General features: G+C 44.9%; 2 protein-coding genes across 2 annotated transcripts in view; one reads left to right on the plus strand and one right to left on the minus strand.

The window, feature by feature from the left end:
- Positions 1 to 11,213: 11,213 nt before the first annotated feature.
- On the plus strand, positions 11,214 to 47,736 carry GDAP1L1 (ganglioside induced differentiation associated protein 1 like 1). Its single transcript, XM_007530884.3, has 6 exons — positions 11,214 to 11,513; positions 22,070 to 22,262; positions 23,479 to 23,652; positions 30,983 to 31,080; positions 31,849 to 31,963; positions 47,365 to 47,736. Exons 1-6 carry the CDS (start codon positions 11,334 to 11,336, stop codon positions 47,706 to 47,708), a joined length of 1,104 nt encoding a protein of 367 aa, XP_007530946.2. The 5' UTR covers positions 11,214 to 11,333; the 3' UTR covers positions 47,709 to 47,736.
- Positions 47,737 to 71,402: 23,666 nt separating this feature from the next.
- Positions 71,403 to 72,089, minus strand: part of FITM2 (fat storage inducing transmembrane protein 2) — a 5,651-nt gene continuing 4,964 nt past the window's right edge. The window contains exon 2 of the mRNA XM_007530882.2: positions 71,403 to 72,089. This exon is cut by the window's right edge and continues 2,259 nt beyond it. The gene's annotated coding sequence lies outside the window, so the exon portion shown is untranslated.

A 72,089-nucleotide genomic window follows, 5' to 3' on the forward strand; every position in this document is an offset into this window, starting at 1 on the left:
CAACCCAGAAGGCCTTGATAAGAAACCATTACCCAAACCAAGAGACCCCTCACACAATGGGAGAAGATCTTTACATGCCGTACATCAGATAAGAGTTTAATAACCAACATATATAAAGAGCTTGCCAGACTCAACAACAAGACAACAAATAACCCCATCCAAAAATGGGGGGAGGACTTGGACAGAATATTCACCACAGAAGAGATCCAAAAGGCAGAGAAATACATTTAAAAAATGCTCCAAGTCTCTGATTGTCAGAGAAATGCAAATCAAGACAACAATGAGATACCACTTGACTCCTGTGAGAATGTCATACATCAGAAAAGGTAACAGCAGCAAATGCTGGAGAGGTTGTGGGGTCAAAGGAACCCTCCTACGCTGCTGGTGGGAATGTCAATTGGTCCAACCTCTGTGGAGAACAGTCTGGAGAACTCTCAGAAGGCTAGAAATGGACCTACCCTATGATCCTGCAATTCCTCTCCTGGGGATATATCCTAAGGAACTCAACACATCCATCCAAAAAGATCTGTGTACACATATGTTCTTAGCAGCACAATTTGTAATAGCCAAAACCTGGAAGCAACCTAGGAGTCCAACAACAGATGAGTGGCTGAGCAAGTTGTGGCATATATACACAATGGAATACTACTCAGCTGTAAAAAATGGTGACTTCACTGTTTTCAGCTGATCTTGGATGGACCTTGAAAAAATCATGTTGAGTGGGAGTCGGGCGGTGGCGCAGTGGGTTAAGCGCACGTGGCGCAAAGCGCAGGGACCGGCGTAAGGATCCCGGTTCGAGCCCCCGGCTCCCCACCTGCAGGGGAGTCGCTTCACAGGCGGTGAAGCAGGTCTGCAGGTGTCTATATTTCTCTCCCCTCTCTCTCTGTCTTCCCCTCCTCTCTCCATTTCTCTCTGTCCTATCCAACAACAAAACAACGTCAACAATGGCAATAATAACCGCAACGAGGCTGCAACAACTAGGGCAACAGAAAGGGGGAAAAATGGCCTCCAGGAGCGGTGGATTCATGGTGCAGGCACCGAGCCCAGCAATAACCCTGGAGGAAAAAAAAAAATCATGTTGAGTGAAATAAGTCAGAAACAGAAGGATGAATATGGGATGATCTCACTCTCAGGCCAAAGTTGAAAAACAAGATCAGAAAAGAAAACACAAGTAGAACCTGAAATGGAATTGGCATATCGCACCAAGTAAAAGACTCTGGGGTGGCTGGTAGGGAGAATACAGGTCCAAGAAGGATGACAGAGGACCTAGTGGGGGTTGTATTGTTATATGGGAAACTGGGGGAAATTATGCATGTACAAACTATTGTATTTACTGTTGAATGTAAAACATTAATTCCCCAATAAATAAATTTAAAAAAAAAGATGCTGCTGGCACCCAGCAGTGCTACTGAGCCCTTCAATAGGCAGGACCCAGCAGAGTTGCCTACCTAGTGCCAGAGCTACAGATATGGCAAACCTGTAGATTCTACTCTCCCAGTGGTGTTTTATGTCTATTTGCCTGTGGTACTTTCCAGCAGGAAGATTTTACCAACCTCTCCCTCACCCTCCATCTACACACACACACACACACACACACACACACACACACACACACAGCACATCCAGTGGACAGACACTTTGGGTTGTAACAACCCAGAAGGCCTTGATAAGAAACCATTACCCAAACCAAGAGACCCCTCACACAATGGGAGAAGATCTTTACATGCCATACATACATCAGACAAGAGTTTAATAACCAACATATATAAAGAGCTTGCCAGACTCAACAACAAGACAACAAATAACCCCATCCAAAAATGGGGGGAGGACTTGGACAGAATATTCACCACAAAAGAGATCCAAAAGGCAGAGAAACACATGAAAAAATGCTCCAAGTCTCTGATTGTCAGAGAAATGCAAATAAAGACAAAAATGAGATACCACTTGACTCCTGTGAGAATGTCATACATCAGAAAAGGTAACAGCAGGGAGTCGGGCTGTAGCGCAGCGGGTTAAGCGCAGGTGGCGCAAAGCACAAGGACCGGCATAAGGATCCCGGTTCCCGGTTCGAACCCCGGCTCCCCACCTGCAGGGGAGTCGCTTCACAGGCGGTCAAGCAGGTCTGCAGGTGTCTATCTTTATCTCCTCCTCTCTGTCTTCCCCTCCTCTCTCCATTTCTCTCTGTCCTATCCAACAACGACAACAACAATAATAACTACAACAATAAAACAAGGGCAACAAAAGGGAATAAATAAATAAAATAAAAATATATTTAAAAATTTAATAAAGAAAAAAAAAGAAAAGGTAACAGCAGCAAATGCTGGAGAGGGTGTGGGATCAAAGGAACCCTCCTGCACTGCTAGTGCTACATATTTATTCCTTTTTTTTTTTTTTAACTGGAGCACTGCTTAGCTCTGGCTTATAGTGGTGCAGAGGATTGAAGCTGGGACTTTTGAGCCTCAGGCATGAGTCTCTGCATAACCATTATGCTATCTACCTCCACCCTGTTGATTCCCATTCTCTAGCTTGCCAGTCTGGAGTTATTTTCACCTCCTTATTATTTAAGCTTGTTCTTATAAACATGAATTATTTATGTATTCTTTTTCTTTAGTTAGGGTTTTTTGTTTATTTGTTTTTACCAGAGTACTAATCAGCTCTGACTTATGGTGGGGCAGGGGATTGAACCTGGAGCTTTGGAGCCTCGGCCATGAGAATCTGTTTACATAACCATTATGCTATCTCCCCCCTCTCCCCGCCCCCTGCCCTTAAGTAATTTTTTTTTAGAGTCAAGAAGGTAAGGGGCTGGGTAGTGGCACACCTGGCTAAGAAAACATTATCAGATGCAGGGACCTGGGTTCTAACCCCCACTCCCCACCTGCAGGAGAGACATTTCTCTTTTCCTCTGTCTCCCCCTCCTCTCTCAATTTCTTCCTGTCCTATCTAAAATTAGAAGGAAAAAAAAAAAGAAAAAAATGGCCACCAGAAGTGGTAGACTTCTTGTTGTACCAGTGCTGAACCCTAGCAACAACCCTGTTAGCACAAGAAAAAAAAAAGGTTTTTTAAATCAATATATCATTGACTAAGATAATACTAATGAGTTGCAGGGGTATACTGAGCACCCCTATGTGTGTATAAGACACACCTCATCTGCCACTTAAGTTCTGATGTCATCTTACTGTCAAAAAGACCTCTCCACCCAGTTACCTCATGGGCAAAATCATTTAGAGGTTTAAAATAGAATTAAAAATAAACAATCCTGGGGCCAGGTGGTGTGACACACCCATCGTGCGGACTAGGATCAAACCTGAGTCACAGGTTTGGCAAAGCAGGACACTGTCCGTGCGAGTTAATGTGCTGGCCCTTGAACTTGCAGCTTAAAACTCTTTGGTAATGTTTGCTTCATTGTTTAGCTGAGCACGGTTTAACAAAGCCCCTCATTGGGTCACTTAGGATATTGTAGTTGCCTTGCAGTGGTAAAGGATGCTATGGAGAATACCATGCCCAGATTATCTCATTCCCCCAATCTCCCAATTTTTGAGGGGCCTGCATTTCTCAGCCTGGAGTAGAGGCCTGCTTCAAGCTCATGCCCAGCCCTGAGGTCCCAAGAAAAAGTGTGTCAAGCTTGTTCTTTTCTGAGAACAGAAAGCTTCTCACTAGCCTCAAGGTGCTCCTGTCCTACGTGTCTGAAACTTTGCCTTCTATTGGACTGCAGCTTCTCTCCCTGGAACAACTCACTGTACCCATTATGTCACAAAATAAAATAATGTCTTATCTAGCTGCAGTTCTAAAGACCTTTAGATTTCCAGGTGAAGAACCCCAACTTCAGGGTCTATGTGATATTCAGTGTCTGTGAATGTCCTTTTCTGGCAGGAAGGGCCTGCAGGCCCCCTGTTGATTAATCAGACTGTTCATGAGCAGGCCTTTCAACTAAGTCTCCAAGAACAGATGGCCACAGTGTGAGGGCTGTGAGGCCCAGACCTTTGAGGCTAGATTGCAGCGACACTAGACATGGTTCTGCAGTTTCAGTATGTAGGGGGGACTGGAGAGATGATGAGCCAGCTCATCTTGGGAACCTAATCTGTTGTCCCCCCAAAAAATACTCTGTGTGTCTTAGAGCAGTATCTCAATGAGGGGGAGGAAAGTAAAGGAAGTATAATTCAAGTGGATGTTTAAAAATATTTTATTTATTAATGAGAAAGATAGGAGGAGAGAAAGAAAGAACTAGACATCACTCTGGTACATGTGCTGCTGGGGATCAAACTTAGGACCTCCTGCTTGAGAGTCCAATGCTTTATCTATTGTGCCACCTCCTGGACCACTCAAGTGGATTTTGTTTCAGGAGATCTAGAATATGGGCTTAGAATCTGCATTAAAAAAAATATATATATATATATATATATATTTATAACTAGAGACAGATAAATCGAGAGTAGAGAGGGAAAGAAGGGGCCAGGTGGTGACATACCTGCTTAAGCACTCACATTAAAGTGCTCAAGGACCCAGGTTCAAACCCCTGGTCCCCACCTGCAGGGGGAATGCTTCACGAGTGGTGAAGCAGGGTTGCAGATGTCTCCCTCATTCTCTTATCTCCTCTCCCTTCTCAATTTTTCACTGTCTCTATCTGATGATAAATAAAAGTAAACAGATAAAAAAAACAGAGACTGACTTGCAGGCCTGCTTCACCACTTGTGAAGGTACTGAGCCCTAGCAATAACCCTGGTTAGGGGAAGAAAAGAAAAAGAAAAAAAAAAAAGATTGGCAACACCCGGACCATGTGTTTGTGTAGTTTCACTGCTTCTGGGTCTATTCTTTCCATTCCTTCTGTTATTTAATTAATATCTTGTTCTAAGGCAGCATAATGGTTATGCAAACAGACTCTCATACCTGAGGCTCCAAAGTCCCAGGTTCAGTCCCCCACACCATAAGCTATAGATGAATAGTACTCTGGTGTTTCTCTCTGTCTCTGTTTCTTCTCTCTCTGTGCATCTCTCTCAAAAATAAAATAAATGAAATATTTTTTTAAAAATTCTTGCTCCAAAAATGTTTAACCTGGAGCTAATTTGTCCTTTAGAATTAAAAAGTAAGTCATGGGAAATACAGAGGAGAGTGTCACAAGTTAGAAGACATCACAAAGAAAAATCAGGCATATCCCAAAATAGAACTTTGTCCAAGATAACTGGCCTAGCCTTTTCATAAATCAGTGTTGTGGGGACTGTAGGGAAGAATGGGAAGAACATTCTAGACTAAAAGAGACAAGAGATGTAACAACAGAATTTAGTGCACAGTCCTTGGCTGGACCCTATTTGAAAGTAGCTCTGAAGATTTTTCTTTTCTTTTCTTTTCTTTTTTACTCCAGGGTTATCGCTGGGGATCGGTGCCTACATTATGTATCCATTGCTCCTGGAGGCCACTTTCCCCATTTTGTTGCCCTTGTTGTTGCCCTTGTTGCTGTTGGATAAGACAGAGAGAAATCGAGAGAGGAGGGGAAGACAGGGGGAGAGAAAGACACCTTCACTACCTATGAAGTCACTCCCCTGCTTGTGGGGAGCTGGGACTCGAGCCAGGATCCTTATGCCAGTCCTTGCTCCACACAATGTGCACTTAACCCGCTGCTCTAGTGCCCGGCCCCTTGAAGACATTTCTTTTTTGGTGTAAGTGGAGAGATCTGAATGTGAACTAGATATAAAAGCCTTATTGTTAATTTTCAAGCTGGAAAAGATGTGTTCTTTGAGGTAAGAAATGGTCTATGGTGAATATAAAGTATTAAGTATTGAATAATTGGTAAAATATGATGTCTCTAATTTGTTTTAAAATACTCCAAACTAGGGACGGGGTGGTGGCACACCTGGTTGAGTGCACATGTTACAGTGTTCAAAGACCTGGTTCGAGCCCCTGGTCCTCATCTGCAGGGAAAACTTTGCAAGTGGTAAAACAGGGCTGCAGGTGTCTCTCTTTCTCTTTCCCTTTCTATCTCCCCTACCCTCTCGATTTCTGGCTGTCTCTATCCAATAAATAAAGATAATAAAAATTAAAAAAATAAATAAAATACTCCAAACTCTCCCACCCAAATTAAATAGTAGCAGGGCAATTTTTTAAACAGTGATTTTAAATAGGTGATGGGTATATGAGTCTCCACAAGGTATTTTCCTTGCTATCCATATGTTTGAACTGTTTTTTGTTGAAAATTCAGAAAGGAAAAGCAAATAAAAGTTAAGAGATAACATTTTTTAAATATATTTAAATTTTTTATATTTATTTTATTTTTATTTATTCCCTTTTGTTGTCCTTGTTGTTTTATTGTTGTAGTTATTATTGTTGTCGTTGTTGGATAGGACAGAGAGAAATGGAGAGAGGAGGGGAAGACAGAGAGGAGGAGTGAAAGAGAGACACCTGCAGACCTGCTTCACCGCCTGTGAAGCGACTCCCCTGCAGGTGGGGAGCCGGGGTTCGAACCGGGATCCCTATGCTGGTCCTTGTGCTTTGCGCCACCTGCGCTTAACCCGCTGTGCTACAGCCCGACTCCCTTAAGTTTTTTAAAAATATTTATTTATTCATTCCCTTTTGTTGCCCTTTGTTGTTTTATTGCTGTAGTTATTACTGTTGTCATTGTTGGATAGGACAGAGAGAAGTGGAGAGAGGAGGGGAAGACAGAGAGCGGGAGAGAAAGACAGACACCTGCAGACCTGCTTTACCACCTGTGAAGCGACTCCCCTGAAGGTGGGGAGCTGGCGACTCGAACGGGGGATCCTTACGCTGGTCCTTGCGCTTTGCACCACGTAAGCTTAACCCGCTGCGCTACTGCCTCCCATGAGGTATCTTTTTTTTTAACCCAGGGCTTCAAAAAAATGTTTATAAATATGTTGCTTTGGCAATAGCATAGGGAAATGAACACTTTTGTAGATGGCTGGTGAGGAAGTATAAACTGATACAGTTTCTTCCAAGGGAATTTTGACAAAGACATATTCTTTGGTACAACAATTTCACTTCTAAGCATTTATTATACAGATTATACTCAAATATATGCATGAATATGTACACATTTGAATAGGACACACACTGCATCATATTTTTTTAATTTCCTTTTGTTGCCCTTGTTTTATTGTTGTAGTTAATTGTTGCTATTGTTACTGATGTCGCCATTGTTGGATAGGATAGAGAGAAATGGAGAGAGGAGGGGAAGACAGAGAAGGAGAGAAAGATAGACACCTGCAGACCTGCTTCACTGCTTGTGAAGCGACTCCCCTGCAGGTGGGGAGCCAGGGGGTTGAGCCGGGATTCTTATATCGGTCCTTGCACTTTTCACCACCTGTGCTTAACCCACTGCGCTACCGCCCAACTCCCATCATTGTTTTTTTAAATGAGATTAGAAATGACATGGGAGGGAGAGAACAGATGGCTTACTTGGTAGAACACACATGCTACCATGCACAGTGACCTAGGTTTGAGCTCCAAGTCACCACATAGCAGCACCTGTAGGAGGGAAGTTTCATGAGTGGTAGAGTGGTACTGCAGTGTTTCTCCTTCTCTCCCTGTCTTTCTTTTTCCCTCTCTACCTCTTATGTCTTTTACCCTTTATCTAGGGAGGAAATAATTAAAAAATAATAATAACCATGGGGATTACTGGAGTCATATAGGCATTAAGCCCCAGCAATACCCTTGGTAGAGAAAAATTACTTTTCTTTTTTTGGATAGAGACAGAAATTGAGAGGGAACTGGAGACAGATAAAGAGAGACAGACACAGAGAGAAAGAGACAGAGAGACACCTGCAGGCCTGTTTCACCACTGTAGTTTTCCTCCTGCACGTGGGGACCTGTGGCTTGAACCCAGTCCTTACACACTGGAATATGTGCTCTTAACTGGGTGTACAACTGCCCAGCCCTGACATAAGGTTCTATCAGTAGCAGTTGTTCAGTTGTTAAATAAATTTATTTAGTGTATCCATTTACCATACTGTGTTACAAAATGTAGTTTTGAAAGATTTCTTTCTTTCCTTTTTTTTTTTTTTTTTTTCCTTCAGGGTTATTGCTGGGGCTCAGTGCCTGCACTATGAATCCACTGCTCCTGGAGGCCATTTTTCCCCTTTTGTTGCCCTTGTTGTTGCATTTGTTGTAGTTGTTATTGTTGTTATAGCTGCTGTTGTTGTTGGATAGGACAGAGAGAAATTGAGAGAGGAGAGGAAGACAGAGAGGGTGAGAGAAAGAAAGACACTTGCAGACCTTTTTCACCACTTGCAAAGTGACTCCCCTGCAGGTGGGGAGCCCAGGGGCTTGAACCAGGATCATCACACTGGTCCTTGAGCTTTAAACTATGTGTGCTTAACCCAGTGTGCCTAGCCCCCCCTCATTTTTTTTTTAAATCTGTCACCAGGGCTACATCATGCTGGCTGACTTTTTCAGATTGAGAAAAACAGAGGGATAGAGGAAAAGATATGACAGCACTGAAGTGTCCGCCGGTGCGGTGGAGGGCCAGGCTTGAACCTGGACCATGCACATGGGAAAGAAGCTGCCTTCTCAGATGAGCCATCTTGCCAGTCATTGGAAACTCTTTCCAAGATGCATGTGCTTAGTGAAAAATGCAAAGAGGGGGCCAGGTAGTGGTGTGCCTTGTTAAGTGCACATACCATAATGTGCAAGGACCCAGGTTCAAACCCCCACCTCCCATCTGCAGTGGGGGACACTACAAGAGCAGTGAAACAGGTCTGCAGGTGTTTATTCTTCTCTTTCCTTCTCTATCTTCCCCTTCTCTCTCAATTTCTCTCTGTCCCAGCAAATAAAACAGAGAGGAAAAAATGGAAAAATGGCTGCTGGGAGCAGTGCATTCATAGTAGCAGCACCAAGGCCCAGCAATATGCTTGGAGGGAGAAAAAAGTAAATAAAATTTTAAAAAGAAGAGAAAAGAAAAAGAAAAATTTGGGAGTTGGGTGGAAGCGCAGCAGGTTAAGTGCACGTGGCGCAAAGCTCAAGGACTGGCGTAAGGATCCTGGTTCGAGCCCCCAGCTTCCCACCTTCATGGGAGTCACTTCACAGGCGGTGAAGCAGGTCTGCAGGTGTCTATCTTTCTCTCCCCGTCTCTGTCTTCCCCTCTTCTCTCCATTTCTCTCTGTCCTATCCAACAATGATTACATCATCAACAACAACAATAATAACTAAAACAAGGGCAACAAAATGGAAAATAAATAAATATTTAAAAATTAAAAAAAAAAGAAAAATTCCAAGACCAGATTCATGTACATCTCAATGATCACTAAATTTTGGTGACATCCCAGTTCCTAGTACATGGTGGCTGCACAGGTAGAGTTTGTTAAGTGTACTTTTGAGTGTGACAACTGTGATTCTGGCTCCCTGAATTCAGTTCTGAAACACAGATGGGGCAAGGGGGGGCCATATTTTCTATCTTAATCAAATTTTCAAGGTCTGACTGCCCTGAATTCATAGACATTTTGGTTTTCTCTCAAGACACATCATAATCTTCTTTGCAAGAACAAACCATAAACAAGACATTTCTGGGAAAAAAAGTAGAAATGAAAATGTCAGAGTGGAGAGATAACTCATCAGGTAGGGCATGGGCTTTGCCGTGCTTATGGTCCAGGTTTGAGACCTGGTACCACATGAGAAATGCTATCGCACTGGAAGAAGATCCAGTGTTGTGGTGCCTCAATCCTCTTTCTCTGTCATTCTATCTGAATGAAAAAGTGGCCTGGATTGGACACACACACACACACACACACACACACACACACACACACACACACATATGCATGTGTGCATGAAATTGAAATGTCAGTAGAAAGGTGACAAAGATAATTTGCTGAACCAGGAAGGCTAATATGGCAACTTGCACTTAGCAGAAGATGTAGCTCCAAGATTCTCAGCAGCCAAAGCAAATAAGGAAATTCATGGGCACAGAACATTTGATTGTGTGGAAGGAAGGACACTGATTCCTCCAAATCTAAGCTTGCCAGTCTGGGAGGTTGATGAGCCCAGGAGTACTGGATAGGATGACATAGGTAGGGCAGTTGAGAAACATATCTTCTTGATGCATCTGTTTGCTCAATAGTAAATCAATAAAAGCACTAGGTATTGTAAGGGAAGAATGGGAATAACAAGGAGCTTTTTGTAAAGTCTCATGAATGTTTAGGACAAACTGTATGAACCTCAGATGCCAACACTTTGCCAGGTAAGCCATCTCTCCCATTACAGGACTAACTATATGAACATGAAAGTGTTACAGGCTTTCTCTGGGTTTCTCAAATTGTACCTTCAACATTCAGCAAGATTGGACCTTGTGCCAATAACTTGACATTTTTGAGCTTTACCTTCCATATCTGGGGAAGTGATTACAGTGCAAAGGAAGCAAGATGATGCCCAGTGCTTGAGTTGACCAAAGCTTGCTGTGCTGTTGTTTGTATTAATATCTGCTGCCATGACCTTATGACTAAAATCACAGACTCTAGCCAGACTGCTTTGGGTTAGAATCTTAGCTCAACCACTTAGTAGCTAGGTGACCTTGGTCAAGGTCACTTAACTTCTCTGTGCCTCAGTTCCTTCCTCTGTGAAGTGAAATTGATGGAATTATTGTGAGAGCTAACTGACTCACAATGATAAAGCCCTGGGGACTGTGACTGGGCATATAGAAAGTGCTTTGCAAGTATCTGCTCAATAAATCACAATCTTTCCTTTTGCCCTTAGAGCTCCTTCAGGAGAAAAGTCAAACAGTAACAGCTTCAAAGAGGGACAAGCTATTTCCAGGCACTAATTTATAGAAGGGTCTCTGGGCAAGGGTAGATAGCATAATGGTTATTCAAACAAACTCTCCAGTCTGAGGCTCCAAAGTCCCGGGTTCAATTCCCCGCACCACCAAAAACCAGAGCTGAGCAGTGCTCTGGTAAGGAAAAAGAAAAAGAAGAAGGTGGGTCTCTTCTAACACCAGTTCTCTTAAAAGATATCTCCTTAGCAGACAGGCAGAAGGCGGCATTTGTAATGGTGGAATCTTGTCCCGCTGACTGGCCAAATCTAAGCTAATTTGGGGGTGGGGACGGCCCACTTCACTAGGGTTTCTTGCACCCTTCCAGGGAGCATGATGAGAGGACCAGTAGCTTTCCCTGCACGGGCCTGAGGCGGGCCATCAGGAAGGGGAGGGAGCGAGAGGAGAGCCCCGGGATCCCCTCCTCCCATCCCCCTCTTGTCCAGTGAGTAATGACATTCACCGCGAGGGGAGGGAGGGAGCCAGCGAGCTAAGGAGAGAGGCAGGCTCGGCGAGGCCATGTGATGCTAGGCGAGAGAGCCGTTGCCACCAGAGCCTCCTTCTTTCCTCCCTCGGATTGCGGGCTGTCATGGCGACCCCCAACAACCTGACCCCCACTAACTGCAGCTGGTGGCCCATCTCGGCGCTGGAGAGCGACGTGGCCAAGCCTGCGGAGGCCCCAGACGCGCCAGAGTCCGCCAGCCCCGCCCATTGGCCCCGGGAGAGCCTGGTTCTGTACCATTGGACCCAGTCCTTCAGCTCACAGAAGGTAGGGCGGGGGGGGGGGGTGCTGGGGACCCCGCCGCGCCCGGGCTTGAGGGAGCCTTGGAGGAAGGGACCCGGGCCGGGGACCTATAAGATCTTCTGGCTGGAGAGTGGAATCTGGAGCTTGGGGGCCCACAGAATCGGGCTGGGTGGGTCTCCCGTAAGGTGAGCATGCACCGGGAGCATCACCCCCCAGTTTCAGGAACATCCATTCTTCATCTTTCTCTCCTGAAACACCTGGTCTGGTGGAGAGTGACAAGGGAAACAAAGGCTAGGAGAAAAGAGCAGGGAGGGCTGGAAAGAGGCTGGGGGTTGGGGGCTGTTGCAGGAGAGAGGAGGAGCGTCCCTTGGGGGTCCAGCCCAGGCCTGGGTGTCCCCGCAGCAGCACTCCGCCCCTGCTGCTGTCACCATACTACAGGTACAGGCTCTCCATGTGTCAGCTCCTCTGTCCCTCAGACCCGATTGTGGAGGGGCGACCTCCTCTGGATGGGGGTTCAGAGGGACGGTTGGGGTCTTCTCTCATGTTCCCCTCCCCCCACACCTGCCCCCTCTCCTCTCAACTGAGAAGGAAGGAGTTAACCCATCTCCTCACATCAGCTGGACTCTTCCCATAAGGGCTAGGCTTCTCTCTTAAAGGTACACACATCCCTTTGGCCCCCTCTTAGATCCAGGGGAGCTGGAGCGGTATTGGGAGTCTAGCCTGGTGCTCATATCAGGGTTCCCGCTTTCAGAGGGTGAGGGCCAGGCACTGCGCCTATGAGACAGGGGACGCCTCTAGGGGCGCAATTCCACCCTGGGAAACTGTTCTGCCGGGAGGCAAAGATTCAGCACCATGGCCAGAGCCCAAAAGCCTGGGGGTTCTGCGGGGACCAATACAGGAGCCTGGGACTCTTATCCCAGGAAGATCATTCTGTTCCATTCACTAGTTTTCCAGATGAAGAATAAGATTCTGGAGAGAGAGAGAGAGAGAGAAAGAGAGAGAGAGAGCTTTAGAGCCAAAATGCCTGGGTTTGAATTCTGGTCCAGGCTGTTCCATCATCTGGAAAATGGAATGACCAAAATAAATAAATAACTAAATAAATAACAATAGTAAGTCCTAATTCCAATCCCTTTGCCAAGTGGCAGGGAAAATTATGAAGTGATGGCAAAAAGCTCTAGACTGACACCAACCAAACTTGAACTACCATTAAAGTCACTTCATTGAAAATGCAGACTGCAAGGCCCTGTCCCAGATATTCTGATTCAGTCTGGAATCGGCCACAAGGTGCCACAATTCCAACAAGCACTATGGAGATGCCGATGAAGCTGATCCACTGCTCCCCTTTGAGTAGCTCCAGGTTAGTTTCTAGACAGACAACAGACAGTTAGTTCCCTATGGAAAAGACAGTGTCCTTAACAGCTCTTTGTGGAGCTGTGGACAGGTCACTTGGCCTTTCTAAAGCCCCAGCTTTATCATCTGTAAAGTGGAGCTAGTGGCAGGCATCACTTTTTTCAGAGGGGCCTTATAGAGGTAAAATGAGATGATAACACAAAAAGTGCTGATGGAGGCTGGGGAGACAGCATACTGGTTATGCAAACAGACTCTCATGCCTAAGGCTCCTAAATCCCAGGTTCAATCCCCCGCCCACCATAAACCAGAGCGGAGCAGTGCTCTGGTGTTTCTCTCTCTGTCTCTCTCAATAAAATAAAATAAATAAAATTTATTTTTAAAAAGGTCTTTTAAAAAAAAAGTGCTGATGCTTATGGTAGTGCCTGGCACAGTGTCACACCTGAGAGGAATAGGTGCCGTGATGTCACTTGAGTGCTAGGGAAAAGAGGCCTGAGGTTAATCAGGGTTACACTAAGACACATGCATGCTGAATGCATATTACACACCAGGTTCTCTGTAAGTTGCTGGTGATTTGAAAATGAATCAGACAGACTTCCATATTCCAGAAGTTCCTTCAGTCCAGAACCTAAAGATCCAAGGTCCCATAGCTGAACCTAGACAGGAAGCAGGTGGAATAATACCACCCGTTAGCATTCTTCTGCTCTCCCTTCCCTACCCCCACCCCAATGGAATGCTCCTCATTCAGTCTGGACCCAGGACTAACAATTAGGTCAGAGATAAAGACTGCCCACTGCAATTCCACTTATAAGCAAGCCTCTTACTAAAGTAGCTGGGCATTCTCCTGCCTCTCCCACCAGGATCCAGCCCCTCCCAGGGACCCATGGAAGCAGGGGAGTTTAGTACAAAGGGTGTGAACTCTGTTGCCTGGACTCTAGTCTCATTTTTGAGTGCTTCCTGGCTGTTGACATCAGACAAGTCATTTGACCTCCTGGTGCCTCAATATCTTTGTCAGGAAAAGGAAGTGTGCAGAATCCTTGGGGGACTTAGAGAACAAGGCCATGTGTCTGGCATTAGGGAAGAATTCAGTAGGTGATATCCCTTCCTTCTTTCCAGTCTAAAGGTGCCATGCCTCACATAGGTAACTATCTTCCCCAGTGGAACATTTGAGAAGCCTGTTTTTTTTTTTTTACTTATTTATTTCCTTTTGTTGTCCTTGTTGTTTTGTTGTTGTAGTTATTATTGATTTCATTGTTGTTGGATAGGACAGAGAGAAATGGAGAGAGAAGGGGAAGACGGAGAGGGGGAGAGAAAGATAGACACCTGCAGACTTGCTTCACCACCTGTGAAGTGACTCCCCTGCAAGTGGGGAGCCAGGGACTAGAACTGGGATCCTTATGCCGGTCCTTGTGCTTCATGCTACCTGCGCTTAACCCACTGTGCTGCCACCCAACTCCCCAGAGAAGTCTGTTCTTAATGACACATGAACTATTAATACAGAAAACAGTCCACCCTAGGAGTTATGATGGCTCCATGGGACATGTAAGGTCTCCAAGAACAAGACTTCTTATGGTTCAAGGTATACTCTGTCACTGGCCAGAGTATACCTGTCATGGTCCTTCATGTCTCCATTATGACACCTGTAAGTTAAGAAGAGTAATCAGGCAGATGTGTCCATATATATCCCCCCACAAAGAATGGGGCACATAGGATGCTCAGCAAGTATAACTACATTTACTTGCAACAAAGTCAACTTCCCCTCCAAACACACACACTGCCATTCCCCATTGGCATGACTGTGTGGAAGTGGTTTTGCCTCTCTAAGTTTCTGCTTTGTCAGGTGTTTAGGAGTCTTACTAAGCAGTGCCTCCTTCAGAGGGCTGTGAAGATTGAATGAGTTTATGCATGATCACACTCAGCCTCAGGCCTTTCACTTACTTACAGTCGACATTTAGGGACCATCATAGGTGATTGTTTGGAGTCACAAGTTTCAGTGGAGACTAAAGGCACAGTGTAGATGTTAGCCATTTCTGGGATTGTCCCTGCCCTCCAGTGCCTTTTCCCTGGGCCAGGGATGAGGCTGGGAGAGGTTGAAAGTATTGGGAGTTGAGCTGGTGAAATAACTCACTTGGATAGTGTGCTGCTTTGCTATGCACATGACCCAGGTTCGAGCTTGGCCCCCATTATATTGAAGGAAACTTCACTGCTGTTCTCTCTCTCTCTCTCTCTCTCTCCCACTCTTCTCTCTTTCTCTCCCTCTCATTAAAAGAAAAAACAGGGGACCGAGCGCATATCTGGTTAAGCACACACATTACAGTGTGCAGGGACCCAGGTTCAAGCCCCTGGTCCCCACCTGCAGGGGGGAAGCTTCATCAGTAGTGAATCAGGGCTGCAGGTGTCTCTCTGTCCCTTTCCCTCTCTATCTCCTCCAGTCTTGTTAATTTCTCTGTGTCTCTATCTAATAAATAAACAAATAAATAAAATAATATTTTTTATAAAAGAGAAGAAAAATACAGGGAGTCAAGACACCAGTATTTTAGCCCTGACTCTCCCTCTTCACTAACTGTGATCTCAGGTAAGTCCTGACCCTCTCTAGTCCTTGGTTTCCACAATAGGAAAATGACATAAGTGTTTTTGAGACAGCTGATTCCCTCCTTCCCTGGGCAAGAGGAATAGTCCTATTCTGCCTAGTGGCCTTTGGGTACCCTCTGTCCTCATATCAGCGGGTGTTTTAAAAAATATTTTTATTATTAATTTATTTTGTATAGGGACAATGAGAAATTAAGAGGGAAGGGGGAGATAGAGATGGAGAGAGGAAGAGAGACACCTGCAGCACTGCTTCACTGCTCATGAAGCTTCTCCTCTGCAGGTGGGAACTGGGATCTTGAACCTGGATTCTTGAACATGGCAACATATGTACACCACCACTCAGCCCAGAGGTTTTAAAATCAAGATGGCTATTTACAAGATATGTGACTTTGGACAAGTTACTTGCTCTCTGTGCCTGTTTCCTCTTGTGTTAAATGAGCCTGATGCTAAGTGTCCACTCCGTCAGGGTTTTGCTTTGTTTTGTTTAAGGATTAATGGATTTCGTGCATGTAAAGATCTTATAATAGTGTAATAGGAAAGGGAATTACTGCTATTGTTATTTCCACCAGGATATATCTCTGAGTGCCATCCTCAGCTTCAAGGTTCTCAACTAGAGAATCATCTTTTTAGTGCTCCCTGTCTTGGATGCAGCTATGGGGAACCCCTAGCCCAGTTTTCAGGCCCAGGAGTAAGGGGTCCATGTCTGAGTCTTACCAAGGTCTAGTTCTGATACCTAAGATCAAGCAGGACTCCCTGAGACCCCTTCTAGACATTGAAGGGTGGGGATAGAGAGGGTGCAGGTGGCTTCTGCCTCTGACTCTGGCCTTGCCCTTCAAGTTAACCCCCCACAACCCTGCCCCAGCTGGAGGCCCTCAGGTAGAACTGCTGATCTCAGCACCCCTCTGCTCAGAGGCCTGAAGTGCTTCCCAAGGTCCCTCTGGGAAAACTCTTGCAATGACCTCAGCCCCTGCTACAGAATCTGAACCTTGCTTTGGTCATAAACCCCTCATCAGCTAGGGGAAGTCCATGACCCTTTCTTAAAATTATGCTTTTTGTGAAGTAAAGCAAAATTCATTGGATCGTTAGATTAGCAGGGAAACCAATCATCTCTAAGAATAGCTATTGACATATTTTTAAAACAAACCCATTATATAATGACATATGTGTCTCTGTATTAACCCGTTATATAACATGGTCTGGAGGCAGGTCTGATTAATTGCTGTGATGTAGAAGTCGTGATAAGTGTTACTGCAACAACTGTGAATTGATGAAAAGATCTGATTTCTAGTGGTGACAATATTCCAGGCACTGCTAACACTACCATGCTTCGTCGCCTACACTCATAATTGAAGAAAACGCTAAATGTCAGTTTGAGATTACTGAAAATAAATGTGATTTTCCCCCATTCTAATTCAAGGTCTCTCTAAATTCATGAAGCCCCACATCTGAGAGTTTGAATTAAAAGTTCCTGTGTAGGAAGAATCCCTTCTAACCTCCTCTCTTCCACCCACCCTGCTTTCACTACCTCAATTTCCTTCTTCTTATCAAATACGTTAATCATGCCCCTGCCTCAGGGATTTTGCACAGGTAAATGATTCACTCTGCCTGGAACTCTCTTCTCCAGACCCCTACATGGATCACTCCTTCATCTTATTTATCCTTTTACTCAAATGTCACTTTCTCCTAAAGGCCCACCCATTATCCTGATGCTCTAACTCCTAATTCTCCTTATTCTGCCCATGTTTTTCTTTTTTCCCCATGAATGTACCAACTTTTGGATATCACATCATTTTTCAAATTCAATTTGTGTTTTTTTTTTCAGAGAGAGAACCACTCTCTCCTATGCAGTGTTAAAGTTCTATCATTCATAAACTTAAAGCTAAATTATTCAAGACGTGTGTGCTACCACTAGCCACCTCCCTGTCCTGATCATCCACGTTACTTTAACTGATTGTCCCCTACCTGCCCCCAATTCTACTGGCAGCTCCCTGAGGATAAGGATCTGAGCCTCCAGCACTTAGGACAAGGCTTGACACCGAGTAGGCACTCAAGAAATTAGTATGGCAAACAAGTAGAGAAAGTGTGAAATCCATGCGGCACTATCTTGAAAATAAAAAATAGATTTTTATAAGCTTAAGCTGCTCCAAGAAATATTTATGAATTTTCAAAAAGTATTTGATGGAGGAGCCAGGTGCATCTGGTTAAGTGTGTATGTTATAGTGTGCAAGGATCCAGGTTCAAGCCCCTGGCCCTCACCTACTGGCCAGAAATTTTATGAGTGATGAAGCAGTGCTGTAGGTGTCTCTCTTTCTGCCTCTTTGTTTCCTCTTCCCCTCTCAATTTCTCTCTATTTTTATCAAATAAATTAATATTTTTGAAAAAGTACTTGATAGAAACAAACTGAGAGGGGCCAGGTGGTGGCGCACCTGGCTGAGCACACATGTTACAGTGAGCAAGAACTTGGATTTAAGCCCCCGGTCTCCACCTGCAGGGGGAAAGCTTTGCGAGTGGTGAAGCTATGCTACAGGGGTCTCTCTGTTTCTCTCCCTCTCTAACACCCTCTTCCCCTCTTGATTTATGGATGTCTCTATCTAATAAATAAAGATAATAAAGATATTTTTTTTAAAAAAAGAAACAAACTGGGCAGGGGTAGATAGTATAATGGTTATACAAAGAGATTCTCATGCCTGAGGCTCTGAAGTCCCAGGTTCAATCCCCTGCCCCACCATAAGCCAGAGCTGAGCAGTGTTCTGGTGTTTCTCTCTGTGTCTTTCTCTCTCAAAAATAAAATAAATAAAATACTTTTTTTTTAAAAAAAGAAACAAACTGAGAAACAGAAATCCTAGTAATCTTAGTGTCTTTTACAAAGTCACACAGCAACTAAAAGGCTGATCAGAGACACCAAGCCTGCCCGTCAATGTCACCTCATAAACAAGAGCTAGGCTATGGCAATGACACACCTATGTTCACACTTTAGGCACCCACAGGGAGGGGTGTAGGTATAGTGATGTCTGGGCACAGAGTGGTGACCAGCATAGTCTGGACCATCCTCCTAGAGGCAGAGATGGCAGATGGGCTTGGTGACTGCATGCCCTTCCCCCGTGCTTGGCTTCCTCTTCTGCCCTCTCCCTCACACGATGGCACATGCTGCTGGCTTGTAGCTCAACTAAAAGCAAAAGTCTCCTTGGCCACCTGCCGGAATGACCCCAGCTCCTAGCAGGACAAGTGTGCCTCTAAAAGAGACCCCCCCACACTCAAGCAGCCCCATCTGGCACCCTCACTAGAACCTCAGCACAGAGCCTGGGAGGGAGTGCTCCCTGGAGAAGGAGGGTAGAAGGCCAGAGGCCTGCACCTGCCGAAAGGCCTAATTCAGCCTGTCCCTATCCATTCAGAGCTCCCAACTGGGCCTTCAGACTGGCTGGCTGGCTGGCTGGCTGGGGGACACCAGGAAGGGCTGGAAAGAGGGAATTGGGGCAGCCTGGCTCTTGCTGATCTCAGGCCTTGATGGTTTTGGGATCCATCTTGACCCAAGCATCACCCATGATCGTGAATGCACAATGCACACACTCACTCTGCGCACTCATACTTCAACACAGGCACCCTCACACTAGTGCATACATATCCACTCAGTTTTCAGATGTGTACACACACACACACACACACACACACACACACACACACACACACACACACACACACACACACCTGTTCATTCATGCACTTCCACTCAGGCTAAGGTATGTGCACTCATTTATCTATATACTTACGAACCCAGACCCAGACCCAGCAGATACCATTCCCTCTGCCTTCTGCAGGGTCTGAATGTTGTGTTAACCCCAGAAGGGCTGCTGGCATTCTGGGCACACAGAGTCCAGCCCCTTGTGATTTACCAGTGAGAAAAGAGAGGCCCAGAAAGCCATCAGTTATGGCTCTTAGATCACACAGCACTGCAATAGCAGAGCCAGGATGAGGCCCAGAAAGCCATCAGTTATGGCTCTTAGATCACACAGCACTGCAATAGCAGAGCCAGGATGAGGGCTTGGGTCTCTGCCTCCCAGGCCCACCTGCAGGACCTGCTTTTGGCTAAAGGAGCAAATAAATCAGAAATGAGTGTTGGAGTTAATTAACTCCCCTACTTCCCCCATAGTCAACCAAACAGAAGGGGATATTCACACCAGAGGTTAGGGTGGAGCAGGGAATATTCTAGGACACCAACCAAGCTTGTGGGGCCGTGTGTGTGTGTGTGTGTGTGTGTGTGTGTGAGAGAGAGAGAGAGAGAGAGAGAGAGAGAGGGCAGTGATGTTGGAGCACAAATATTAGCTTCTTTTGGGGAGATTTTATTCATTTCTTTAAATACATATACATATATTTGATAGGACAAAGAGAAACTGAGACAGCAGAGAGGGAAAAAGAGACACCTACAGCACTGCTTCACCACTTCTGAAGCTTTCCCCCTTGTAGGTGGTTCTGGGGGGCTTGAACCCATGTCCTTGTGCATGGTAAAGGTGTGCTACCATCCAACCCTGATTTTACCCACCTCATTCACTTCAACTTTGTACCAGCCTTGAAGGAGTGAATGACATTCTTCATATCACATAAATTAGGAATCAGAGAGGTCAAGTGATCTGCCCAAGGTCTCACACCAAATAAGCAACATAATCATGCCTCAAGTCCAGATCTATCTGCCTCCAAAACCTAGTCTAACACAAGAAGCTAAGATACACGTGGTTAGGCACCATTCCATAGGGATTGATGTCTCTGAACCTTATAACAGCCCCTGAGGGAACGTCTTTCTAGTGGGATTCCAATTGGATATACAGGTAAGGAAACTGAGGTATGCTGATGTAAAGTGACTTATGGAGCTAAAAACCATCCAACAACTGAGTGGTAGGGCTGGCATTTGAACTGACAGTCTGCCACTCAGTCACCATTCTGACTATGATATCACAAGTGTTTAGGTCTTAGAGGACAGTCCCACTGGGGTGTGTGCAAGGATGTTGATCCCTCCAAAGGAGTCCCCCCTACCCTTGTAGACTAGAGCTGGAAGTGGGGAGGAGTGAGGTCACTTTTCATCTTTTTGAAACTTCTTTACTGTGTCTGAGTCAACATTCAGGAGACAGTCAGACAGCTGGAAAGTTGGACTGGGTGGGTCTAGCATCTTTCAGCTCAGAGGTGTCAGACTGTGCCAGGAGCACATTCATCTCAAGACTTTCCATTAGTTTCTATCAGTCCAGATGCTTGTATGGGGCACCTAGTGACACAGGGGACATATTCCAAAAGGGGAAGGCCCAGGACTCACTGTAAAGAGCCCACAGGGCAGATAACATTAGTCTGGATGTCAAAAACCATTGCTTCTATTATAGTTTTGGAACTGTGACTACATTACTATGTGACTTTGAGTCACATACTCGCCCCCTCTGGGTTTTAGTTTCCTCATCAAGAAAATCAGAGGGTGGACCAGGAGATAGCTCACATGGTAAAGCACTGGTCTAGATTTCAGTGGGCACTTAGGTTTGAGCCTGGGCACTACATGATAGCACCATGGATGGTAGAGAGGTGCAGTGATGTCTCTCCTCTCTCTGTGTCTCCCTCCCTGTGAATTTGTAAAAAATGGGGTCAGAGAAGATGCTCAGTGGTATCATATGTACATGATCATTTTTATTCCACAAGCAGCATAAAGTAAATAAATAAATAAATAAATAAGGAAAGAAAAAAATCAGAGAGACAATCTCTGTTCTGGTCTTCTAGAGGCTAGTGTGAGCCTGTAGCACCAAATGGAAGGATGTTTGGATGCTATAAAGGCAAATATTGCTCACTTCAATTTGTAGCCCAACCAATTTTTTAAGACAATCTTTTTAAAAAAATTTACATTCATTCATTTTATTGCCAATACGGATAGCGCTGAGGCTTGGTGCCTGTACTTTGAATCCACCACTCCTAGAGGCCATTTTTCTTTCTGTTTTATTTTGATGGAGGGGGTATAGGGAGAGAGAAAAAGTGACACCTACAGCACTGTTTCACCACTTGTAAAGTTTCCCCCTGCACGTGGGGACCAGGGGCTCAAACCAGGGTCCTTGTTCATGGCAATGTGTACAATCAATGGGGTGTGCCACCAACCAGCCTCCCGCCCAGAGCGTCCCAACTAATTTGAGGGATCTAACCACTGATTATGGTGCTGCTGAGACTTCTGGCCAAATCCACTTCTGCAGACCAGGCTGAGTGTGCAAACATGACAGTGATGGTCATGGAACAAGGCCCATCTATGTGTCAGACACTGGAGTAGTGTTAATAGAATTTTTGCTTTGCGGATGAGGAAACCTAAGACTCAGACAGTTTAAGGAAGCTGTCCAGACTCACACAGCAGAGTCAGAAATCCTACCCCAGAGTCTTCCAGCTGTGAAACCCAGCCCCGAGGCCCCAGGCAGACTGTCCCTTGTCCCCAGTGAAAGGTGTGCTCCTCCCACAACAAGTGCCTGGCCCCTGGGGGACACCCCTCTTCCCATTCCCTTGTTAGATGCCTCAGGGATGGAAGCAACAGTGTCCCCTCCTGTGTGTGGCCCCTGCTCCCCATACACCCCTGCCTTTCCCTGGGCAGAATGTCCCACTAGTCCGCCTGCCTCCCTGCTCTGACCCGGCACCTGCAGGTGCGGCTGGTGATCGCTGAGAAGGGGCTGGTGTGTGAGGAGCGTGATGTGAGCCTGCCGCAGAGCGAGCACAAGGAGCCCTGGTTCATGCGGCTCAACCTGGGCGAGGAGGTGCCAGTCATCATCCACCACGACAACATCATCAGCGACTACAACCAGATCATAGACTACGTGGAGCGCACCTTCACTGGAGGTAAGGCTGCTGCCTTACCAAATTCTTGGGGGAACCTCGGAGCCACCAGGAATCTGGAGTCAAGCCCAGGCCCACAAGCAGAGCTCAGAGCCACCCCCCAAAACACACACATCCCAGGAACTGAACTGCCACAGATCCCTGGGGAACCCTATGGACTTGCTGCTCCTGATATTCCATGGAAAGGTGGGGCCCAGACACTACCAGCCCTCAGCAACGTCAAGGAAACAGCCTCCTCACCCAGGAGAACAGAAGGCAAAGGCACAGGCCTTCTGACCACCCTCCCATCAGGAACCAGACCCCTGCTATGTCCGTCCACAGGAGGCCCAGATCTCCCAGGGGTCCCAGGACATGGGTAGGACTCTCCCTTGCAGACCCTATAAACACAACCAGGGCTTTGTAAAAACAACTGTATGGAATCCCACAGACATGAGCAGGACTTAGACTCCCTGAGCCCCATAAACATGATCAGGACCAGACCCCCAGGCCCCTCTGCCCACCCCATGCCCAGAGTTTGGCTTAAGGTCCTGAGGGAGGCTGCAAACAGATCAGGCCTGCACTGTATTTGTAGTCACCACTTAAAAATCAAGGAGCGGGCCAGCAAAATAGCTCACTTGGATAGTGATAGTGCATTGCTTTGCCATGTGCACATTGTCCCAGTCTCCATCTGGGCTGCCACATTGAAGGAAGCTTTGGTGCTGTGCAGTCTCTCTCTCTCTCTCTCTCTCTTTCTCTCGCTCTCTCTCTCTTTCTCTCTCTCTCCCTCTATGTAAAAAAATTTAAAAATGAAAGAAAGGAGAAAAATATTGCTTTATTAATGATAAAACTAAAATCAAAATAAAGGAGAGTTCTGTTTCTCAGCATCCAGGTTTCTATTTTCTCTGGAAGTCAGTAAACAAGCCTTGAGTTGAGAGGAATCCTTCACCAACCCACCCTCACCCCAGGGTTCATTTGGGAAAAGGTTAAGTGAGGAAGAGGAGGAGGATGAATGAGCAGGCAGGGCCACTAGCGCCCCCTGTCAGGTGGGCAGATGCTTTCTCTCAAGATCCCAGGAAGGGGTGAGCTCAGGCCTCTGGGCCCTGACTGTCCCAAACCCAGAATACTTGGGGGGAGGAGGGGATGGAGGAACATCTCTCTCAGGGAGACCTGAGGGCAGGCAGCTGAAATGGGCCCCACGCCCCCGGCAGAACCCCCCCACTCGCCTCCCCTTGCCCCGCAGAGCAAGTGGTGGCCCTGATGCCGGAGGCCGGAAGCCCTCAGCACGCGCGGGTGCTGCAGTACCGGGAGCTGCTAGACGCGCTGCCCATGGACGCCTACACGCACGGCTGCATCCTGCACCCCGAGCTGACCACCGACTCCATGATCCCCAAGTACGCCACGGCCGAGATCCGCAGTGAGTGCTGGCCAGCCAGGCCCCTCCAGAGCCCTCTTCTTTGCCGTCCTCTTCCTCCTTTTCAGAGGGGAGCCATCCTCCTCTTCCTCTTCCCCTTACTGTTGTCTCTCATTCCTCTCCTCATCTACAGAGGTAGATCTCTGTCTCTCTCTTAAATTTTTACTTTCTTGGATGGAGACAGAGATACTGGGATGGAAGGGGGAGACAGAGAGGGTGAGATAAAGATACCTGCAGCACTGCTTTACTGTTGTTAAAATTCTTTTTTTTTTTTATGTTGAGATTTTTTTTTTATTTAAGAAAGTATTAACAAAACCATAGGGTAGGAGGGGTACAATTCCACACAATTCCCACCACCCATTCTCCATATCCCACCCCCTCCCCTGATAGCTTTCCCATTCTCTATCCCTCTGGGAGCATGGACCCAGGGTCATTGTGGGTTGTAGAAGTTGGAATGTTGTTAAAATTCTTAAGCTCTAGCCGGGCGGGTTAGTTTCACGGGCGGGTAACAGAGACGCGGAGACAACGGCTGGGCAGGGAAGCTGTATTTCTTTATTCCAGAGTTAGAGTTGGAGAGTTTCAGAGTTACAGAGTAAGAGAGAGTTCCACAGTGGAAGAGTTGCAGAGTTAGAGAGTTTCTGAGTTGCAGAGAGAGAGTGCTTGCGCGTGCCACAAAGAGACAGCAGAGTTCTGTTTGGTGATTAGTTTGTCTTAGTTTATGAATCGTGGTTCCTGAATAAAGAAATACAGCTTCCCTGTCCAGCCGTTGTCTCCGCGTCTCTGTTACCCGCCCGTGAAGCTAACCCGCCCGGCTAGAGCTTAAGAATTTTTTTTTTAATTTTTTTTTTATTTAAGAAAGGATTAATTAACAAAACCATAGGGTAGGAGGGGTACAACTCCACACAATTCCCACCGCCCAGTCTCCATATCCCACCCCCTCCCCTGATAGCTTTCCTATTCTCTATCCCTCTGGGAGCATGGACCCAGGGTCATTGAGGGTTGCAGAAGGTAGAAGGTCTGGCTTCTGTAATTGCTTCCCCGCTGAACATGGGCGTTGACTGGTCGGTCCGTACTCCCAGTCTGCCTCTCTCTTTCCCTAGTAGGGTGGGGCTCTGGGGAAGCTGAGCTCCAGGACACATTGGTGGGGTCTTCAATCCAGGGAAGTCTGGCGAGCTTAAGAATTTTAACAACACTTTACCACTTGTGAAGCTTCACCCCTGAAGGTGGGAACTGGGGGCTTGAACCTGAGTCCTTGTGTGTGGTAACATGTAGTATCAACCAGGTGTACTATCACTTGGCCCTCTCTCTCTCTCTCTCTCTCTGTTTAAATTTTTTTTAAATATTTTATTACCTATATATTTATTTATTTCGTAGAGATTGAGAGGGATGAGGGGGCTGGGTGTTGGTGTACCTGGTTGAGCGCACATATTACAATATGCAACGACCCCTGTTAAAGCCCTCCTTCCCCACCTGCAGGGAGAAAGCTTTGCTAGTGGTGAAGCAGGGCTGCATGTGTCTCTCTGTCTCTCTTCCTTTCTATTTACCCTTTCCCTTTAAATTTCTTTTTTTTAAAATATTTATTCCCTTTTGCTGCCCTTGTTTCTTTTTATTGATGTAGTTACTATTGTTGTCATTGTTGTTGAATAAGACAGAGAGAAATGGAGAGAGGAGGGGAAGACGGGGGGGGGGGAGGCGGGGGGAGAAAGACAGACATCTGGAGACCTGCTTCACTGCTTGTGAATCGACTCCCCTGCAGGTGGGGAGCCGGGGGTCTGGAACGGGCATCCTTATGCTGGTCCTTGCGCTTTGCGCCACGTGTGCTTAACCCGCTGTGCTACCGCTGAACTCCCTCCCTCTCAATTTCTGACTGTCTCTATCCAACAAATAAAGATAATAAAAAAAAAAAATTAAAAACAAAACAAAAAACAGAGAAGTATGGGGAAGATAGAGGGGAAAAAAGAGAGACACCTGCAGCACAGTGCCACCACTCTGGAAGCTTCCCCCCAGCTTGAACTGGGGTCTTTGCACTCCACCAGATGCTCTACCTGCCCCACCCCCACCCCAGTGGTAGATCTCAACCTCTCATTCTGGTTGCCTATAGCTCTGTTTCACTCCTGTCTTTCACACTCCCACCCTTCTCCTCCTTCCTCTTTCATACTCCTACCATCCTCCTCCTCCTCCTCCTTTTCCTTGCTCTTCTGCTTTCTCTCTCCTCCTCTTTGGCAGCTTTTGTCTCACCCCCTTCTCCTGTTTCCCACTCTTTTTTCTTTTTCAAGATTTTATTTCTTATTAAGATAGGAGGAGAGAGAGAAAGAACCAAACATCACTCTGGTACACGTGCTGCTGGGGATTGAACTCAGGACCTCATGCTTGAGAGTCCAATGCTTTATCCACTACACCACCTCCCGGACCACATGTTTCCCACTCTTGTCTTGCTGTCCTCCATAGGTGTGTCTTGTTCATGGGGAGCTGGGGGACTTGTCTTGTCTATGGTGATTCAGGAATGGCAGCGCTGTTGTAAGCAGCCCAGGGTTGGACAGCTGCTCAGGTATGCCCTGACCTCCCAGTGGGGTCTCTGCTTTCTGATGTAAGAGTCACCCACATATTGTCCTAACAGCCATCTCAGATACACTTGTGGCCTGGTTTTTCCTTTCCTTTCCAACACCCAGTGACTGGGGGTTAATTGAGGTAATAAATACACCAGCAACTATTTATAGACTTTAGTCCAGGCTCTGTGCAGATACCACAGAGTCTCATGACAATACCTTTTTTTTCTTTTGTAGATTTATTTTATTTACTTTTATTTACTTATTTAGTTTGCCTCTAGGGTTATCTCTGGGGCTTGGTGCCTGTACTACGAATCCACTGCTCCTGGAGGTCATTTTTTTCCCATTTTGTTGCCCCTGTTGTAGCCCTTGTTGTTATTATTGCTGCTGCTATTGTTGGATAGGACAGAGAGAAATGGAGAGAGGAGGGGAAGACATAGAGGGGGAGAGAAAGATAGACACCTGCAGACCTGCTTCATGGCTTGTGAAGTGACCCCCCGCAGGTAGGGAACCGGGGGCTGGAACCAGGACCCTTACACCAGTCCGTGCACTTTGCACTATGTGCACTTAACCTGCTGTGCTACTGCCAAGCCCCTCACTTATTTATTTTTGAGAGAGAGAAATAAAGAGAGAACCAGAGCATCACTGTGGCATGTGTAATGCTGGGGGCGATCAAACTCAGGATCTCATACTTGGAAGTCCAACACCTTATCCACTGTGCCACCTTCTGAGCTGTAAGCATGACACTTGTAAGTAGGCAGTGGGCACTCAGTAAACAGTCACTTCCTTCCCCTCAGGAATAAGGCTGATGTTTGAAGGTGAGGAAGAATGCAGGCTGTGGAGCTCAGTCTCTTCCGTTTAGAGTCTGTGAATGTGACTCTGCATTTAGCAACACTCTCCAGTCCCTACTTAGTCAGCAACATTTACGAGGTTTCTTGTGACCCAGACCTTGGGCAGGGAGATGAGGACAGTTTCTACCATCCCAAGGCCACAGTTATGTGAAAGCTGAAAGACAAGTGGCCAGATAATTACCATGGGAGACTAAGTACAACCTCTTAGTGGTTCTAGACAATTTCTCAGGAGGGCAGTCTGGCACTCTCTATCAAACACAAAAGGTCACATCTAAGAGAATATTCTGCGCTTACTCTAGGATATTTGCAGTAAGAAACATGTACCAGGACACTCATTGTAGAAGAGGTGGCAATAACAAGAGTTTGGAAATAACTCAACTGTCTGTGAGTTGAGAAATAGATCAATCATTTTACTTTCTGTATCATGAAACACTGTCAAACTATTAAAAAATATATGAGACTGAGCCAGGTGGCAGTGCACCCTGATTTGAGCCCCCTGTTCACCATCTGCAGGGGGAAAGCTTTGCAAGCGGAAAACAGTGCTGAGGTGTTTCTCCCTCTGTCTCCCCTCTTGATTTCTGGCAGTCTCTTTCCAATAAAAAATAATTAAAATATATGAAACAGATAAAAGGTTCTCTAAGATATGTGAATGAGTAGAAAAAAATGAAGGGTAAATTAATTTCTCATCTAATATACTACCACTAATGTATTTCTATTTGTTTGTTTATTTTTATTACCACTAGGAGTTTGCTGGGTCTTGGTACCTTAATAATGATGACTCCATCACTCTCAAGGCCAGCCCCTTTCACAGTGGAAGTGAACTTGAGCTGGAAAGAAGTTTCCAGAGCAGTGTGTGTGTGAGTGAGTGAGTGAGTGAGTGTGTGTGTGTGTGTGTGTGTGTGTGTTTATTCCAGGCAGAAGAAGTAATGTGAACAAAGACCTGTATTTAGAATAATCTAGCATATTCAGGGGAGTGGGTGACAAAGATACCACCATCTGGACAAAGACAGTTGAGGGAACTCAGTGAATGATGAAATTGTTGAGTGGAAAGGTGATGGGCCCTGCTGGGTCTCTAGAGATAATTTAGGGGACTTAGACATTATCTGAGGATGATGAGAGCTCAAGGATAAGCCAGGAGCTGCATGTTCAAGTGTTGGAGGAAGATCTCTTTAATAGAATAATAGAAGAAGGGGCTGGGAGGAGAGAGTGTGAGGGACAAGGTTGGGTCACAATCACCCCAGCAAGAGATTCATGAATGTCCAGACTAAAAATCAGAGAGCTAGAAGGAGAGAGATTAAAGAGGAAGGACCAACAGGGATTAGCATGGTATGTGGAAGAAGGTGGGTCCTGAGCAATCTAGCTTGGCTAAGAGTGGGGAAGAAATGATGCAATTAGCTCAGAATGCAGGGGGCGGGGGCTAGAGGATCAGGAAAGATGAGGTCTGTGGGGTCATCGTGAGTACTAGGAACCAATTCGGTGTCGAGATGGAACTGGGCCACAGGAGACAGGGAAGAGCAGAACTGGAGCACGGCCACACACTTGACTCACCAAGTCCCAGATTTAGGAACCAAGAATCCCTTGGAAATCTCACCCCAGTCAAGACAGACCCCAGTTGAGATAAACATCATGATCTTCAAGTTCCTCTGCTTCCTATAAACACAGTGCACAGACTTTTGAAATCAAAGAATCTCACAGTTAGATTACAGGACACTTCCTCTCTCCTACTGAGGATGGTTCTTAAGGAGATGACTTAAATTCCATCAGTAACCCACTTTCTACCACCCTTGCCTTTTGGGAATTTTTAATTTATTATATTTTATTTTTTTTATTGATTGATTTGCCACCAGGATAATTGCTGGAGCTTGGTGTCTGCACAACAAATCCACTGTTTCAGGCACTCATTTGTTTATTTATTTATTTATTTATTTATTTATTTATTCCCTTTTGTTGCCCTTGTTGTTTTATTGTTGTAGTTATTATTGTTGTTGTTATTGATGTCATCATTGTTGGATAGGACAGAGAGAAATGGAGAGAGATGGGGAAGACAGAGAGGGAGAGAGAAAGACAGACACCTGCAGACCTGCTTCACCACTTGTGAAGCGACTCCCCTGCAGGTGGGGAGCTGGGGGCTCGAACCGGGTTCCTTACGCCGGTCCTTGTGCTTTGCATCACGTGCACTTATCCCACTGTGCTACCGCCTGACTCCCTGATACTCGGTTTTTAATTTAATTTTGTTATTGTCGTTTTTATAGGACAGAGAGAAATTGAGAGGAAAGGGGAAATAAAAAGAGAGAGAGAAAGAGACACCTGCAGCACTGCCTCACCACTTATGAAGCTATCTCCCCCCTCCAGGTGGGGGTTGGGGGTTTACACCCTGGTCCTTGTGCTTGGTAACATGTGTGCTCAACCGGGTGTGCCACTGCTCAGACCCTTGTTTGTTTTGCCTCCAGGGTTATCGCTGGGGCTAAGCGCCTGCACTACAGATCCACTACTCCTGGAAGCCATCTTTTTTTCCCCATTGTTGTTATTGTTCTTGCTGTTGTTGCTGCTGTATAGGAGAGAGAGAAATTTAGAGAGGAGGGGAAGATGGGGAGGGGGAAGAAAGATAGACACATGCAGACATGCTTCACCACCTGCAAAGTGACCCCCTGTAGGTGGGAGCCAGGGATTCGAACTGAGATCCTTGAGCTTCACATTATGTGCGCTTAATCTAATGCACTATCACCCAGTCTCCATTTTAAATATTTTTTAAAAGGTCAGGCTCCTTTCTTCTTTCTTTCTTTCTTTCTTTCTTTCTTTCTTTCTTTCTTTCTTTCTTTCTTTTTTCTTGTTCATGTTCTTTTTTAAAATTTTCTTTATTGGGGGATTAATGTCTTGCTTCTCTTTCTTTTTACTTTTTTAAAAAATTTATTTATTTATCATTGAGAGGGATATGAAGAGAGAGAGAGAGAAAGAATCAAACATCACGCTGGTACATGTGCAGCCAGGGATCAAACTCCGGACCTCATGCTTGAGAGTCCAATGCTTTATCCACTGCGCCACCTTCCGGACCATCTTTCTTTCTTTCTTTCTTTCTTTCTTTCTTTCTTTCTTTCTTTCTTTCTTTCTTTCTTTCTTTCTTCCTTCCTTCCTTCCTTCCTTCCTTCCTCCCTTCCTCCCTTCCTTTCTTTCTCTCTAATATCAATGGGTCATTGTGACCCAAATCTCCAAAGAAGTTGCCCATGAAAGTGGAAGCTTTGAGACACCAAAGGCCTCTTGTAGTTTGTTTGTTTTTCATTAACAAACTTTTCTTGTGTGACACCAGTTTCTTTTTTTTAATATATTAATTTTTTTATTATCTTTATTGGATAGAGACAGACAGCAATCAAGAGGGAAGGGGAAGATAGAGAGGGAGAGAGACAGAGAGACACCTGCAGCCCCACTTCTCCGCATGCAAAGCTTTCCCCCTGCAAATGGGGACCAGAGGCTTGAACCCCAGTCCTTGTGCACTGTAACATGTGAGCTCAACCAGGTGCACCACCACCCAGCCCCACCCGTTTCTTTTAGTACAGAAAGGGGTGGAGCTCTTGTTTGAGTTTAGAGTTGTATCTGTTTCTAGCAAACTTCTATTTGCCATCAAAGGATGTCCTCATTGGTGAGGTTTCTTGATGCCTTATTCCCTGGGTAGGTGGCCCTCTGAGTCCCCAGCTTCCTGTTCACTCATTTGACATTGACCACACTGTGTCACAGAAATTTCTTTATGTGTCTGTCTCTACTACTGAGCCTAGTGCAGAATGATGTGTCTTCCAGCACTGTGTCCCAGACTATAGTGCCTACTCAGTATTGACCATAGAGATGGTCATTTTGTAGACCAGTGTTTGAACAGGACCTGCATTGAGTTGTGTGGCAGATGGGCAGGAGCGGCAAGGGCAGTGCTATTCTAACTCTCTTCTGCAGGACATTTAGCCAATGCCACCACTGACCTCATGAAACTGGACCACGAAGGGGAACCTCAGCTCTCTGAGCCCTACCTTTCTAAACAAAAGAAGCTCATGGTGAGTGCTTCTGCTCCTTCTTCACCACCATCTTTTCCATGGGAAAGAACAACTAGGAGAGACTGCTTCTAAGTAGAGAATTGGTTGATGACATGAAATGGAAAAACCACTAACATACTTTTCCCATCCTGTCTCCACTTACTATTTGATCTTGGGCAAGCTGCCGTCCCCCTAGAGTATCAGTTTTGCCGTGGTTTAGGTGGTGTTCCTAAATACAGAGTCTTAGATAGAGGTTTTGGGGTAAGTGACGTATTGAGGGAATGCACTGAGAACCCAGTAAAAAAAAAAAAAAAGAATATCGAAGGGTGGTGGAGGAGAACCAATTTCAATCAATCCCATTGGGAATTCTGAAGCATAAGTTTCACACAGTCAATTGACTTCAAACAATGACCAGCCTTTTATACCTCTACATCAGCTAGTTACTGGCTACAGATTACCTGATGGGGAGTTGGATTAACCATCCAAGTTTTGGGGGGCAGATCCTCATTACTTGGAAGCAATTAATTCCCTGGAGAAAAGGTTGCTCTGTGCTCCAATCAGTCCACCTTCACAACATTGTATATATGAGGACAAGCACTTGGAAAAGGTTCTGGCAACAAGTCAATGTTATAGGATTGCTGTGAGCACCAGATGTGAGAGCTTTGTAACAGTGGGACATTCTGGAAATTTGAAGAAATATTGGGAGGCTGTTCCTTCCATCCTTGGTGATGCTGGATGTGTTGAGATCAAGCTCAGCTTCTCTGACTCCTGTGTGTCGCCTGTCCTTAGGCCAAGATTCTGGAGCATGATGACGTGAGCTACCTGAAGAAGATCCTTGGGGAGCTGGCCATGGTGCTGGACCAGATCGAGGCTGAGCTGGAGAAAAGGAAGCTAGAGAATGAGGGTGGGTACTCCTTCTGGTGTTGATGGGCATTTCATCTCTTCAGTCCTGGTATCATTTGTTTCAAAGATCTCAGAGAATCTCCCAGGGGGTTAAGATCATGGACTATGGAGTCACATATAGTTTTAAGTCCTAGATTGGCCACATCCTAATTGGATGATCATGAGTCAGATCTTTCACCTCCTTGGACCTAATTTTCCCATCTGTAAATTGGAGGTAATAATGGGACTTAACTCAGAGAGTTGCTGAGACAATGTGTGAAATAATACATATAGAGTGCTTAGATGAGTACTTGGTATATACTTGGTGTTTAAAAACAGCTGGAGAAGATGATAATGGCAATAAACCTGGACACATACCATCTCACCCCCACCCCCCATGCCAGAACTGATTATGACCTCTTCCTGGGGTGGTTAGACATCAGGCTGTCCCAGACACTCACCTTGATTTGTTGTTGTTGCTGTTGTTCTCACAATCTTCTTTGGGCCCTGAGCATGCCAACTTCATTCTCAACTCCATACCCTTGCCCCTGCAGCCTTCCAACTTAGCATACACTCTCCACACCATTCTTCCCCTTTATCTTTCCCCATGCCACTTTTCTTTGAATTTCATTATAGTTATTCATATCCTGTTCTGCTTTAGTGGTATGTTAGTCATGTTTTCTCAGCTATGCAAATTTATGCAGCCTATATGACATGTACACACACACACCTATGTTCATAGGAAGTTCTAAAATATAGATTTAGAGCAGCAAAATAGATAGGACCCCAGCTACTGTGTATTGTGGACAAGTTGAATTCCTTTTTAAAGCCACAGTGTTCTCATTTGTAAAAGAGGTATGGTAATAGAACCACTTAAATTTTCTTATAAAATTCAAAAGCATGCTTCCCAACACTTAGAACATGTTAATTAAATCCTTGCATTTTCTTCAAATAGCTAAACAGAGGCTTGGCTGGATAAGTGGTTTGCTCAAGGTCATACAGTTCATAGGTGGCATGCTTAGAGCAAGAACGGGTGCTCTTTTGATGAGTCCAACATTCTTCCAGCATCTCAAAATTGAGACTCCAAGCACAAGAAGTACACAGCCACTAAAGCCTTGGACAGGGACCTTGTCATGCATAGTGACTTCAACTTTATTAAGTCCATTATGGGGTGGGGGAGGGAGCAGCAACAACATGGCATTGCTAAATGAACCAAAATAAAACAGTCCTCAACGAGAAACTTTCTCATTTCTATCAGAAAGTGTTTGAGGATCAAAAGAGCATGGTGGAGCCAACAGATATGCCCATTTTACACTGGGTACCTTTGATACTCAGGAATACTTTATACATTTATGTATTTATTTGCTAGGGTTACCATGTCAAAGTGCCTAGACTGGTTGGCTTAAGCTAAAGATTGATTTTCTTAGTTCTGAAGGTGTTTGCTTTCTCCTCGGCCTTTCTCTCCATTAGCTCCATTCTTGATGGACCTTCATGTGGTCTTTTCACTGTGTGCTCCCCTGGGGATTGATCTTGGGACCCTGGAGCCTCCAGTATAAAAGTCTTTTGGAGAATCACTATGCTGTCTCCCCAGCCCACTGATCTGCCTTTTCAAACGTCTCTAAATATATTCAAATTCTGAGATGTTAGGGGGTAATGCTTCAACATGTGAATCTGGTGGAGGCATAGTTCAGTCCATATCAGTTTGTATATCTAACAATACCTACTGTGTGTGCAAGGCACTTATTAAGTTTCTTTCTTTTCTTTTTTTCACTTATTTCAACTCATTTGTTTCCCATAATAACTTTAAAAAGTAGGTCCAGTTAATAGGTGAGAAAAATCAGGCACAGAGAAATTCAGTAACCTTCCCAAGAACACACAGAGAACAGTACGTGGTGGGGCCCGAAGTCAAGCTCTGACACTCAGAGTCTGGATTCTGAAGCACCAGCTCTGCCACTTTTGTTCAAGTGAATGGAATCAACTGTGGTTTCACAGCACTGTTTTGAGGATCCATGAGAAAAGGCATCCGAGGAGCTGAGTGAACACGTAGAGCTTACACAGAGAGTTGCCTGTTTGGTTGAGGGAAAGGCAGGGCCTCATCTGCTTGTAGGCCAGAGGTGGGGCCATGGAGAAGAACAGTGGATATACACCCCTCAAGTGATCCCCAAACTGGGGGATCCTGACCCCACTTCTGGCTTTGGATTTGAGGTTGCTCAAGAAGAGATGGCATGATGATGGCATGAAGATGTGGCAAGATGATTGGGGCTGTTGAAGGGGGAGAGGTGCTGGCAGTCCCTGTGTCTTTTGCTTCTGCTCCACAATGATCCTCACTGGAGCCCACGGGCTTGGAGACCTGCTGGTATATCATAGTGTAACGAGGGGAGGGGAGAGTGGGTCTAAACAAGCCAAGGAGGCATCACTGAGTCCGTGCAGAGAATCACAGAGGGCTTGGCGTCAGTGGGTGTCAGAAGGCAAACACTCATGCCTGGGCTTGTGGGTTTCATGGTAGAAGATGAATGCTCTTGTGTATGAAGGCTCTGGTCTTCTGAATGAAGCCTGAAGTGACATCATCCATTAAGAAAGATATAAGAGAGGGGAAGACAGAATATGAACGAGACACAGTTGTCTCAACTGGGAAAGTCAGCCTACTTTAAATTATCACAGGATCCAGCAGTGCTGAGTGCCCTCTTGGGCTTTGTGGCCATGGATTTCAAGCATCACTGGCCAGTGTCTCTGACAGGCTTAGCTGGCAGATGCAGAAAAGGCCAGAGATGGGGTTCTGCCAGGACTGGAAACTGGCAAGGAAAAGTACAGCTGGAAGGGATGGGGGCTTGTCAGATGGCAGCTCATGTGCAAGTACGTCCGTGGTCACTGCTGCCAGTATTTGCCAACAAACTGACATTCTTCCTGTATGACTGAGAAAATTGAAGTATTAAAAAAAGATCTTAGGGCTTGGGAGACAGCATAATGGTTATGCAAAAGTGTCTCATGCCTGAGACTCTGAGGTGCCAGGTTCAATCCCCAGCACCACCATTAGTCAGAGCTGCGCAGAGCTCTGGTTTTTCTCTGTGTGTATCTTTCTCTCTCTCTCTCATTAAAATAAATAAGTAAAATATTAAAAAGGGAAGAGATCTTCACAGTCTGTCCCCAACTCCCTAAAACAAAAACAAACAAACAAAAAAACTACCCAGCTACCAGCATGAGTGTTCACACACTCACCATGTTTTACCAATACCAAGAGACTTCTTTGCTAAATACAATCTTGGACAATGGAGCGTTTTTCATAATCAATAGTGTAATTGGCATCTCTTATCCTCTCTGAGGTAGCTGTCTTACATTTGACGGCAACTTAAATTTGATGAATTACAGTGCCCCCACCCTCCCTTTTGTTACCAAGGACCAAAGAGAAACTGCCCTTGACCTAACTAGAAGCAATCCCTTCCCATGTGAGCTAGATGTTATTCATGCTCATCAGTCAAGGACGTGAAGCCTGTAGTTCTCGCCATTGTCTGGTAGAATCATTTCTCCCTCTCTGCCAGGTCACTGACATTAACATGTAGGATTGTTCCTCTTAACTTGCAAAAATGCTTGATCTGTCTCACATTACTCGTGTTTCTTTCCCATTATAGTAGAACTACTTGAAAGAGCACTTTTTACTCGCCATCTCCTATTTCTCTCTTTCCTTTCTTTGCTGACCACCCTCCAAATAGGCTTTCCATGTCAGCATCTACTCCAGATGCTCTTGTCAAGGTCACCAGTTGCCAGATGCAATTGCCAGTTCTTTGGCCTCCTTGTACTTGGCCTCTCTGCAGCATTTGAACTTAGCCAAACATTCCCTTCTCTCTGGGATATATTTTTACCTGACTTCTGGGACACTGTATTCTCCCAGTTGTCTTCCACTTTGTAGGCTTCTCCTTTTCTCGTTTCCATTTTTTTCCAATACCTAAATCTTGAAGCATCAAAATTTAGTTCCCTTTTGTCAGATAGGTGAGCAGCCAGTCCCTGCCTGATGTGACTTTACCTCTGTACCGATGACATATCCCTGACCCAGCTGCTTAGATCCCTAATCGCTGAGTCATTATCTCCCCTAGGATATAAATGAGCATCGGAACAGTTCTGGATCCAAGAGCAGTTGTATTCTGGGAGCCATCTTTACACTTTATCCCCTTTTCCCACAAAACCATGAGTTTCCTAGAGGAAGACAATGTGTCTTATCGTGTTTTCATGTCCAGCACACTCTACCCAATAAAGCATCTGATGGGTGAATAAAGAAATGAATAAACAAGAAGATGACAGAAGGAAGGGGAAAGATGGGCTTTAATGGTGGAAGCTGTTAGATTCATGAAATGTATGAGCTCAAAGGAAGACCTATTCAAAGAGACAGAAGCAAGCCCTCCGCAGAAGCCACCCACACAAGAAGTGCAGAGGACAGGGAGAGCTTGTGATTCTATAGGAACAAAGGCCCGGAGGCTGAAACAAGTTCATTTGCTTTGAGAAAACACTGGGAATCTTGGGAATACACATGGAATCAAGTTTAAGAAGCACATTGGGTTACTTGTTTGTTGTTGAATTCTTCGATTTCTTTGTAAACTTTTGATATTAATCTCTTGGCAGATGTATGATGTGCAAATAGATATCTTCCCCCCAGCGGCTAGTTGCCTTTTTATTTTTAGGGCATTTTCTTTTGATGTGCAGAAGTTTTTGATTTTTTTTTAAATCTGCTATAATCCCATCTGCTTATTTTTTTTCTTTAGTTTCCAGGCCGATGGGGTTGAGTTTTCAACTACATCTTTGAAGTAAATACTCCTGAAATATTTTTTATTAGTGATTTAATATTGATTTATAAAATTATATGTCAACAGGGGTATAGTTCCACACTATTTTTACGACTAGAGTTCTGAATCCCAAATCCCTCCATTACAAACCACTACAGTTCTCCCAAGATTGCAGAAATGTGTTAACTACCATCTCTACAACTATCTGTCTAGATTTGAACATAGTTTCCCCTTTTTTCTTCCAGGTTCAAGCCTCCCCCCACCCCAAGCCACTCATAACCCTATTACTACATCCAAATGTTTCTCTCTTTTTTCCTCTTCTGGGAGTCCTGATGGAGCTGGAGTTCAGAGCCCTCTTATCCTCTTCCTCCTATCACTTCTCCCCCACTGGGAGTATAGATCAAGATTGTTTTGGGGGTGGAGAAGGTAGGAGGTTGAGCTTCTGTAATTACTTCTCCACTGGACATGGACTTAAGCACGTCGATCCATATGCCCAGCCTGTTTCTATCTTTTCCTAGTGGGGTCGAGCTCTGGAGAGGCGAGGTTCTAGGACACATTGGTAATGTCATCAGTCTAGAGAAGTCAGGATGGAATCAAGATTGTATTTTCAACTTGAAGTCTGGAAGACGGCAGGACATAAAGTGAGACAAAATGGGTAAATGAACAGAAACCAAAAAGTAGGAACAGAGCAGATGAGATTAGGGATCTTAGGGTGGAAGAAATCTTAGAAGTCCAATTTAGGCATGTTACTAGAGGCCCACAACTATGGTAGTTTTTGCTTGAGTTTGATAGCTAGCATGAAGTTGGATAAAAATATTTTCTGAGAAAATGGTGTCAGAGTAGAGAAAAGGGCTAGCAAGTTGGATTAGGGCAGTGAGTAGCTCCTATTCTTGAAAAAATTCTGTGGATGAAATTAACTATTTACTTCCATCCACCCAATCCAGAGCCCATCTATATCTTTATATTTAGCACCAGAGCCTGTATAACCTGTGAAATTTTTTTTTATTTTTTTTATTTAAGAAAGGATTAATTAACAAAACCATAGGGTAGGAGGGGTACAACTCCACACAATTCCCACCGCCCAATCTCCATATCCCACCCCCTCCCCCAATAGCTTTCCCATTCTCTATCCCTCTGGGAGCATGGACCCAGGGTCATTGAGGGTTGCAGAAGGTAGAAGGTCTGGCTTCTGTAATTGCTTCCTCGCTGAACATGGGCGTTGACTGGTCGGTCCATACTCCCAGTCTGCCTCTCTCTTTCCCTAGTAGGATGGGTCTCTGGGGAAGCTGAGCTCCAGGACACATTGGTGGTGTCTTCAATCCAGGGAAGTCTGGCCGGCATCCTGATGATACCAGGAACCTGGTGACTGAAAAGAGAGTTAACATACAAAGCCAAACAAATTGTTGAGCAATCATGGACCCAAAGCTTGGAAAAGTGGAGAGGAAGTATTAGGGAGGTACTCACTGCAAACTCTAGTGTACCTCTGCTTTCTTACTTTGGTGCCATACTCCAAACTCAGTCAATTTCTGCTTTGCGTTTCTACTTCTTCTTTTTTTTTTTTTTACATGCATAACATTCCCCAGATTCCCATTTAACAATACAACCCCCACTATTTCATTCATCATTTATCATGGACCTGTATTCACCCCACCCACCCACCCACCCCAGAGTCTTTTGCTTTGGTGTGATACTCCAATTCCATTTCAGGTTCGACTTGTGTTTTCTTTTCTAATCTTGTTTTTCAACTTCGGCCTGAGAGTGAGATCATCCCATATTCATCTTTCTGTTTCTGACTTATTTCACTCAACATGATTTTTTCAAGGTCCATCCAAGATCGGCTGAAAACGGTGAAGTCACCATTTTTTACAGCTGAGTAGTATTCCATTGTGTATATATACCACAACTTGCTCTGAATGACTCTGAAAATGTCCAATAGTTCTAGGTTATCTATCTCTTCATTTAGCTCCCTTATGTCTTTACTGATTTTCTTCCTGGATGATCTGTCAAGTTGAGATAGTGGGGTGTTGAAGTCCCCTACTATGATTGTGTTACTGTTAATATATTGCTGTAGCTCTTTCAGTAGAAGTTTGATGTATTTAGATGGCTTCTCATTGGGTGCATAGATATTAATAATTGTTAAGTCCTCTTGATTGACTGATCCTCTGAGCATTAAGTAGTGTCCATTCCTATCTTTTTTAATCTTATCTATTTTAAAGTCTATCATGTCAGATATGAGAATAGCTGTTCCTGCCCTTTTTTGTGGGCCATTGGCTTGAATGATAGTTTTCCATCCTTTCACTTTAAGTCTGTGTTTGTCTTGTTACGTTAGGTGAGTTTCCTGTAGACAACATATTGTTGGGTTGTGTTTTCGATCCATCTTCCTACTCTGTGTCTTTTAATAGGTGAATTCAGGCCATTCACATTTATTGATATCAAAGATTGAAGATATTTTAACGCCATTCTTGTAGAGTTTTAGAGTGTTTTGATATATGTTCTATTTGTGGTGGTCTGGTTGTTTATAGGAAACCTTTCAGAACTTCTTTCAAGGCAGGCTTGGTGATGGTTGCTTCCTTCAACTGTTGCTTGTCTGAGAAGGTTTTGATGCTTCCATCTAGTCTGAATGACAATCTAGCAGGATATAGTATTCTTGGCTGAAAGCCTTTCTCATTGAGCACTCGATAGATATCTTGCCATTCTCTTCTGGCCTGTAGTGTTTGTATGGAGAAGTCTGCTGCTAATCTTATGGGTTTTCCTTTGTAGGTGACTCTTTGTTTTTCTCTTGCAGCCTTGAGGATCCTTTCTTTATCCTTATTCCTTTCCAATCTAAGTATGACATGTCTTGGTGTCTTTAGGTCTGGGTTAATTCTGTTTGGGACCCTCTGGGCTTCTTGAATCTTTATGTCTTTGGTGTTGTTGAGACTAGAGAAATTTTCAGCTATTATGGCCTGGAGAATGCTTTCTTCCTCCCCTTCTCTTTCTTCCTCTGGTAAGCCAATAATGCGTATATTGTTTCTTTTGAAGTCATCCCATAGGACTCTGTTGTTGTTTTCAGCATCTCTTAATCTCTTTTTGAGATCTCTTACTTCTTTTTTAGTTGTCTCTAATTCATCCTCAATCTTGCTAATTCTGTCTTCAGCTCATTGATTCTATTCTCTCTGCCCTCTACTGCTTTCTGGAGTTCATCTATTTTGTTGCCCTGCTCTGATACTGTTTTAGCTTGTTCAGCTAGTTGCCTTCTTAGCTCAGCGATTTCAGCTTTCAGCTCTCTAATAACCATGAGATTATTAGAATTTTCTTCCATATTCTCATTTGTTGTTCCTGCATTTCTGATTACAATTTTTTCAAATTCTTTACTCACTCCTGTTATTATTTCCTTGGCTAATGTTTGGATGTTGAACTCGTTGTTTTGTGCTTCACCCTCTGGAGGACTTTTAGCTGGACTCTTGTCCTGGTTCGAGTCTCCAATATTTTTTCTTGTTGTTTTAACCATTTTATATAAGTTAACAGTTTTTTCAATCCCTGAGTTGGAGTTCAGTGGTGTAAAAGCCTTTTTTTTTTCCCCCTGTAGGCTATGGGAGCCTGAGGGCTTTTAAACTGTCAATAGGCTTCTTTGTTTAATCACTGACTCCTGACCAAGAAATAAAGCAGGGTGTGGCAGAGATAATCCAGTGGTTATGCAAAGAGACTTTCACAGCCCCTCAGCTATGCCACAGAGGTATAGGTCTTCTCCTGAGTTTCCCGGTTAGATCTCTGTGCCCTGGTGTCCCTCCCTGTTGCTGCTCCAGATTCTGAGGGTAGTAGCAATGGAGACTCAGAGTTGCACTTGGTGAGTCTCTGGGGAGTCCTTTCCTCCCTTCAGCTGTCCCCTTGTTGGTGGAGCAGACTGGAGGTGGTGTCTCCACTGACAAACTGTTGAACTGTGAGCAGTCACTTAATCTCTCCTTAGGCCCCTCTCTCCTCTCTGTCACCAGCCACGCGTGTTTGTACTCACGGGTGATTTACTGGGTTCCTGTGGTCATTCTAGTCCTGTCTTGTTTCGGTCCGGGTGGTCTCCTTTGGTATTCCTAGTTGATCCGGGAGAGGATAGGAGAGGAGAGAAAGCGATCTCCTGTGAAATTTTTTAAAGCTATTTTTAAAGGGTTTTAATTTATTTATTAGTGAGAAAGACAGGAGGAGAGAAAGAACCAGACATCAATGCTGCTGGGGATTGAACTTGGGATGTCATGCTTGAGAATCCAAAGGTTTTTCCACTCCATCACCTCCCGGACCACTGAACTCTTGTAATTTTATATGACACAGTTAAATCACAAATTAAAATATACATATGTAGTAATAATAAAGAAACAAAAAGAAGTGTATTAAAATTCGGTAGCTGGGGGGCAGGCAGTAGTACATCGGGTTAAGAGCATATGGCACAAAGCACACAGACTGGCATAGGGATCCCGCTTCAAGCCCCCAGCTCCACACCTGCAGAGGGGTCACTTCACAAGTGGTGAAGCAGGTCTGAAGGTGTCTATCTTTCTCTCCCCCTCTCTGTCTTCCCCATGTCTCTCAATTTCTGTCTGTCCTATCCAACAACAATGATAGCAATAACAACAATAATAACTACAACAACGATAAACAAGGGCAACAAAAAGGGAAAAAATAGCCTCCAGGAACAGTGGCTTTGTAGAGCAGGCACCGAGTCCCAGAATTAACCCTGGAGGGGGGAAAAAATTAAGTAACTACTGAAAGGACTTAAGAGTCAACCAAAGGAATTTGGATATTGACATGCAGTCTATTAGAACTGAGGTGGTTTGGGGGCTTTTTGTTTGTTTTGCAAAGAGGTGAGGTAGGAGCACAAGTGAGCTCCAGAATTTTAATTTCAATTCTAAACAACTGAGGTAAACATATTGTACAAGCAAGTGTCTCCTAAATAGGTAGGTTAATTTTAGATGTCATGTGGCCAAGGCAATAGATAATATACGATCCATATGAGAATTATTCTCTTCTTGATTCTTTCGATTATATTAAAGGACAATTAGTGCAATGCTAGTAAGTGATCCTTTTATAGTATATATGTGTGTTATCTGTCCCCCCTCTTAATAGCTATTCCCTTAAGAGCAAACAAATCCTGAGTGTAGATATTTCTGGTTGACAGTAGTAGCCAGCTGTGATGTAATAGCATTTGTTTTGTTTTGGTTATGCTTATTTTTATCATAGCATGTAGTTTATGGTGAGTGACACAATTAATGATAGTTTCTTATTTTATTGATCATTCATTCAGTAAAGATCTGGTGGGCTGGGGGTCGGGCAGTGGCGCAGTGGGTTAAGCGCATGTGGTGCAAAGTACAAGGACTGGCTTAAGGATCCCGGTTCAAGCCCCTGGCTCCCCACCTGCAGGGGAGTCGCTTCACAGGCGGTGAAGCAGGTCTGCAGTTGTCTCTCTTTCTCTCCCCTTCTCTGTCTTCCCCTCCTCTGTCCTATCCAACAATGAACAACATCAACAATGGCAACAATAATAACCACAAACGAGGCTACAACAACAAGGGCAACAAAAGGGGCAAAAATGGCCTCCCAGAACGGTGGATTCATGGTGCAGGCACCGAGCCCAGCAATAACCCTGGAGGAAAAAAGATATCTGGTGGGCCAGCCAGACCTTAACTACTATGTTAAGTACTGGGAATACAGCTGTAAACAAAACAGATCACAGTTCCTACTTTCAGAGAACTTCTATTCTAGCAGAAGCTGACAGACAGTAGGTACGAATGAGCATTACAGCAAACAGTGCAATTATAACGAGTTGTGTAACAGAACAAGGTTAGAGAGGAGCTTCGGGTTCCTTTTTAAACAGACCACTGAGAAGATGGCATTTGAAGGAGGTGAAGAAGTAAACCCTGAGGCTCAATGGGTGGAGTGTGGGGGGGGGATGTTTCCAGGCAAAGAGAATATCAAGTGGACAAGTCTTGAGGTGAAAATATGCCTGACAGGAGCTGGCAAGGAAAGCCACAGTGGTTGAGAGTAAGGGGAGAAGTAGAATCCAGGGTTATTCTTATTCTTATTAGTGATTTAATAATGATCGACAAGATTGTGGGATAAGAGGGGTACAAATCCATATAACTCTCACCACCAGAGTTCCATATCCCATCCCCTCCATTGGAAATTTCCCTATTTTATATCCCTCTGGGAGTATGGACCAAAGATCTTGATGGGATACAGAAGGTGGGAGGTCTAGCTTTTGTAATTCCTTCTCCACTGGACATGGACACTGATAGGTCAATCCATACCCCTAACCTGTTTCTCTTTCCCTAGTGGGGTTAGGTCTCTGGGGAGGTGGGGTTCCAGGACTCATTGGTGAAGTTGTCAGCCCAGGGAAGTCAGGTTGGCGTCATGGTTACATCTGCAACTGGGTGGCTGAAAAGCATTGAAATATAAAGCCGAACAAATTGTTTAATAGGAACCCAAAAGTAGAAATATGGCAGATGAGATTTGGGGTCTTCATGTTGGAAGAAGCTAAGAAGTCTATATTAGGTATATTCCAATGGACCCATGACTTTACTAGTTTTTGCCTAACCATGGGATTTTCCTAGTAAACCAAGTTCCTGAATAACTTGGTTGTAACAACAGTTATCTATTGCCTTCTTAAACTCTAAGACAGCAAGAAACCTTCCTCATTCTCAGTAAAACTCGTATTTCTCCCATTCCTGAAGCCTTGGGACTGTGCTTGTTTGCCTTCATGCTTCTCTTGTTCCACACCATTTGGTGCTGCATCTCAACCAAGTCAATGCAAATCACCTCTACTTGTTTCACTTCGGACTGTGTCCAGAGCTGCCAGACCTAGGATGTCAGCCCTCCAGCTCCAGATCTTTTCTAGCACATAGAACTCCTTAGCTCTGTTTTGGGTGGCACACTTCCTAACAAAGTTACAGAACCTAGATATACACCAGAGCCCAAGGGATAGAGTACAATGTGCACAGGCATCTATAAGTTAGGGGGAAAAAAATATACTCTAAAAGGGTGCAATCATCTGCAGTGAGTAGACTTAGACTCAGTATGTGCAGCAAGCAAGTAGAAAAACCTAAAAAAGACACCATAAAGTACTTAATCAAATAGTCTCTACTTAGACCTAGACACCCTCCTCACCTTCTTCCTATCTCACTTCCCTCAATCATTCTAAGTCTAACCCTGCCAGATAAAGTAAGGACTACAAAAGCTGGATAAGGGCAAGAGACTGGAACACTTTAACGATGGCCCTTTCAGCCACTACCAGGCCACCCCATCATCTAGGGTCCTAGTCAGGGAATACTGGGGTTCCCACATAGATTTATTGGATCTAGACCTCTAGCAGATCCCTCTGTCCACCATCCCTGGTCATCTCCATCAGGAACAAGATCATAAACCCTCTTATGGGTCTCTATAGGACCTTGCCCTTAATGTAGAACAATGATAGAAACTGTCCCACTCTCCAAAGGGAGGCTGAGTCAACATACTTTGCCACTTGAGGAAGACTGGTCCTGAAATGAGTGCAGCCTAGAATGTTCCTAGCTGTGACCATGGAATGCAAATGCAGACCTACAGGGATGCAGAAGCTATTTTTTAAAATTTTCTTTATTGGGGGATTAATGTTTTACATTCAACAGTAAATACAGTAGTTTGTACTTGCATAACATTTCTCAGTTTTCCACATAATGATACAACTCCCACTAGGTCCTCTGCCATCCTTTTTGGACCTGTACTCTCCCCCCACACCCACCCCAGAGTCTTTTACTTTGGTGTAATATACCAAGTCCAGTTAAGGCTCTACTTGTGTTTTCTCTTCTGATCTTGTTTTTCAACTTCTGGGATGCAGAAGTTATATAGGCTCCTGTGTTAAATATGAATAGACATGGGCTCTAGGTTAGATTGATGGGGTTTACAATAAACAGTATTTACATGCTTTTCCCATATTTGGGAGCTACTCTCTGCTCTGATCCAGCTTTCTAGTCTGGATCACAACTCTGACACCATCTTTCCAGACAATACTTTTATCTTATCTGCATATTAGCTATTGGGCTCAGGCAAAAATTAGAATCCAGGGTCTTAAAGGTACCTGGAGGCCAGAGCACATACAGCTGCTAGGCCACTGGAGGGACTTTTATTCTGACCACAACCATGAATCTAGAGGATTTTTAAAAAATATTTATTTATTCCCTTTTGTTGTCCTTGTTGTTTAATTGATGCTGTCATTGTTGGATAGGACAGAGAGAAATGGAGAGAGGAGAGGAAGGCAGAGAGGGGGAGAGAAAGATAGACACCTGCAGACCTGTGAAGTGACTCTCCTGCAGGTGGGGAGCCGGAGGCTCGAACTGGAATCCTTATGCTGGTCCTTGCGCTTTGCGCCACATGCACTTAACCTGCTACACTACCACCCGACTCCCTCACTAAAGGATTTTAAGCAGAGAGAAATGATGTTAAGTTTTTATGGGATCTCTCTGGCTACTCTTCTGAGAATAGACTCCAGGGAGTCCTGGACAGAAGCTGGAGACCTTTTAAGGGAATGTTGTGATAATTCAGAGAGGAGATAATGGCTGCTCTGGATGTGTCTTGCTTTTCTTCAGGATGTATTTTGAAGATAAAGTTGATGGGAACTGCTGACAAAGTGTACGTGGGGTAATAATAATAATAATAATGGGGAGAATTTGGTGTGGCATAATGTGTCTTGCTGGGTTCTGGCCAGCAGAAGCTATGGTGGTCACAAGAATGATTACCCAAGATGGGTCAAACAGAGGAGGTGGACGGTGGAGACCCAAGCATCACAGCCTCAGTTTTTGACCCACATTTATTTGAATCAGAATCTTAGAATCAACACGCTTTGCATTATTTCCAAGACATGTTTTGTGGTTATGTTTGGGTGATTTCCAAGACATGTTTGGTGGTTAGGGGTTATTTCTAAGAAATGACCTATATTGTTATTTCTTGTTACCTAAACAATATTTGTACCATATAGTTGTTGAACAGCTGTTACTAAGCAAACAAAAGCACACTATGTATTTCTGTTATCTTTAGCAGAGGAAAACAAGTTACTGTTTCTATCTGGGCAGTCTTCTGCTTGGCAATAGCAAAGAAAAGCACTACATTTTTTTTTTTTTTGGTTTTATCCAAGATGACTTCATATGTTCTTTTTCTTAACTTCCATAATGTGGCTTTTGACCTGAGTGACTAGAAGGAGAGAGGTACTTTATGACTGATACGGTGTGGGGTGGGAGTGGCAATCAATGACTCAGTTTGGCAGAGGCCAAGTTTAAAATGATAGCAGCTGCTAAATGGATAATTGGGGGTCGGATGGTGGTACACTAGGTTGAGTACACATATTACAATGTGGAAGGATCCTGGTTCAAGCCCCTCGTCCCCACCTTGGGGGGGGGGCTCACAAGCTTGAAACACAGTGCTTCAGATGGCTCTCTCTCTCAAGCCCCCTCTTCTCTCTCAATTTATCTCTATCTCTATCCAATAAATAAATAATTAAAATGAAATAATACAACTTAAAAAAAGCAAATAAATAAGGGGCCAGGTGTTGGCGCACCTTGTTGAGAACACATGTTACAGTGAGCAAGAATGTGGGTTCAAGCCTCCGGTCCTGGTTACATGTACATGTTACCATGTGCAAGGACCCTAGTTCAAACCCCCAGTCCCTACCTGTAGGGGGGAAGCTTTGTGAATGGTGAAGCAGTGCTGCAGGTGTCTCTCTGTCTTTCCCTCTCTATCACCCCTTCCCTCTTGATTTCTGGCTGTCTCTATCCAATAAATAAGTAAAGATAATAAAATTTTTTTAAATGGCAGAGGACCTAATGGGGGGTGTATTGTTATGTGGAAAACTGGAAAGTCTTATGCATGTACAAACTATTGTATTTAATGTTGACTGTAAAACATTAATCCCCCAATAAAGAAAAAAACAAGTAAATAAATGAACAATAGCATATGTAAGTCTAGAACTTTAGTTGTTATTTTTAAACTTTTTATTATTTTATTTTATTTTATTTGATAGGACAGAAAGAAATTGAATGGGAAGGGGGATAGAGAAAGAGAGAGAGAGGAACAACTACAACACTGCTTCACTACTTGTGAAGCTTCATATCTGCAGGTGGGGACCGGGGGTTTGAACCAGGGTCCTTGCACATGGTAACATGTACACTTAACCAGATGTGCCACTATCTGCCCCATGATTCTAGAACTTAATACACAGATTTTATATATTTTTTTAAACTTTCTTTTTAAAATTTTTTTTATCTTTATTTTCTGGATAGAGACAGTCACAAATTGAGAGGGAAGGGGGTGATAGAGAGGGAGAGAAACAGAAAGAGACCTGCAGCACTGCTTCACCACTTGTGAAGCTTTCCCCCTGCAGGTGGGGGCCAGGGGCTTGAACCTGGGTCTTTGTGCACTGTAACATGTGCACTCAACCAGGTGTGCCACCACCTGGCCAGATTTTTATATTAAAGTCAATTGATTTAAAGAAAAACAAGAATAGCAATCATATAAAGATAGAACAAAACCATTCAAGTCATATGGGAATGAATGATCTTGGGGAAGCCAAGGCAGGCAGACTAATGCCAGAGTTCATGAGAAAAAAAGTGAGTGTGTGGGGAAGCCCAACTCAGTCTCCTGGACCAATCTCTGCTCCCTCCCACCCCAGGACAGAAGTGTGAGCTGTGGCTGTGTGGCTGTGCCTTCACCCTTGCTGATGTCCTCCTGGGAGTCACTCTGCACCGCCTCAAGTTCCTGGGACTGTCCAAGAAATACTGGGAAGATGGCAGCCGGCCCAACCTGCAGTCTTTCTTTGAAAGGGTTCAGAAGCGCTTTGCCTTCCGGAAAGTCCTGGGCGACATCCACACCACTCTACTGTCAGCCGTTATCCCTAATGCCTTTCGGCTGGTCAAGCGAAAACCGCCCTCTTTCTTTGGGGCATCCTTCCTCATGGGCTCCCTGGGTGGGATGGGCTACTTTGCCTACTGGTACCTCAAGAAAAAATACATCTAGAGCCAGCCTGGGCTGGTATCTGACTGTCGGTGTCTCTGTGCTGTGTGACTCCCAACAAGCTCTCAGTAACACACAGTGTCATGGACACTTGGGCCGTGTCCCCTCCCTGCCCCCTGTACGGAATAATTCTATCGTCAGTGTGAAAACATTCTATAGTTTAGAAGTAGATGTTGCTAGTGCCGTGAGTTGAGGCTGTGGCTCCACTGAAGCAGAGAGTCAATGAGAGAGAGTGAGCGAGTGAGCAAGTGAGAGAGAACAGAAACAGAACACAATTGCCTTTTCTTTCAATTCAAGGTCTCAAGAGGAAACTGGGGACTGGTTAGGATCTGAGGTGAGTCCCAGGCTGTTTCACCCACCCAGAAACTGGGAGGTGCTGGGGGCTCAGAGCCTAACCCCTCACTTCCCCTTCCCTTTGCCCAGGGAACTCTTCCACAGGACAAAGCCAACATCAAGACTCCACTCTTCTAAGCACTAACATCCGGGTGGGGCTGGAGACCCCAAGACCCCCTAGGAGTCCCCTGAAGACCAGAAGGGGCATCATTCATCTCCTGGACATGGACCAAGCTGGCACTGACTGGAGCCAAAGCAGCGGCACCCCACCACCAAGCCATGTTGTTGGGGGGAGGGGGCGGGACACTAGGAGCACACCTCTCAATCCCCAACTGGTCTGGCCAGTGTGTTTGATTCGGCACATGACCAGAGAGCTTTGTGGGCATCAGTCGCCCGTCAACCTCTCCCTTCACAGAGTCGAGTTTTCCTCCATGTAAGGTGGGCTCCCAGCAAAGCCATGGTGACTTCTGTTCAGAAGGTCAGTCCCTGCCCACGTGCAGGCAGGTGTCCCTCTCCCAGCCCCTGCCAAAGCCATCCTCTGTAATGCCTGCCTTGCCCATCACTTGTGGGACTCCCCTGCCCGCAGTGCCACATGGTGGGGGTGGGGGTGGGGAGAGGTCTCTGAATCCACATTGCCCACCCTGGTTGTGTCTCACTTCCCTGTGCCTTTTGCATGTTGGGAGAGCGTCTGGGTGCCACTGCCACTCGTGCTTAGAAACCACGGAAAGCCCCCAATAAAGCCTCGGGGGAAGCAGTTGCTTTTTCATTTCTAAGCCTCTGTTGTCCTGTGAGCTCTCATTTCCAAAGGTTGGGATCAGAGGAGCAGAGACCCGAGGTTCAAACTCAGTTCTCCTCAAAAGCAAGTGAGTGCTGAGTTCAGACCTTGAGTAGCTGGGTGCAGGGGTGGCTTCTGGAGAGACTCGACCAAGTTCTGACCTGAATGTAAATTCACCTCCTTGGGCACAAAGCTTCTCAGTTTACAGAGCATGCTCATAACCAAGCATTCAGGTGACCTTCTGCATGGACCTTCAGGGTGTATTCAGCACACATACCCTAGTGTTCCCAAAGGGAAAATGGATTCTAGTGCTTGGAGAACTTTAAACCAGGACTATCATTTTTAGAACACAAGGCATAGTTTAAATTATTTTGTAAAAAAAAAAAAAATAAGTAGTTGCTATCTTTTTCATCTCTAAACCATCAAAGTCCAGGGGCCAAGCGACAGCTCACTCAGTAAGGTGTGTGATTTATCATGTGTGAGGCATCAGGTTCAATCCCCAGCACCACATGTGGGCATCATGGCACCAGGAGAATCTCTATAGATGATAGAATAGTGCTATGGGGTTTTAGCCCCCACATATCTCCATCCTCTCCCTCTTCCTCTCTCTCTATATATATTATAATATATATGATATTAATAATATATATTTAAAACAAGTAAAATGATGGAATCACGCATACATGAGGCCTCAGCACCACAGATAAAGGAATAAATAAATAAATAAAGGAATGAACCATCAAAATCCAAAGTTTCAGACATGGGGAGCAACACTTTTGTGAGTGGGTTGTTGTGTACAATAACGAGAATAGTCCTTTTCATTTCTACTCCAACACTACTAGATCCACACTTTCTGGATGTGGGAGAATCAGTGTTATGGTTAGTTCAAAGTACATAATGAATCTTGTACAACAGCACCCAACATTATAGTGCCCCCTAGTGGCTGTATGGTAGAATAGAGTCTTCAGTAGACAATTTCAATGTCCTAGTTCAGGAACTTCTAGATTATATAGGCTACATGGTGAGGCCAGAGAATTCCATAGGTGCAGTCACTGTCTTCCTTTCTTCCTTCCTTCTTTCTTTCTTTTTTAAAGTTTTATTATCTTCATTTATTTGATAGAGACAGCCAGATATTGCGAGGGAAGGAGGAGATAGACACCTGCAGACCAGCTCACCACTTGGGAAGCTTTCCCCTTGCAGGTGGGAACTCGGGGGTTAAACCTGGGCCATTGAGCATTGGAGCATGTGCGCTCAACCAGGTGCTCCACCACCCAGCCCCCCTTTCTTCCTTCCATTTATTGCAACCAGGTTTATTGCTGAGGCTTGGTGCTGGCACTATGAACCCACTGCTCCTGGTGGCCATTTTTTTCTGTAATTTTTTCTTTCCTTCTTATTTTTATTAGACAAGACAGAGAAAAATTGAGAGGAGAGAAGGAGAGAGAAAGAGAGTCAGCTGCAGGTCTGCTTTACTTATCGTGAAACATTCTCCCCCCACCCCAGCCAGTGGGGAGCGGGGCTCGAACTCAGGTCCTTGAGCATGTCAATATGTGCACCTAATTGGGTGGTGCATCACCACCCGACACCCTTGTTGCATTTCTTTTGCTGTAGTGCTGCACAGCTATCTAGAACAAGGTGTCCACGATGTGGTGATCAAGGAAAGCAAATCCATAGCACCAAGTGAGAAAAGAGTCCATGAAGTAACCTGCCACTAGGTGGCTACTTCCTATGGGGAATGATTCCACCACAGGAACTGTAGTTACTAGCTGAGCTAATATCAATGAGAGGAAGTGTGGAGAGCCATGTGCCGCGCCCCAAGATGGCACCAGCCTCCTCTACCCTCCAGACCACAGGGAGAAGTAAACAACTCCATAAATGGTCTGAGACTGAGAGCACGCTTGCTTCCTCGATCCTGTGCATTTGAGCAGCTGCCACGTGTGCCCTTGGGATTGGCTGACCCATGAGTACATAAGTTGGAGGTTAGGTTATAGCGGGGCTTTTTGCTGTTCAAGGTTCCCGAATAAACTGCTTGAAGAAGAAATCGGCGTTGCGTGATCCTTGCAGGCAAGGGTGGACGCGACAAGTGGTGGCCCGTTCGGGGACATCATCCGAAACGGGGTTCAGAACTTCGGCAGTCGGGGCAGTGCACTGGTAAGTTCCCAGGGTAAAGTGGGACAATAAGGCCCGCGGTGAGGCGGCTAGCAGGGCTCGTCTCTGTAGATAAAGGACGAGCGGGAGAACGTTCGTGGGTTTAGCGAACGGAAAGTAAAAGTCCCCCCGGGTAGCGAACGGGGAGTACAAAGTGGGCTAGCAGCCACATAATTTTTGGGAGGAAGTTATCATGGGGACTTCCCAGTCCCATCCAATTTTTTTGGCTCTGCAGGAGCTACTTCTATCCAAGAAATTAAAAATCAAGAAGTCCACACTTGAAAGATTCTTGAGTGAGTGTGACATAGTCGCCCCCTGGTTCGCAGCCTCAGGGAGCTTGACTGTCTCTTGCTGGGAGAAGTTAGGAAAGGACCTAGACTTTGCTTGGGAGCAGGATGACCTGAAAGCAGGAGTAAGGCCCGTATGGAAATTAGTGCGCAGTTGCCTTGAGGATCAGAAACACTCCCCTCCTCCTCGGAATCAGAGGAGGAGGAGGGGGAGGACGTGCAGGCCTTAGTGGAGAGACTGGAAGAGGCTACTTTAAGAGAAAGAAGGAAAAGGAAAGAGAGGGATAAGGCACCAAAAAAAACTGGAGGATGGAGAACTGGGAGGGGGCTATGCCTCAGCCTTGCCCTCGGCTCTGCCCCCTTATCCGGAGGGCGTGACAACCGTCCAACCCTTGGGGACTGGAGGGCCAAGCCGTTCCTTTTGCCCGGGTCTATGGGCCTGGGTTAGGACGGAGATGCAGCTTGTCTATCCGGTGTTTCAAGATCTCCAAGGGAACTGGTATGAGGAGCCCTTGGATTTCAAAGTAGTTAAGTCCCTGGCAGAATCTGTGAAGGCTTATGGGGTTAGTGCATCCTTCACTCTTGCTCAAGTGGAATCTCTCAATAGGCTTTGCATGACACCGGCTGATTGGCAAGGCTTAGTTCGTGCTTGTCTCAGCCCAGGACAGTATCTAGATTGGAGAGCATTCTGGATTGATTTTGCAACCGAGCAAGTGGCGGTTAATGCACGCGCAGGTCAACCTGCCTGGGACCGAGACATGCTCCTAGGACTAGGCAGGTTTGTAGGCCAGCAGACTGGGTACCCTCCACAAGTATATGAGCAGGTGAATCTCTGTGCCATAAGAGCATGGAAGGCCCTTCCATATAGGGGACAAGTTAGCGGCAACTTAACAAAAATTCTGCAGGGACCCATGGAGCCTTTTTCAGATTTTGTGGCCCGCATAGTTGAGGCGGCGGGCAGAATCTTTGGGGACCCAGACACAGCTATGCCTCTTATTAAACAGCTGGTATATGAGCAATGTACCAAAGAATGCAGAGCGGCTATCACACCACATAAGGGGAAAGGAATTGAGTGGTGGTTGAAAGTTTGCAGAGAGATTGGAGGCCCTTTGACTAATGCGGGACTTGCCGCTGCGGTTGTCCAACTTGCAGGAAGGAAAAGCAGTAACACTGGGGCTTGTTTCAAATGTGGCAAGATGGGACATATTAAGAAGCAGTGCCCTGAGAAAGGCAGAACAGGAGGAAGTGCTAGAATGAGACAGCCCGGCCTCTGCCCTAGATGTAAAAAGGGGAACCATTGGGTTAACGAATGCCGCTCCGTTAAGGACATTAACGGACAACCCCTGAGTCAGGGATATGGAGGAGCCTGTCCAAAAAACGGCCAGAGGGGCCCCCGTCCCCAGGGCCCACAAATATATGGGGCAGTAGAGAGTCGGGACAGGGAGATCAGTCAGGAAAGGTGGCCCAGCTTTCGCCCTCCGGGGAACCACGGAGAGCCACTGCGGGCTCAGCAGGATTGGACCTCTGTTCCACCTCCCGACTTGTCTTAACTCCTCAGATGGGGGTCCAGCTTGTAACAACCAACTTTACAGGACCCCTCGAGCCAGGCACAGTAGGCTTACTTTTGGGCAGATCCTCTTCAGCATTGCGAGGACTTCTTATTCACCCTGGGGTTATAGACTCCGACTTCACCGGGGTTGTTAAGATTATGGTGTCCTCCCCCCGGGGAATTGTAGCCATTTCCCCGGGAGACAAGATCGCCCAATTGCTTATCTTACCCAGCCTACATGATCGCTTTGCGGCTAAGACAGTTGAACGGTGGGGGGGGGGGGTCGAGGTTTTGGCTCCTCCGGCACAGACTTGACATTCCTATCTCTGGATTTAGAACAAAGACCATTGATGGTATTAGAAGTTGAAGGAAAAAACATTCAGGGGCTTCTTGATACTGGGGCTGACAGAAGTATTGTGGCCGCCAAAGACTGGCCAACAGGATGGCCTGTGCAAACTTCCTCTCAAAGCCTGGGTTATGCAAGGACTCCAGACATGAGTGCTAGACAGCTAAAATGGAAAGATCAGGAAGGCCATTGTGGCTTGATGCAGCCGTATGTTTTGGAGCTACCCATCTCGTTATGGGGGAGGGACTTGCTTAAAGAGATGGATTTTAAATTAAGTAATGAATACTCCATGGCAGCTCAAACTCAGATGAAAAGAATGGGTTGTGTCCCTGGCTTTGGCCTGGGGAAGCACCTACAGGGACGCAAGTCCCCTGTTGCGGCTCGACCGCACTCAGGAAGATCAGGTCTGGGTTTTTCCTAGGGGCCACTGCGGACACAGGTATTCCCATCTCTTAGAAAACAGAGGATCCAGTGTGGGTTCCTCAGTGGCCTCTTTCCTCTGAAAAATTAGCCACGACCAGAGAGCTGGTTGCGGAGCAACTTGCCTTGAAACATATCAAACCTTCTGTGTCCCCCTGGAATACTCCTATATTTGTGATTAAGAAAAGGTCAGGAAAATGGAGACTGTTACATGATCTGCGGGCAATAAACCGCCAAATGCAGATCATGGGGCCAGTGCAGCGGGGGCTTCCATTGCTAACGGCCCTGCCTGAGAGATGGCCCATAATAGTCATAGATATCAAGGATTGTTTTTTCTCTATCCCATTAAGTGAGAGGGACAAGGAAAGATTCGCCTTTACCGTACCATCCTGCAATCATGAAGAACCCGACCAGAGATTCAAATGGGTAATGCTGCCCCAGGGTATGGCGAATAGTCCAACCATGTGCCAGCTGTTTGTTAGTGAGACGATTGCTCCCCTCAGGAAGAAATATCCTACCTTAAAATGTATTCATTATATGGATGATATTCTACTTGCTGAAAAAACTGAAACCTTACTTGATCAAGCGTATGAGGAATTAGTTCAGATTTTAAGAGGAAAAGGGCTGTATATTGCCCCTGAAAAGGTGCAGAGAGGTGAGGTGGTAAACTACTTAGGAGCATGCATTAAACCTATCGAGGTAGTGCCCCAGAAGCTGGAATTGAGGAAGGATGGCTTACGTACTCTGAATGACTTTCAAAAATTGTTAGGGAATATTAATTGGGTGAGGAGTTACTTGAAGCTTCCAAATCATGAGCTGAAACCCCTGTATGATGTCTTGATAGGGGATTCCGCCCTGAACTCCCCAAGAGTATTGACGCCAGAGGTTAGGCTGGTCCTAGAGAAGGTAGAAAGATTCCTTCAGGGAGCCTTCTTGAAACGTTGGGATGCCAACAAGCCCCTGACTTTATGCATTTTAGCTACCTTGTCACAGCCCATGGGGCTGCTGTGGCAAGAGGGTCCATTGCTTTGGATTCATTCAAGAATTTCTCCTGCTAAATCCATACAATATTATCCTTCAGCAGTAGCAGATCTGGCCCTGACCGGGATTCAGCAATATATACAGTTTTTTTGGCATCTTACCAACCACATTGGTGGTCCCTTATTCTAGCTACCAGGTACAGACCCTGTGTGGAGCTTTGGATGAGTGGGCCGTCTTGAGATGCGGCTATCCCGGAGAAATTGATAATCACTATCCCAAACATCCTCTCGTGAGCTTCTTTAAGGAGCACCCCGTGATTTTCCCTAAGATTACTGCAGTGAGGCCTCTGTCTTCAGTGCCTAACATTTTCACAGACGGCTCTAAGACAGGATGTGGAGCTTACGTAATAGAACACCAAGAACCAGTTAGGTGTCATTTCCAACCAGGCTCTCCTCAAATAGTAGAGTTGCAAATTGTAATTGAAGTTTTTAAGAGATGCCATTTTTCCTTTAATTTGATATCTGACTCTGCTTATGTGGTTAATGCAGTCAAGGTTCTAGAAGCAGCTGGACCTATAAAAAGATCCAGCACGGTGTGTGCGCTGTTAAAAGAACTACAAGATCTGACTTGGCACCGCACACAGCGCTTTTATATTCAACACATTTGAGCACACACTGGATTGCCTGGCCCCCTGAGTGAGGGTAATAACATTGTAGATAAATTGGCAAGACAGGATGTCCTCTTGATGGCTCCAGCAATGGAACGGGCCAGACGTTTTCATGAACTTTTTCATGTAAATGCTAAAACCCTACAGAAAAAATTTTATTTGCCCTGTGCGGATGCTCATCAGGTGGTTCTGGGTTGCCCTCAGTGTGTGACTTTCCAGCATCCACCAAGCGTTGGAATTAACCCTCGGGGCTTACGCCCTGGCGTCCTATGGCAAATGGATGTCACGCACTTTTCTGAATTTGGCACGCTTAAGTATCTACATGTCTCTGTAGACACCTGCTCTGGTGTTATCATGGCCACCCCATTGAGTGGCAAAAAGGCTCGAAATTTGATCACCCATTGCCTAGAGGCATGGGCTGCATGGGGTATGCCTCAAACTTTGAAAACAGACAATGGCCCTGACCTACACTGCTCAGTCTTTTGTCTCCTTCTGCCAGCAAATGGGAGTCCGCTTAACCCATGGCCTGCCCTATAATCCTCAGGGTCAAGGCATTGTGGAACGTGCTCATCACACCCTCAAGGAATGTCTGTTAAAACAAAAAGGGGGAATAGGCCACGGCCGCACCCCTAAGGAAAGACTATCCCTAGCCTTATTTACACTTAATTTTTTAAATTTGGATATTAATGGCCACTCTGCGGCGGAAAGACATCATATGCCCCATGGCCCACAGAGAGGCATGGTAAAATGGAAGGACATATTAACAGGCACATGGCATGGGCCTGATCCCATGCTGACATGGGCACGAGGCTCTGTTTGTGTTTTTCCACAGGACAAACCAGATCCGGTGTGGGTACCCGAATGACTGGTGAGAAAGGTCCAAGATGCCCCACCACCAAAGAATACACCAGATGCTCCTGATGACTGCAGTGGTGATGCCGGTGATGACGGAGCCTCGCTGGGGAATCCTGTCCGTGTTTCCAAGGCCGATGCCGATACGGCATGATGCCGGGCTCTTAGGAAACTGGTCTGGGAGTTTCGATACCCTGATGCGACAACTGCGAAGCGCCATCGTGGCAGTCAACTCAACGCGGGTGGATGCTTCCATGGCGGCGGGGTTGACCTCCTGGATCAATCAAGCAATGGACAGTTTGAAAGAGTGGGCGGGCTTGGGATGCTTAACTGCGCTCTTGGTTCTCGCCTCCCTGATGGGCCTGTGGTGTATTTGCAAAATTAGGATCACATAGAGGTGTGAAGTCACGCTGATTGCACAGGCCTTCACAGCAATCGAGGATAGCCACTCCCCCCAGGCTTGGCTGGCGGCCTTAAGCCTGATATGAAATGCTCAGGGTGTGAGGCAAAGCACTGCACTTGAGGGCGTAATGCCGTCTCAAGGAGTGCACGTCCAATGCATGCAGGTTGTGCCGCTCCCTAACCCCATAATTTCCTTATCTCCTGCCCCAGAACAAAACGGCACGGGATGGGTCTAGCACTGGCGAAGCTTGATTGCTTAGGCGAGGACTATGACAATATCCCCTCCTTTCTGGGATTGGACCTCTACACTCACCTGCTGTGTTGTTAAAACAAAAAGGGGGAACTGTGGAGAGCCATGTGCCACGCCCCAAGATGGCGCCAGCCTCCTCTACCCTCCAGACCACAGGGAGAAGTAAACAACTCCATAAATGGTCTGAGACTGAGAGCACGCTTGCTTCCGCGATCCTGTGCCTATGAGCAGCTGCCACGTGTGCCCTTGGGATTGGCTGACCCATGAGTATATAAGTTGGAGGTTAGGTTATAGTGGGGCTTTTTGCTGTTCAAGGTTCCCGAATAAACTGCTTGAAGAAGAACTCGGCGTTGCGTGATCCTTGCAGGCAAGGGTGGACACGACAAGGAAGTTCATGTTTTTGCATGTACTTGCAGCCTCCAATTCAGTTACCAGGGGCGTTTTATATATGATTTTATTGCACATGGAGAGGGAGAGGGTTTTCAGGGAAAGGAAATGAAAGACATCTGCAGAACAACTCATTCTGTGCACAAATTTAGTAAGAGTCTCTCTTGCAGGAAGTGCTTTTAGGGAGAACTGTTTGCATAAAACCCAGTTACCCTCTCCTGTGTCCATTGTTAGAAGTCCATCTACACATCTTCTTCCTGCTGTATCAGTCCTCCAGTCTATACTTTCCCTCTTCCTAATCATCCAGCCAAACCAGTCATTCTACAAATATGTGTCAATTCCTATTTCTGGACTTCTTCTATCTCCAGTCACATAAAGTGGGAGACAGTGTCATTCAGGGTATTCCTGAGGTATTGCAACCATCTACTTCCAAACAGTACCAGGCCCAAATTTGTTCTTCCATCATCTCTTAATCAAAGGGACCTTGCCACAAGGCTATAGGTGCTGATTAAGGAAGAGGAGGTGGTGTGGTAGGAAGAGGTGGCATACTCTGAGCTGTTTCATATTCAGTCGATGATAAGACGTTGTTGCACCTGCTTGGCTTTGTGGTATTCTCACAATGTCTCAGATGACAGCCACTCATGAAGGGCAGCTAAGGTGGAAGTCATTTGGTATCTCCTGGTCAGACGCTCAGTTTCTACCAGAACTAGGTAGAAAGCCACCGGCTAGATCTCAAAAGGACAACTATTAATTACAGAAGAGAACACACGACTTTGTCCGAGGACCTAGGTCAATGCACTGAGCTTTTCCCATTAGGGTTTTCTGGAGGCTCCCTATAACAAGTCTATCTCACAGATCATTTAAACACTATCGGAGCCTCTGGGTCACAAGGCTCAATTAACAGATTGCCTTGGCTTCAACCTGCATCTGCTTTGGGATCCATTCAAAACAGGCAGCTTTATGAGTTACCCAGTAAATGATCTGGAACAGCACACACAGATAGGTGCACTTTCACTCTCAAATCTAATGATTGCTTCTTTCACAGTGGCAGGTGCAATAGGTTGTCCTTTACTTGGGGTGGGGGTGGGGCCACCTGACATTTCCTAATTTCTGGTCTGACTTGTTCTGTAGTTATCAGTCATTTCCCATCCCTGTCAAATCTATCCTTGCACAATAGACTCATAAATAAAATGACCATGGCTATTGTCCCAAGAGGCAGTACAGCAGAAGAGCACAGGATTTGCAAGCCTGGGGTCCTGAGTTCAGTCCCTGGCACTGCATGTATCAGAATGATGCTCTGGCGCTCGCTGTCTCTCATTAATAAATAAAGTAAATCTCGTGGTCCGGGAGGTGATGCAGTAGCTAAGGCACTGGATTCTCAAGCATGAGGTCCTGAGTTCAATCCCCGGTAGCACATGTACCAGAGTGATGCCTGGTTCTTTCTCTCCTCCTATCTTTCTCATAAATAAATAAAATATTTTAAAAATAAATAAATAAACCTTAAAATGACTCAAAATGCCTATAGTAACTGAATTAAAGGTTATATAAGTAGATACAAAACCACGGATTTCTCGACAAGAATGATTTAACTAATAGCATCTCTGAGTATTCAACTTTGCACGTTGTCCTTAAAAATGTCACTAAGGTGTGCGGGTTTCTGTACCACACTGTGGCATGCCTGAGTCTTACTAAAGGGTTTGGTCAATTTGCTACTACTTGCTCACTAAATGACACTATCCATGTAGTGAACTAGTGTTTTGTTAAGGGGTCATTAGTTGTGTGGGAGGTGGGGGTGGGAGGCAAACAGCATAATAGTTATGCAAAGAAACTCTTATGCCTGAGGCTCCAAAGTCCCAGGTTTAATCCCTGCACCACCATAAGCCAGAGCTGGGCAGTGCTCTGGTAAAATAAATAAATAAATATAAAATCACGATAGTGTCCTTTGGGACAAAATGAATGGAACTGGAGGTGATTACACTTAGCAAAATAAGTAAAGAGATAAAAGAAAACTACTGGATGGTTTCACATATATATGGAATTTAGAGAGCTGATCTACATGAACTTGCCAAAAACAGAAACAAACAGAAGCAAGCAACTATTTCTAAGACTTGTGAGAACTATGGCGATTATCTTTGGGAGGCAGGAGGGTGGGGATACTGAACTTTAGTGGTGGGTATGGTGGGAACTACACACTGTAATCTTACTGTCTTGTAATCTACCATTAATCAAAAATAAAAAGATAAATTAAAAAATACATCAGGGTAATCAAGGTCTCTACAGATTAGATTTTGAGATAAAACAAAAAAGCTGGCCCAGTCCCGCAATGAGAAGGTAAAGGTGTAAAGACAAGATGCCAAATGGCGTTTAGAGAACAACACATTCTAAGCCAAGAGCTGAACCTAAAATGCCAAGACACTGTCGATTTGCTTTGATAATGAAACCACACTGTGGGCAGGGGTAGACAGCATAATGTTTATGCAAAGAGACTCTCAAGCCTGAAGCTCCAAAGTCCCAAGTTCAATCCCCTGCACCACCATGAGCCAGAGCTGAGCAACGCTTTAGTAAAAAAAAAAAAGATTAAAAAAGATTTTTAAAATGAAGCCATATTGCAATTTGAGTTCTGATGGAGTCCACTAAGACATTAATCCTTCTTCAAGAGTATTCATTTAAGTTTTTCCTACTTAGATTTATGGGTATGTCTAATAAGCTACATTCTTTTTTTTTTTTTTTGATAGTTTTCTTTTAGAAACTCACAGATGTCATTAAAATAACTAACAGATAAGTAACAGACCAGGAAAACTATTCATAACACATATACCTGACAAAGGATTATAACCATGATGGATAAAGAACAACAAAACAGTAAAAAAGCTCTGCACAGTCCAATACAAGTAAAAGAACTGAAGAGACTCTTGGCATATAAAACTATGGATAGCCAATAAACACATTAGACAGATATTCTTGGGGGCCGGGTGGTAGTGTCGTGGGTTAAGCACACATGGTGCGAAGAGCAGGGACTGGCATAAAGATCATTGTTTGAGCCCCCGGCTCCTCACCTACAGGGGGAGGGGTCCCTTCACAGGTGAAGCTGGTCTGCAGGTGTCTATCTTTTTCTCCCCCTCTGTCATCTCTTCGTCTCTTGATTTCTCTGTCCTATCAAAAAAAAAAAAGTATTCATTTTACACTATTCACTATTCTATTTTACAAGGTAGGTGTGTGTGTGTGTGTGTGTGTATGCGCGCGCGCGCACGCGCGCCCTTCTACCCCAATAAGGAGACTGGTATGCTGAGATGGACTTAAGTGGAACTAGGTTTGCCTGCTCTCACCCACTTCCTTTTTTTCTTTCTTATTTTTGTCTTTATTGGGAGACTAATGGTTTACAGTTGACAGTAAAATACAGTAATTGCTCTATGTGTAACATTTCTGTGTTCCACATAACACTCTAACCTCTCACTTAGGTCCTCCTTTGCCATCATGTTTCAGGACTTTGAGGCACTAACAAAATGATGACTGTCAACTACTTGTACAGTATTAAGTGCTTACAATGTGGCAGATTATATTATTGTACTTAGCTAGCTAGAGGCAATGTGGTTTCCTTACCTTGAAAAGAGAACTGATGATAATAACCACTTGAGTACTAACTACACACTAAGAAATTTTCACAAATCATTTCAGCTCTTCTGGAAAGTGTTAATCCCTATACTCATATGCAAGACTCCCCCCGCAGTCATTTGCATTTACTTGGCATGGTGGCAGTACACCTTCACATCACAGGGCTGTATCAGCTTTTCAGTTGCCTGTCATAGTCCTGATGTTTACTGCAGAGCACCGAGTTTTATGTTTTAGTGATAAGGGAGGAAAGAGTGGCACAGAGACTTAATCAACCATGGTAGAAGCAGGAGGTTGGATGACTGGATTTCCTAATAAGATTAAACAGCTGTCACCCAGGAGGTGACACAGTGAATGAAGTACTAGATGCTGAAGTGTAAGGTCCAGAATTTGATCCCTGGTGTCACATGTGCCAGAATGATGCTCTAGTTCTCTCTCTTTCATAAACAAGTGAACAAAAAATATTTTAGAAAGCAAAGACGTCTACTTACACTCAGATACCCTCCTCACCTACTTCCTATTATACTTCTCTCAGTCACTCCAAAGCTAACCTTATCAAAGCAAGGACTGCAAAAGCTGAATAAGGGAAAGAGACTGGCATACTTTAATGATGACTCTTTAGTCACTATCAGGCCACCCCATCAGCTGGAGCCCTGTTGCGAGCCCTGAGATTCCCAAACAGACATGATGGGCCTAGACCTCAAATAAATCCCTCTCTCCACTGTTACTGGTCATCTCTATCAGGAACAACAAAACAGACCCCTTTGTGGGCCCTCATAGGACTTTGCCCTCAACTTGGATCAACAACGGTAGAGAATGTTCCATCCTCTGAAGGGAGGCTGGACAATATATTCTATGCTCCACCCGAGGAAGATGTGTCCTGAAATTGGGGCAACTTGGAACGTTCCTTCTCCTGACCACAGAATGTGAATCAACAATTCGTTTGGCTCTATATGTTAACTCTTTTCTCAGCCACCAGGTTCCAGATGCTAACATGATGCCAGCTGGACTTCCCTGGGCAGATGACCCCACCAATGAGCCCTGCCTCACTAGGGAAAGAGAGAGGCTGGGAGTATGGATCTACCTATCATACCCCCATACTTCCCTTCAGCAGGGAAGCAACTACAGAAGCCAGACCTTCCACCTTCTGCACCCCATAATGACTCTGGGTCCATACTCCCAGAGGGATAAAGTGTTTAGGAAAGCTATCAGGGGAGGGGATGGGATACAGAGTTCTGATTGTGGGAATTGTGTGGAGTTGTACCCCCCTTATCCTCTGGTTTTTGTCAGCATTTCCTTTTTATAAATAAAACTTAAAAGTAAGGATGACACATCCACTGCCCTCACCACATAACCTGGCAGCATATCCCAGCAGGAGTGGAATTTGCTCCCTGCCCTATTGATGCTGGGCTGGTCCATATGACGTGACTCAAAGTGACTGGGTCAGTGGAATGTTAGTAGCCATCTCTGACTGAATGGACCCTTAATGTGCTGTGAGTTTAGCTTTAGCTTGGAGTTCCCAGAGATGGGGAAGAGAGTGTGTCCCGGGGGTTGCTGCCCTTTTAGTCTGGACCTTAGAAGGAAAGTGATACAAACCTGGTCCTGACTTACAGGCTGGGACAGAACGAGCTAGCGGAGGCCCAGCTCACAAAGCTGCAGTTGAACTGTGAGCATTTGTTATTGTCAACCATCAAGTTATGGCGTGGTCTGTTACAAAAACATTATTACAGCAACAGAGCTGGGATATACAGCCAAGTGAATTAGAAGTCAAAGCTTCCTGATCTAACCTGTGGCCTAAATTGTTGCAATACTGCAGTAAAAATGTCAGGCACCAGTTTTAAAAATTCAGAATAAATGCTAATTATTGATGATTTCATCCAGCTGTTGTATGTATAAATTGTATGGAATGGCATCTACCTGGTCATATGAAGGCTATTGGGGACAAGTAAGTTTTACCATGTCCAGATTTCTAAGCAAGACGCCTTATTAATTAGATGAGGAATATCTTTTCAATAATAAGCAGCCCTCATGTGTGCCTGAAAATTTATTTTTATGATTTATTTACCTAGCTTGCACACTAATGCCCTCCATCTGCAAGATCTCACTTCTCCCAGAAGATTTTCCCCCCTTTCAACCTCAGATATAATGAGAGAGACAGAGAAAAGGAGAGACACCACAGCACTTCTCCACAGTTCCTAGAGCTTCCTTCTGCACCATGCACAGCAGTTCTGTGTGGTGGTAGGGGCTCAAACCCAGGTCCGAGAGTGTCACCAAGCTTTCTCTCCACCCAGTAAGTCATCCTCCAGCCCTGCTTGTCTTTTTATTTTATTTTTAAACCAAAGCACTGCTTAACTCTGATTTATGATGGTTTCAAGGATTAAATCTGGGACCTGGGAGCCCTATGCATTAAAGTCTTCTGCATAACCATTATGCTATCTCCAGTGTGGTATATTCAAACTTAAAAATATTTCCCCATCCAGGATTTTATTAAGCCAATCAAAAACAGTCCAGGTAGAAAGGATTATACCCATTTCACCAGTGTGTTAAAGCTCAGAGAGGTTAAGTAATTAGCCTAAGATTACACACTGAGGAGCTGGTAAGGCAGGGTTTGAATGTAATGTTCTTGTTCCAGATGAGAATCAATTTCAGCCATCATCCATTCACCCCTGCATGGCTCCCCAGAACACAGGGGTACTTGGCAGACACAGCAGGCTGGGTAAGGTAAGCAAAAGGCAAGAAGAGGAGTAAATCAATTTAAAAATATATAACTAAACAGGATTTTAGGGGTTAAAAAAAAAAGAGTACCTCTAGCCATAGAATCCTGTGAGAGCTGTGGAGTGCAGTTGAGAAATGGGAGGCAGTGGCTGGTTTGAGCAAACTCTGAATAACCTTGCTCAGAAAGTAAGATGCTAATCAGGGTGACCCCTATGCTCCCTTACCTTCTACCTCCCAGACTGACTCCACAGGTGCACATGCCCCTGGCAATCACATCCTGGTGAAGAAGACATGGGGAGTGTTAGAGTTTTGTGATAGCCTCCAGACCCCCCAAATAAACAGCCTGGATACAATGGTCTGTAATTGCAGACTCCATTCTCACTCTGGACTACTAGACAAGACACTTCCATGTGCACTGTCTGTACCTTTCAATTACCAACCTCTGAGGCAGGAGGAATTTCTTTAGATTTGTCTCCTCATACAATTGTTTGGGAAGAAAGGGGCAGGGGTGGATCGACAACGGTAAAGAATGTTCCATCTTCCGAAGGGAAGCTGGTTAACATACTCTATCTACCACCTGAAGAAGATGGGTCCTGAAATTGGGGCAGCTTGGAACGTTCCTACTCATGACCACAGAATGTGAGCTCAGGCCTACAAGGATGGAGAGGTTACGTAGGCTTCTATGCTAAATATGCGCCCCAGATCAAATCGACGAGGTTTACAGTTAACAATATTTATACAACTTTCCCATATTTGGGAGCTACTCTCTTCCCTGATCCAGCTTTCTAGCCCTTTTCCCAGCCATGACATCATCTCTCCAGACAATAACTTGGGTCCACATGCATATCAGATGTCAGGCTCAGGACAAAACTAGTATAGTCATGGGCCCTTTGGAATATACCTAAAATAGGCCTACTAGCTGTCTTCAAAATGGAGACCCCCAAATCTTCATCTGCAATATTCCAGCCTTTAGGTTCATGATTAGTCAACAATTTTTTTGGTTTTATATATTGACTCTTTTTTCAGCCATCAGGTTCCATATGCTACCATGATGCCAACCTGATTTCCCTGGACAGACAACTCCACCAACGTGTCCTGGAGTCCTGCTTCCCCAGAGCCCCACCCCACTAAGGAAAGAGAGAGACAGACTGGGAGTATGAATTGACCTGTCAACACCCATGTTCAGCGGGGAAGCAGTTACAGAAGCCAGACCTTCCACCTTCTGGACCCCATAATGACCCTGGGTCCATGCTCCCAGAGGGATGGAGAATAGGAAAACTATCAGGGGAGGGGATGGGATATGGAGTTCTGGTGGTGGGAACTATGTGGAGTTGTACCCCTCTTATCCTAAGGTTTTTGTCAGTGTTTCCTTTTTATAAATAAAAATTAAAAAATAAAAGAAAGAGGGAGTCGGGCTGTAGCGCAGCGGGTTAAGCACAAGGATGGGCATAAGGATCCCCGTTCGAACCCCGGCTCCCCACCTGCAGTGGGGGCACTTCACAGGCGGTGAAGCAGGTCTGCAGGTGTCTATCTTTCTCTCCTCCTCTCTGTCTTCCCCTCCTCTCTCCATTTCTCTCTGTCCTATCCAACAACGACAACAACAATAATAACTACAATAATAAAACAACAAGGGCAACAAAAGGGAATAAACTAAATAAATTAAAAAATAATAATTAAAAAAATAAATAAATAAAAGAAAGAATGGAGTAGGGGAGAATTTAGGAGTGTGTGTGTGTGTGTGTGTGTGTGTGTGTGTGTGTGTGTGTGGAGGGGGAACAGGGTTTCACTTGATACCATTTAATTGGTTCAGTTCTTCTTGATAATCAGAGGGTCCTGAAGTTGCCTTTTACCTGGACACCTGAATGGTGATGTTTCCTTATACAGGATGAGGTTCCTGGTAACCAGGACAAAAACCAGGTGAGACTATAATCTTAGAATCTTGTAAACTATTATTAAATCACTTCTTCTAGCGTTTGCCCTTCTTCCGTAACTAGTCAACAGCGTCAGGTTGAAAGCTGTCAGGAGCTGCTTGTTGCTGGCTTTGAAAGTGACTGGGATCCATGTGGATTCAGTCGGCTAGGAAGGATCGTCATTTTCCCCAATGAATGGGTACTCACGGGATGCACCACGAGAAGGTCGATCCAATGCATCTCATTAAATCACTAATAAAAATTAATGACAAAAGGCTTCCTAATCTTCTAAAGGATGCATTTTTCTCATGCACTTCTGGAATATAACTTACTAATCATTCCTTTCAGTTTTCTTTTTCTTTTTCCCTACTGGGCTTCAACAATTTTGAGAACTAAAGAATGAAAAGCGCATGTGGCACAAAGCGCAGGGACCGGCATAAGGATCCCGGTTCAAGCCCCCGGCTCCCCACCTGCAGGGGAGTCGCTTCACAGGCGGTGAAGCAGGTCTGCAGGTATCTATCTTTCTCTCCCCCTCTCTGCCTTCCCCTCCTCTATCCATTTCTCTCTGTCCTATCCAACAACAACAGCATTAATAACAACAACAATAATAATAACAAGAGCAACAGAATGAAAAATAAGTAAATACTAAAAAAAAATTTAAACAAATAAATAAAAAGAATGAATAGAACCACAGAAAGAAAATTTTGTTTTAGATGTGACCAAGGACTTTGAGCTTAAACTGACAGACTCAGAGTCTGCACGGGCTCTTATGCTAAATATGAACATATATGTGCTTTGTGTCAGATAGATGGGGTAAACAGTTAATTGTATGTATATACTTTCTTCAAGTTTGGGAACTACTCTTTGCCCTAATCCAGCTTTTTAGCCCTATTCTCAACTCTGATACCACCTTCTCAGACAATATTAGGAGCAATAGTAGAAAAACAACTAAGGGAAAGATCTGTTAATTCCTGTCTGATAGTGCAGTTGCAACTGAGCATCAAAAAAAAAAAAAAGAAAGAAAGAAAGAAAGAAAAAAAGGAAGTCTTTAGTGAGATGTGTTGGATAGTTTCATTGTGACTAGGTTACTAACAGGTACCATTGATATCAAACAGGTGGTACCAATTTATCCCTCTCCTTTCTCCCTGGTGTATGAAAGTAACTTTTTTTTTGCTTTGTGTTCAACTTTAAAAGGCACTAGAAGGGCGGGGGACACAGCATAATCGTTATGCAAATAGACTGTCATGCCTGAGGCTCCTAAATTCCAGGTTCAGTCCCCTGCACCACCATAAGCCAGAGCTGAGCAGTGATCTGGTGTTTTTCTCTCTGTGTGTGTGCTTATCTTTCTGCATCTCTCTCAAAAATTAAATTAAATTAAATTTTTCAAAAGGCACTAGAGACTATATCTGGGACAACTCCTAAGGGTGACTACAGCCCAGAATTTTTCCTAACAGAATAATCCTTCTCCTTCATGTCCATCAAAAATGTTTTTATTTTTATTGACTGTTTGATTTACCAGAGCACTGGTCAGCTCTGCCTTCTGGTGGTGCAGGGGGTATTGAACCTTCGAACTCAGAGCCTCAGGTATGAGATTCTGTTTGCATAAACATTAGGTTCTCTCCCCCCATCTTTTTTTTCCCTTCTTTTTTATTTAAATATTTATTTATTTATTTTTGGTTGCTCTTGTTTTTATTGTAGTAGTAGTTATTATTGTTGTTGTTGTTGTTGGATAGGACAGAGAGAAATGGAGAGAGGAGGGGAAGACAGAGATGGGGAGAGAAAGATAGACACCTGCAGACCTGCTTCACCGCCTGTGAAGCGACTCCCCTGCAGGTGGGGAGCCGGGGGCTAGAACCGGGATCCTTACGCCGGTCCTTGCGCTTTGTACCTCGTGCTTTTTCCTTCTTTTTAAAGGATTCAACAGTTTATCCTTCTGAGACTGAGATTTAGCTCCTCCCACATCCAGGAAGTGTATATGGCCCCATGAAGCCAGGTCTGCATGATTCCATGCTGGTGACACAAGAGGGCGGTGGCACAGTGAGATGCCCCGAAGGTCAGCTCCCTCATCACTCACTGGGGAACCAGCTGCCACCTCAGTGCCAAGTGGGAGGACCTTTTCACGCTGTTTTCTGAAATAAGTCATAGCCAGCTTGAAAAGAACTTGGTATCAAACAGAGCTGAGAAACAGAAGGGCTAGTGGAAATATCCTATCTATTCCCATCACTTATCAGATATGGGAATTGAGAGCCAGAGATGTCCAATGTGTATTTGCAGGACCCACAGAAAAACAGAAAGAAAACACAGAACCTGCCTCAAAGTCAGGTATTCTAACTCCGTGTGTGTGTGTGTGTGTGTGTGTGTGTGTGTGTGTGTGTGTGTGTGTGTGTAGGGGAGGGTGTCAGGGTCTGACACATGGGTGATTCCACCTCTCCGAGGCCATTTCTTTTTCCAGTCTTTAAATTTCAGATAGAGACTAACGGAGAGGGAGGGACTCCACAGCACTGTTTTACCATTGATGGAACTTCCTCCAGTGTTGGTGCTGTGGTGCTCCCATATGGTGCCAGTGCTGGAACTCAGGGCTGTATGCATAGTGAGGTGTCTAGCTTTGTGGTATAAGCTGATGCTTGGTTCCTACACTAACTTCTAGCTGCGTGTTTCTTATATTGTAGCAGGACACAACTATAACCTCCACCAACAGTCTTTAAATCCGCCTTTCTCCAATCTTTGTTGTTCTTGAAAATAACAGGAAAGTTGCATTTCTTGAGAAGGGATATCTGAATGAAGTCATTACAGCAAATCAAACAATGCTGTAAATCATGACCCTTTGCTTATGCTGTTCTCACTCCCTTGCAATTTCTCTCTGCTTGCCTAACTGCCTGGGCTTAGCATCCCTCACAACTGAAAAGCATTGCTATCTTTTGTAAAAGTATTCCATTGTTCTCCAGGGGTAGTTGTCCCTATATCTCCCTTCTTATGTCACCAGGGTTATTGCTGGGGCTCAGTGCCAGCACTACAAATCCATCACTCCTGGTGGACATTCCCACTGCCCCTTTTTCTTCTTTTCAATTTTATTTGATATAATATAGAGGAATTGAGAGAGGAGGGGGAGACAGAGAGGGAGAAAGAGAGATACCTAAAGACCTGTTTCTCCACGTGTGAAGTGTCCTCCGGCAGGTGGGGAGCAGGGATTTGAATTCGGGTCCTTGCAAGTGGTAACCGGGTGCATCACCACTTGGCCCCCTTGTTTCTTATACTTTTTAAAAATTAATTTATTTTCCCTTTTGTTGCCCTTGGTGTTTTTTTTTTTTGTAGTTATTATTGTTGTTGTTATTGATGTCGTTGTTGTTGGATACGACAGAGAGAAATGGAAAGAGGAAGGGAAGACAGATATGGGGAGAGAAAGACAAGACACTTGCAGACCTGCTTCACCACCTGTGAAGCGACTCCCCTGCAGGTGGGGAGCTGGGGCTCGAATGGGGGGCGGGGGGGGGAGCTGGGGCTCAAATGGGGATCCTTACTCTGGTCCTTGCACTTTGCGCCAAGTGTGCTTAACCCGATGCACTACCACCTGACTCCCTGTCTATATGTTTTAAAAGAAGACTGAGGAAGCAGGCCAAATCTTGAATACCTTTTATCTTTATTTTTTATTTATTGGGTAGAGACAGGTGAAGTTGAGCAGAAGGGGGAGCTAGAGAGAGAGGACAGACACCTGCAGCTCTGCCTCACCATTCTCAAAGCTTTCCTCCTGCAGATGGAACTGGTGGCTTGAACCAGGGTCCTTGTGCATTGTAACATGTGTGCTCAACCAGGTGCATCACTACCTGGCCTCCTTCTTAGGTATTTCCTCTAGAACAGTGAAAATTCCCAGGTCATAGTTGTAACAAATTCATCCTGGCAAACTCAGCACACAACTTCAGCTCCAGTTTGGACCACCCACTCCGCTAGGGTGAGTTTATCATCCCAGTCCAGTTCCTGGCCCACAGCATGAACTCAAGAAGGGTTTGCTGCTGCTGAAGAAATCTAGGCAGGGAAGTTAGAGCTTTCGACACTACCTAACAGGAGGTGCCAAGCAGGTCAGACTGACAAATGAATGGGCAGTTAAAGGCCCACAGAGCCAGCCTTCACATGTGCACAGGTCTCCAGGGCACATTCAAGGACGATCTCACACAAGTCAACTTTGTAACTTTTCTTCAGTGCTACTTCATGAGGCTTACCTTTTATCCTCTGCCAAGCAAACTGCTCCCAAATGGAGCTGATCCACACTTCAGGACTCTAAGGCATAGGCATGGCAGAAGGTAGGAGTAAATCAGTCTAAGAAATATATAACTAAACAGGATTTAGGAGTAAAAAAAAAAAAAGAGTAACTGTAACCACAAAAATCCTACATATGGAGGAGGGGACGTAGCATAATGCCTGAGGCTCCAAAGCCTCAGGTTCAGTCCCACACACCACCATAAACTAGAGCAGTGCTCAGGTTTAAAAACAAAACAAAACAAACAAAAAAAATCTTTATATAACTGGGTTGACAAAAGAGCTCACTTGAATAGTGTATTGCTTTGCCACATGGGACCTAGCTTCAAGCCTGGCCCTGCACTACATTGAAGGAAGCTTCAGTGTGGTTTCTTTCACTTTCTCTCTGCCTCTTTGTTTCTATCTAAACAAGACCAAAAAACAAACAAACAAAAAAACTGAGTAGCTCAAGAAAAAATTAATTTCATAAAATGGGTTGGCTTCTGGATTTTGTGGTGGGTTTTAGAAAACTCAGGGCTAGGGGAGACAGTGGAAGAGTTATTATGCAAATGAGAAGGCTCCTCGGTCCCCAAGTTCACACCCCAGCACCACCACAATCCAGAGCTGACAGTGTTCTGTGTAAATAAATAATTAAAAAGAATTAGAAAGGAACACACAAAATAACCTGCTGGAACATAATAGAGTTTATTATCTCCAGTTTACTTGATTTTCTTGTTTACACACACGTGATCTGTGTGTACCTAACAGTGGCAAGAGCCATTTTCTAAATACAGTCTGGTACTCAGACTCTGACAGATGCACATGGAGAGAGTGGTGTCAGTGAGCGAGCCTTGACATGGAGAGACAAAACAAACATGCCGCGTTCTGTGACTGCAAATGCCCTCAGAAGTCTCTTGTTCAGCACCTGGGAGGACCACAGATGCTTCTGTTTTCTGTATTTCTTAATGAAAGAGAGCGAAGTGGAACATTATTTTGGTATATGTGGTGCTGGGGATTGAATTGAGGACCATATGCTGGCAAGTACTGTGCTGTACTCACTGTGCCACCTCATGGGCCACAAACGACACTTTTCAAAAGACAACGTAAGACTGGTTCAACAGGAAACCAGACCCAAATTGACATTCAAAAGGTGCTAGTTTCCATGCCTTTTCTGGAGGAGCCAGAGAGTTCTAAAGGTTTAGTCAAGAAAAAAAAAAAAAAAAAGGAAGTAGGGGATTACCATCTACTAAACATGTCTGATGAGTATCTTCATAAATCATATATATGTGTGTACATATATATGTATACTCACACACACACACAATTTACCTCAATTCTAACAGCAGCATCACACTTGACAAATAAGCAAAATGAGACAAATAAGCAAAATGAGCAATATGAGTATCTTCATAAATCATATATATGTGTGTACATATATATGTATACTCACACACACACACAATTTACCTCAATTCTAACAGCAGCATCACACTTGACAAATAAGCAAAATGAGACAAATAAGCAAAATGAGCAATATGAGTATCTTCATAAATCATATATATGTGTGTACATATATATGTATACTCACACACACACACAATTTACCTCAATTCTAACAGCAGCATCACACTTGACAAATAAGCAAATGAGACTTCCTGTGGTCAGAGAGCAATCAATAGTTGTGCTAACATTTGAACCCACATCTCTCATTTGCCTAGAGCCAAACTCCTTCAGCAAAGCCAAGCTGTCTCATCTAGGGATAGAGAGCATGTTCCAAAAAAAAGTCAGTGGTGCCAGAACAGACAGGAAGTGGTGGAAAAGTAATCAATACAGAAGGCCGGGGAGCTGACAATTTAATGCTGAGCCTGAATCAGATCCATAACAGAAATGTCTGGAGACTTCACAGTGACATACAGGACTTCTCAAGGCATCTTGTGTCTGTTGCCTTTCACCACTAAACATGAAACATGACAAGATTTTAACACATTCAACAAGCACACCTCCCTTCCCCACTGCCCCAACACACAGCTAGCCCAATCCCATTGAGGTTTAAAAGCCTCCAAAATGGAGCTCATACTGGGCTCCACCCAGACTTAGAACCCAATTCAAGAGCAGTTTCGACCTCTCCCAAAAGCATAACCTTAAAGGAATCAATCTAGTGCCCAGATCAACACAAGTAAAATCATTTGCATATTAGACAGCCCCTGCCTTCCTCAGAAGGTGGCTTTACCTGAAATAATTTTTTTTTCTTTAACTAATAGCTATGTCCCATCCTCTTTCAGATTTATATATAAAGCCATCCATTTTGTGCTAGCCCTTCCAATACCTACCTTCCTACTTATTGGATGGGCTGCTTCTAGACTCATGACTAAAACCAACTAGCTCTCTCAACTTATAAATATTGTTTTTTAGCACTATAAACTTCAGAGGGCAAGATACTGTCTCATGGGGCCTTCACATTCTGCCAGTGATCTCAGAGGATTCAGTGACACCTCTGAAGTTTCACTGCATGTATTCCTGCCACTT

Source organism: Erinaceus europaeus, chromosome 1 (genome assembly GCF_950295315.1).
Source record: "Erinaceus europaeus chromosome 1, mEriEur2.1, whole genome shotgun sequence".
NCBI lineage: Eukaryota > Metazoa > Chordata > Mammalia > Eulipotyphla > Erinaceidae > Erinaceus > Erinaceus europaeus.

Coding starts and splice junctions, on each gene's coding strand:
- GDAP1L1 (XM_007530884.3), top strand. CDS start 11,334: ATGGCGACCCCCAACAACCTGACCCCCACTAACTGCAGCTGGTGGCCC. Junction 11,514..22,069: donor AGTCCTTCAGCTCACAGAAG/GTAGGGCGGGGG, acceptor CGGCACCTGCAG/GTGCGGCTGGTGATCGCTGA. Junction 31,081..31,848: donor CTAAACAAAAGAAGCTCATG/GTGAGTGCTTCT, acceptor GCCTGTCCTTAG/GCCAAGATTCTGGAGCATGA.